The following is a 72089-nucleotide window of genomic DNA, read 5'->3' as shown; positions in this document are numbered from 1 at the left end:
TTCCGCACTTCACGGTACAACACACGAAGCTCAAGTTCACGTTGACTCATCTCAGACAATTCAAAGTCCCCTTCTTTCCTGAAGGCTCGAAAATTGTTTGATAAGAAAGCAAGGTTTGTTTCCCACTCGTATTTTTATACCGATTGCATTAGACAACACGAAATTTCTACACATTGTGCATAGCGTATTCTTAAAAAAAAGCCCTCACTTTAGAATGTATATCTATAGAGAGATAAAGTCATTTCTTAACCTCCAACCACTCTCAACGCGACGCCGTTTTCATGATATTATGCTCTGTTATAAGATCTTACACAGTTTTCTCGATACAGCATCTTTATTACATCAGCTTCATATCGCCGTACCTGTCAATGTAACCCGACACACGAATATATTGTACTTATCCCACCATATGCCTGCAAATCCGATCGTACGTATTCAACAAATGACGAACGCAATTCACCCCACTGTTGATATCTTTCCCTCCCATTCAAACGTTTTTAAAACTCTCCTCTTGCGTTCACACTCTAACACGTGAAGCTGTACAGGTTTTTTTTCCTTTTAGTACTATGTACTGTATATCTCCAAGTCTGTATTGTATGTATCACTGTGAATATCTTCCAGTTACGCTCCTCTTCCTGAATATGTTATGTCATGTTTTGCCTAACCTGTATATGTATGTAGGTATATATATATATATATATATATATATATATATATATATATATAAAATGAAAAAAATAGCCGGAGCTCTTTGGCTGCACGTATAGCATAGGTTTGTAACTCAAACGTCGCCATGCCAGTACTGGACAGCTGTTTCGGCCTTGTTGGGCCTCATCAACAGTACGCAGGCAGGCAACGTTTGAGTGGATGGCGTCAGAAGGTCACGTAACACGCGATTCCTCCCGTCAGGGTGAGATAACTCACTCACTGAAAGCCCAGTGCAAAGCCAGTGAAGTATAAAATGAAAAAAATAGCCGGAGCTCTTTGGCTGCACGTATAGCATAGGTTTGTAACTCAAACGTCGCCATGCCAGTACTGGACAGCTGTTTCGGCCTTGTTGGGCCTCATCAACAGTACGCAGGCAGGCAACGTTTGAGTGGATGGCGTCAGAAGGTCACGTAACACGCGATTCCTCCCGTCAGGGTGAGATAACTCACTCACTGATATATATATATATATATATATATATATATGTATATATAGATACTCATTGAACGATGCGACAGCACCAGAGGACACGTGTTTCGCCGTGTTTGCGGCTCGTCGGCCCTGGGTAGCTGCGCATCGTTCGGGATTGGCAAACCAGGGGTCACTCAGCGAGCGATATACACCTGGGAGGGTGACTGAGCACTCCTCAATGCCACAGTGCAAGCCAGAGAATTATAAAGAGGGGGGAAAAGCCATTAGAAAAATAAGAAAATGATGCTAGACGTGTTTGAAATTCAAACTTACAGATTAAAATGGCTTCTATGGCTGCACGTAGAGAAACAGATACTCATTGAACGATGCGACAGCACCAGAGGACACGTGTTTCGCCGTGTTTGCGGCTCGTCGGCCCTGGGTAGCTGCGCATCGTTCGGGATTGGCAAACCAGGGGTCACTCAGCGAGCGATATACATATATATATATATGTGTAAATACTGCATTGTCTGCGTGAGCCAACACCAAGGCTTCGGCTGTTCTTGGGCGCATTAATAAAGTTATTATTATTATTATTATTATTATTATTATTATTATTATTATTATTATTATTGCTGCCCTTCTAGACGCGGGTGGGTTAACTTTGTTGTGCGTTTCTCACACGCAAAATATGAACTTTGTCGCAGGCAATGCTATGTACCTCGCATCTTTAATGAACTTCCCTTCGACATTTTTACTTTGCAAACGAAATACAAACTTAAAAAAAGCGCTGCCACAAGTTTACCATACGACGTAGAACCCTTTATATGTGTTTATATATTGTCTAACTGTATGCTGCTGACTGCATCAGTCCCAGTGCGACAAGCCTTTCACCATAGACGGACTTGTTTACTGTGGTTGTAGTACATTTTGTTGAATAAAAATATTATTATTATTATTATTTACTACTTACTTATTATCATAATCAATTCCCCTTTTTTGCTAATCTTTATAATTATTGCAATGTCCTTAAGCACTTTTGGCTGTCAGCAGAGGTTACCTGCCCTACGCGAAAAGAACCTATTCAATTGTACCTTTCTTTCTTAAAGGGACGGTCTCGTACCCCCTGCCCCTCTCATACAGTGTACCATTCGATTACCCTTTGTTGAAACTGGAATACTGCGAATTTACCCGACAAAACACGTCACGGTTATTAAATAACTGAATTAAATTGATAAAGATTGCGGAGCATGCCGCGATCTGTGTTGGCAACCGTAAGAACGGTCACGTCGCCCTGCGGGAAAGTCCGTGATAGGATACAGAAATCGTCTGCTTTTGCTCGCGCTAGTGCACCGGCGGGAGCAGACGACTTTCAGAAGTTGTTGGGGACCGCGGCAACTCTCGTACATTTTCTTTCAGTTCTCAGGTGAAAAACGCACATTCTAAGAAGTGGCCCACATGGTGGTTTAGAACAACTATGTTAATCTTCAAAGACAATTTCAAAGTCGCAGGACAACCTCACCCACAATCACAAATCTGAAGTCGCCGGCCATCGGCACGCGCGGTCGCATTACAGCCCCGGTCAAAAATATATTACGCGCGCTTCCATTACACTCCCCGTTGCCCACTGATCATGTTTCGAGATGAAGTGTCGCTGACGACGTACATGGAGAAGGAGTGCGTGTTTATTTAAAAACCGCATTAAATACTCGCGGAAAGAAAACACGTGACTTAGCTTCCACGTATCCGATTATGCGCCACATTGTCGAAGACCCCACAGTCAATGCACGGGCTACATTCTCCGCTCGCCGAGATATATGCCTGAGCGTCCCCATTTCGAGAGCAAAGGGGATGACTCAACCCAAGGTGCTTCTGCAAGTTAGTTACCATGACAACGGCGGCGTACCCGCAGGCCGACGTCATGCATGACATTGAGAGAAGCGCATGTTTCGTCGTCTGCTATTACGGCACGTTTCGACAAATTCCTCGAAAACGGTTTGGTTATTTGATTGTAAGTTTAATGGCGCAGCGACAAGGTTTGGTTATTCCGAATGAAACTTTGACGGTTGTATGTGTACAGTACTCGTGGAGATAGTTTTGGATAAGTTTCGGAATCGCCCCGGCTGTACGAGATCGTCCCTTTAACGGATTTTGCCGAAGAATGTGTTATGTTCCACGTCTGTTTAACCAGCTCTCTCTCGATTTTTTTGCTGATTGATTCAAGGTTCAGGCTGAAGAAACAATTCCGTAAGCACTTGTATTGCGAGTAGTGTATGAAATAACCTGTTCTCTGTATTGTTTGAGTTGAATTTCCCGTGAATGTCCCTTGACTGCCACAGGCGCAGTGGCGCAAGCCTTTCGGCTTAGCGGGCCTGCTGTACTTTGCAACAGTGAACCGAATGGGAAAATAAAATTATTATAATTACTATTAATAATAATATCCATTGCTCATTGCACCTAACTGTTGTCTTCATAATCTGACCTTGTGGGCCCCTAAAATACCAACGAGACGAATCAGTGGCTTTATTAACGTTTCTTGTCCCGAACTTCAGCAATAACAGCTGTTTTTCCGAATCTACTTTTCCAGGTAACAGTTCCACACGGCATTACCATTTCTTTGTTCCTCCTGAACACAAGTTTGAAAGGGGAAGCCAGTCTACCAAGAAAATGGAAATGATAAAGAGACAAATTACTCACTAATGAGGAAGCATCACAACATTATCCGAACTCAACATGAGATGGACCAAAGAAGATAAGCCAAGAAGCCCATGCAAAGTCACCAGAGTCCTTTTTTTTACGTTCCATTAAACATATTCCCCCACCACCACCCCTCTCGGGAGTTAAATACTTTGAATACTACTTTATTACTTATACTATTTATATACTATAAATATACTTTATATATATATACTTTTCTTTAGTTATTTATACTCTTCTATACTTTTTTTACCCATGGCTCACCGACCATTGGAGGGACGCCTATAGAACTAGAGGAATACCCGAATATAACGTCCACTGCTCCCCCCACTGTTACCACACACACTTAACAGATAACCCTTCACTACCTAACACATTTGCACCTGCCGCACAATCCTGACAAAGTAGCGAACATATGGCCCAAATCAGAGATTATATCGTATGGTGATATCTCTTCCTAAGACAGATCAATGGAAGGCTGGCTTACGCACATATCTCCGTTCTTTGTCATATATTTCTTTATTATCGTACATTTTCCTTATCCGTCCCGAGACAAATATTCTGTCACTTGTGAGCAAGTAGCCGTGGCGTCAATTTCGTATCTTTCCTGTGGTGGTAAATGTGGTGTCCCAAACAAGCAGTAAACACGAAAAGCCTGCGCTCTCTTTTTTTCACAGTTCCAATCACTTCCACGCGTGGTGGGCTAAGCCAAACTTTCGGTGCAAAATGACAAAATTTCGGCGCAGCCCCGCCGTCCAAATGCGGAGTAAACACAAAAAGTCTGTGCTACCCACAATATTTTTTTTGCGCCCAGGCACTCTAGTTAAGCCTTTTTTTCGCGAAAACCCGCCGCCTGCCCCCCTCTCGGACACGCGTCGTAAATATGAACACTCTGGGCTTGCCGCCATTGCGAACACCACATCTCTAATCAGGCGCCCAGGCACTCTAGAATGGCTATATCTAACGGCGCCAGCAGACATCGACGCACGCCATCTATAGAAATACATTCTAACGCAAGGATCTCTAACGACGCCGGCCCTAAATATGAACACGAGACACTTACCGAGCCAACACGCCACACGTAGTAGGTCATCCTCTCTCTGAACACTCCTCTGGACATTAGTCCACGTCTGTGAACTAGTGTTCCGTCTCTCGTCAAAAGATACGTGGGAAAGAAAGGAACAATCAGACGTATTCCTAAATGTGTGTCCAAGGTTAACGTACGCAGTGGCGTCGGCTTCTAAGTCAAATACTCGGGCGATTTCGGCAATTCAATAAAATTGTCTTGCACTGTATCAGTCGCAACGGGATCCACTTCCCGCCTTACTTAAAGTATCACTGAAATCATTCTTAACACGCTGTTTTCTTTACATAAAAGAGCTAAGCAGGCCAGTAACATGCACCCGAAGAATTGATTCATCGCCATAGCTGACTACCCCTGTCTGCTCTGGCTCACGTGTGCATTGGAATAATAGCAATCTGTTCAACACATCAACGCACGCCTCAAATATGAACACAATGCACTCATCGCAATAGAGTCACAATTACCGCGGAAAGTTAATGTACAGTTCGCCGCAAGAAGAACCAAACGGTTGAGGGAAAACACTGCTCCTCGCTCGACCGATTCTTCCATCCCCAATTCTCCGGAGCAACTGGCGAAAACTGGTTCCCGCGACAAAGGGAGAGGGCGCTGACTCCCACTGACAAGCAAATCAGAACGCGTTGCGCACGTAACGTCAGCGATGACGTGTCAGCACGATTATCCTTGTTATACCTGGAGGGAGTGGCAAGATAAAGGTGAACACCCCGCGCTAGGAGCCATTTTTTTTCCACAGTTCCAATCACTTTAGCCTTCCGCCTTTAGTCAGGCTTTAGTCACTTCCGTTCCCCTGGTGGCGGGAGAGCTGCGAACGCCACCACACGGGAGAGATGGCAATCTGATAACCGCGCGTCGTCTGCTAGCTCCAAATGCATCGACGGGGCCTCGGAATGCGGAGAGGAATGGAAATTCGGCGCTAGCAGACGACGTGTGGTTATCGGATCGCCATCTTTCCCGTGTGGTGGCGATCGCAGCCCCGCCGCCACCAGGGGAAGGAATGACACGAAGGCAGTACAGCAATTACGAACACCATGCGCTCTCAGCGATATCTTATTTTCACAGTTCCAATCACTTCAGCGCGTAGTCGTGCTAAGCTTAAACGACGAAATCTCACCGAAGCCCCCCCCCCCCCCCTGTCTAAACATGTACACGAAAAGCCTGGGCTATCAGCGATATCTTTTTTGCACAGTTCCAATCACTTCAGCGCGTGGTCGGGCTAAGCCTAAACGACGAAATCTTGCCGCCCCCCCCCCCACGTCCAAACACGCAGTAAACACGAAAAGCCTGCGCTATCCGCGATATCTTTTCTTTTTACAGTTCCAATCATTTCTCCGGCAGCCCGCACCCTCCCTGGCATGCGTGGAAAATATGAACACTCTGTGGTTTCCGCCATTGCTAACACCACATCTCTAATCACGCGCTCAGGCGCTCGAGCGAAGCCCCTTTTTTTCGGTAAAACCCGCCGCCTGCTCCCCTCTCAGATACGCGTCTTAAATATGAACACTCCGAGCTTGGCACCATTGCTAACGCCACTCTCTAATCACGCGCTCTCGTTCAACCTATTTTTTTTTCGGGAAAACCCGCCGCCTTCCCCCCTCGCCCAGGTCAGAAACATCCAATATTAACAGAGATCAGTCTTCTACTATGCACCGTCCTCAATAAAAGTATGCACTACGAAAAAAATTATTGGGTCTTGTTGTATTGCGGACAGAGCTGCTCTGCAACCACAGTTGTTGCTTTTCAAGTACAACTGTAGGGGCAGAAGCAGTCATTACAACAATTTCACTGGAGTAGTTGTAAACGGATTGTTATACTTTTCGGAAGATCTTCTGCAAAGGTGGAACAATCGTACCATTTTTTGCGTCCAATTATGTGCTTGTGGACCAATGGCTATGCTACCAATTTCGCTGTCCTCCACACAGTGGAAGCCGGAAGTATAGGAAACACGGAACACAAAAAGTGCAATTTTTGCTTCTTCATTATCACCATATTTCAAATTCACGCATAATTGATCGAAAGGACATGCCGTGTCGGGCAGTCTATGGAAATGGTGAAATATAGAATTCTGTGTTAGAGAAAGGTCATGTGAAGGTTGCTATTAAGGAAAAGAAAGCAAGGAAAATAAAAAAAAAAACAAAGAAATATGGCGAAGTGCAAGCATTTTCAAATATGCTGATGTAAGAAAATTTACAACAGTCACACTCTCGACATTATCCTCGGATAACAAGAACGAGGACAAACAAAAACAAGAACAAACAAGATGTAAGGTCTCAAACAATAAAACAATATTGTACGCTACGAATCTAGAAAAAAAATGAAGAAGCACTCTAATGGACTTTGTGTTTTCAACAGCCAACCAAATCAGAAGTTAATGAAATGTGTGCGGTATATAAGGAAATTAAGAATACAAGACTCGTGCCTCAGGAGATATCGAATGACAGGATCATGTATTGTGACCTGGTGGTAGTGCGCACAAAACGTTGTTACAAAGGCTGAAAAAGAGAAAACTCTGTCGCGAGAGCGCACGCGAAGAATTATGCTCAGGGCTTACTTCTGTGTCATGCTTAGAGAATGAAAGTTTCTTGGTGATCTAGGTCTCTATATACATCAACGCCACCTGTGGATGGGTGTGCACAAGGGCGTAATGAGCAGCAAGGAATAAACATCTGAGCTTGGAGAGAGCTAAGACGGCGAAAGTTTTACCTTCGAAAAAAAGAAAAAAGAAATGTTATCTGGTCAAGAAACGACAGGAAGACAGTCTCATGTAACACCAGAAATTTCTTATGTTTTTGAAGTGCTCTGATGTGACATCAAAAAACTGTGATGTATATTCTGATTCCTTCGGAACACTCTGACGTGATATTAAAAAGGCCTAATGTGCCCTATGGCGTGTTGGGCACATGTGTTGGGCTGGTGTGACATCAAAAAATCAGACGTCCGCTCTGACGTCTTCGCAACAGGTTGATGTTTTGGTTTATTGTTTTAGTTTTGATGTTCATGCCTGACGCTCTCCCTGGTGTTCTTGGAGTCGGAGTTGATATTCTGATGTTTGATGTCCTGATGTTGGCGCGTTTCACGAAACGGACATGCGCAATCACCTTTGTACGATTTGAACGTCACTGGGCTGATGTGCGCAAGTCTGGGAAAGTGCGCCGCTGCGATCTGTTTCAATCTCCTTCAATCCGTGAGTACGTTACGTTAATCCAAAAAAGGCTGCCAGCTACACGTACACAAAGAGATAAAAAGGGGGAACCGGTGTATCGAAGAGGGGAGCAATGAAAAAAGGGATGACGTTTCGAGCGAAAACTCTTCTTCATGAAGAAGAGATTTCGCTTAAAATGTAGCCCCGTTTTTCATTGCTCCCATCTTCGGTACACCAGTGTCCCCCTTTTTTTTTCTCCCTACATTACTTTATATGATTTTAGTGTTTGCTCACATACATCAGATTCGGCAAGTGCGTAGGGATGTAAAGTGTTTTTACGCTTGGAGTTCCACTAAGGCAACACATCTTCGTCAACGATAACTGGCATCAAGGGACCCAACGGCTTGCAGATGATCTGGGCTGTGAGCAAGTGTTTGCCCGTTTTCGCCTCAGTCGTCTTCCGCTACATTGATGGCGACGACTGAGGAATCAGTTGGAGGACCGCACTCTGACACATCTTCACGAACGTATAGCTTCTGTATAGTTTAATCATACTCATGCGTACGTATGCAAAAGAGATATGTTTTCTAATCTAGAGGTATGTATCCATGCGTACATCCATGCGGATTTTCCAAACGTTTATGATGCCCATGTTTGCCCCCACAGAGGCCTACGGCAACAATTTTTAGACATCAAACCAGTTATACAACTCAATACCTTGTCTCAACGTATAATTTCATACCTCGGGAGTATGAATTGCTGGACAGGTGGCCACTGCCCCAAAACTTATGAAACTTACTGCGTTGGGGGGGGGGGGGGGGAGATGTATGTACTTACTGAACTTTTCCCCCACAAATCTTGAATAACTCTATGCCTGGCTTTGCAGACTCTCCGAGTAGACCACAGGCGAAGAACAGAAGGAAATAAGCAAGCTCGATCATATTCATTGCGGGACAAGCCGATTAGTGAAGAACGCAGCTGAGAAAATCCATTGCCGTATCTTTAGGGGACTACGAATATTACACTCTAAACCAGGTAACGCACGTAACGGTTTAAGTACCGCTTGGCCAAGAGGAACATTTAAAAAAAATGTACCTCTTAAATTTAAGAGGTACACGCCCTCACATGCAGTACATGTAACGGATATCGCGCAGCGATTTCGGCCTACCCGTCGGGATGGTTCACCTCTTCTACGATATATTAACAGCCCCAGGAAGCTATGCTGTACGAAAAATATCACAAACAAATACCTCTATTTGAAAATTACATCCATTTCAGGGGTGATGCTTGTCCATCGCGAGCGTGCATTGTCATGCTGCACAAACGCCGAACACACGGGGCACAACGTACATGGATGAACGCTGACCACTGCATCTCTCCTTCACCATTGCAGCTGCTCCGTGGTCAAGCTTCTTTAACTCTGCCACACCTTTGGATTGCTGTTTTCCCCAACTTCCGTTTCTTCCGCAGAACGTAACACCAACCACAGGATGATGATTGACTCACCCATTTACGACATCGCCTGGACGTAACCTAGGAGAAAATACAATGTAAAAAAATCCAACAACCGAAATAGCTTGCCTGAAAAACATGCCTACTTGCTTGTGTAATCCAGGTGTAAAGTGCAATCTACACTTCTCTAATTCACGCATCAACGTTCGTGCATGAAGCGCAAAGTTCGTTGTCTCCGTCCCTCAGTCGTTGTATCCAGCCTACCGGTGATCAGGAGCACTGGTAATCAGAGCGAAGACGAACGAAAGTGCATCGTGCGGACGAATAATTACTTCAAATATATAATACTTATGTAACACGACCTGGACCTGCTGCCTGGTGTGTTTAGATGATAATAACGCTCTTGACCATTCTACCATGGTGAAAGGTTCATTATGTGAATAATTGACACTAATAGTATTTCTCAGAGGCTTCTTTGATTTTCAAAAATATTTTGATATGCGAGGAGCCTGATACACTCTGAAGAAGCTCGTCAGGTGCGTTGGCCTGTTCTTCGAGGCTCTCACATAGGCCACCGCTTACTTGTAAAGGAGAAGTGTACATAAAAGTTAACATAATTACCCTTGATTCTCTTCAGTCTGTCCGACACAAACCTGGATTGTGTATTGGATGTCAGGAATAATATGAAGCTTTCCAAGACTGGCGCTTAGCTTTTCGGCATGCCCACCTTGCTTTTTGCTCTGGTTTTTAAATGCAACCAGTCCGACAAACTTGGGCATCTTCAAATATGCCCCATGCAGAATGTTGTTCTTTTCTAGTAGTTTGACATTCCTTTGTCCAGCAAAGCTTTAGCCGCTTGGGCACGTGACCGGAAGTTTGTGGGATATACCTGGTGGCTGAGCTTATTACGTTGTTCGTGATAAACGTATTTGATTTATCAAGCCCCAGTTCATAAAAACTGGAATTCGAGGTACGTGCTTTTTCCGGACATGTGCTTAAATTAGTGAATGGCTGGTAAGGCTGTGGGGAAATGTTCACTGCGACGAGGGTAGCTCTCAACTGACAATTGGCGTTCTGGAACAAGGATGAGAGAAACTCAACCAAACAGAAAATCAATTGCTGAGGAGGGCTGTAAGATACTGTTGATGTATGTCGCAGTTCCTGTATTGAGAAGACACATTCGTCTTGAAGGTAGCACCCTTTCTATTATTTTGCCACGTCCATCAGTTTTCGTCCTGTCCCACAGAAAGTTACGGGCATTAAAATCTCCAAGTAAAAAAAGTCAGTGGTGGGAATTTATCTATTGTACTCCCTAGGGTGATCCGATCTACAACAGCCAACAGTATTAGGTATAAGGAACAAACAGTTTGAACGCTAGGAAGACATCTTTGAACAGCAACTCCCTCGAGTGTTGCTTTCAGTTCGAAATGCTTTCAAGACAGGGTTTTCGATGTAAGAATAGTAACACCTCCAGATGGACGTGCTCTATCAACCCGATTTGTATTAAACAAATTCCATCGTCTCAGTGTAAGTGCTTACTGGGGATTCATATAACCCTCCTCTCTCGCAAAGCAGGCCACACCATACTCATCCACAACGTCACTGGCGTCGTCAAGATTCGTGAAAAGCCACCGACAATAATTACACTGCAGAATAACGCAGAAAAAGATTGCATTGTACAATATTTCATTGCACTGTACAGTGCACTTGTCAATCAGCATCATGGCGAAGAGTGTGCCATCTAAATAAGCTCGCGTTATTTCTTTTTTGGGGGCCTTATGGGCTGTCTCGGAAATTTTCCCGAGCAGCCGTCAATTCCTTTTGCGATATACTAGGGAGTGGGCCCCTCCCGAGGCATTACATTTTGCCTTTCCTTTAGACTGGGAGCTCGTACTCGCGAAACAACCTTGTGAGCTCGTATCATCATCACACTTCATGAAACCCATTTCCATGAGTGGTGATGACAGGAGTGGCGACATTGAAGGTGACGCCACAGAAGTAATTGGAGTTGGGGGTGGATCTCCCACTCCATTGTTTTCCTCTGTATTCTGTAGGCAATTCTCCTCCGCTCGTTACTGGCGCCCCCTGTTCCGCGAGGATGAGAGCGAAGCTATTGCAGGACTGTGTGTGTGTGGCGCGTTTGCGGATGAGTGCGGCCTGTGTGGCGATGTTTGTAACCATTTAGGAACATTAAACCACAACTCCTTTCTACAGGGTGAGTGGAGAGCATTTAATGTCAAGTTTTAGAAGATAACATGTCAGAAGTGAGATAGACCCAGTAACGCAGTGACAACTCCCGGTAAGCAACGAAAATTCGAAGCGCGATGGCGGCAAGTGACGCTAACCCTAATCACAAAGAAGGACAAAGCAAGTCGTTGAGTGTAGTTAGTGCGACAGGTTCCGGCGAAAACGTCGATCAGAGCGACGTCGTCACCGTGCGTGACTTTTGGGTGTGATTATGGAAAATGACCGGCTACTGTCAGACCTGCTGCGACGATTGTCAACATCGACGCCAACAGGACCGGAAGCAACGCAAGATGTGACAACATTTCAGGTCATGCCTGATCTAAGCAAGAACTTTGTGAATTTCCAAGCCACCGAAGACGCGGCATCCGCCAAGGAGCGGTTGTAGAATTTGCGGAGAACGTCAACACTCCACAAGTGGCCCACAAGTTTTCTTCTTGGGACGGCGAAGTGTCATCTCACGGGAGCAGCAAAAGATTGGCTGCGGGCACATAACGCTGAAATTACGTCATGGAAAGACTTCGAAGATCGTTTTCGACGCACTTTCGTTAGCCAAACACGAGCAGCGGAACGATGGACGCGTATGCAGGAACGCGTCCAGAGAAGTGAACGCACTGCGGCCTACTTTCATTCTAAGGTACGCTTGTGCAACGAGGCGAATCTTGATTTCTGCGACACACGTGAACAAGTGATCACAGGCCCCTATTCAAGACAACTTAGCACTATGCTATTAGGAAAAACGCACGACGACGAAGACGACCTCCTGCATGATATTCAGGAATTTGAAAGAATCGACCGAGAAAGTCAAGATCGTTTTGGTAGAACGCGTGACAAAAAGACTGTGGTAAATGCATTGCGTGCTACAGACACGGCTACGACAACTATACGGAAGGCCATCGATGAACGTGACAACAAGGACAGACGACCTCCAGTCTCAAACGAAAAAGGTGAGCGTAAATGTTACAACTGAAACCAGTACGGACACATGGCACGTGACTGCCCCCAACCGAAACGACCAATGAAGTGCCTGCGCTGTAATGGAATTGACCACACCCAACGTCACTGCAAGGAGGGAGTGATGACCGAGCGTACTGAGGCAAACACTGTGAGTCAACCAACGGATGAGACGAAACACGCTGGTGTTTTGCTAAAGGAGGTGATATTAAATGAAGAGTTCCCCCTCATCGGACTTGTTGACACAAGTAGCTCTGGCTGCCTCCTTCGCGCCTCAGCGGCAGCACGATGTGGTACAGAACTCATTCGGGAGTCAACGCCTCTGTATGGGTTTGGAAACAGCAGCGAGCCTGTGACTAAGAGCATAGGAAGGTGCAAGGCTAATATAGAGATAGACGGTGTTGTTGCAAGGGATATTCCCATTCTCGTGGTCCCAGATGAGGCCCAGACTGTGGACTTGCTAATCGGACGAACCTTTACTGAACTACCCTACCTAACGTATGCAAGGGTAGGAGGCTGTCTTCGGTTTTGACATCAGTATGATTGCCCATTTGCCCATTTGGAACCGTTTGACGTTCAGCAGAAGCTACAGATGAGGGCAAAGGAAGAATCCAACCTACGGAAAGATAGAGTCAACTGGATTACGCTTACAACAGAGCAACGGGTTACTGGTCCCGTCGTCTACAGACGCTGTGGACAGGATGTCCTGGTTGACATGACACTTGGTGAAGTAACGTTGCCCTTGTGTGCAGCGGGTGATCATGAGGCAATCATCAAGAAAGGACAACCCCTTGGACGCGCTGAACAGGTTGAAGTCTTCAAGGTGTACACCATGGATCAACAGGAAGTCACTACCGTGCGACAACCTATCCTGATGACTGAGGTCAATGTTGGACCTACAGTCACAGAGCTACAACATACCGAATTGGTGGAAACATTGAACATGTTCCGGGAATGCTTCGCAATGACGCCAAGCGAGCTGGGGTGTACGTCCGTGAAAATGAACATCATCGAAGTTCCGGGGAGTACTCCAGTTTCTGTGCGACCCTGTCGGACGAATGCTGAAGGACTAGAAACAATACGCAAGATCGTCAATGAGTGGAAGAACCTTGGATTGGTAACCGAAACAGATTCCTACTATGCCAGCCCTGTATTGGTAGTGGATAAAAAGAATGGGGAGAAACGACTCGTAGTCGACTATAGAAGACTGAATGCCCAAACGGTAAAGGAAAAGTACCCTTTACCAAACATAGATGACCAGTTTGAAGGACTCGCAGGAGCAATGCTCTATACGGTCCTGGATCTTGCTCATGGTTACCTGCAAGTGCCATTAACGGAAAGTGCAAAGCGAAAGACTGCATTCATTACACCCAATGAAACAGGGCAGTTCGAGAGGATGATGTTCGGCCTCACCAACGCACCAAGCGTCTTCCAACGCCTTATGAATAAAGTCTTAGGGCGCCTAAGAGGACAAGTAGTGATGTGTTATCTAGACGATGTTCTTATCCCAGCACAGGATTGGAGCGACATGATTCGATGATTACGGCAGGTTTTGCACGCTTTTAGGGATGCAAATTTGACCTTACGCCTCAGCAAGTGTTTTTTTTGCCAAAGTCAGTGTGGAATACCTGAGTTTCCGTTTGACCAGTGGACAGATGCAGCCTGGGGAAGATAAGGTAAATGCTATCGCCCAGTTTCCAACGCCTAGGAACGTGCACGAAGTAAGGAGATTCTTAGGACTGAGCGTTCTTTTTCGGAAATTCATCCCCAAGTATGCTATGATTGTTGAACCATTAACGAGGTTGACAAGGAAAGATACGGACTTTGATTGGGGAGCTCAACAAGAGAGCTGCTTCCAATACCTAGAGGAAAGTCTGACGACAAAGCCCGTGCTGCAGCTTTTCGACCCTAAATCAGAGACTGAGCTGCATACCGACGCAAGTTCAAAAGGGCTAGCAGGAATGTTGCTGCAACAAAAGGGGAATAAGTGGCACCTTGTCTATTGCGTGAGCAACAAGACAACTGAGAGAGAGAGAGCAACTACCACTCAACAAGATCGGAACTCATGGCCATCGTTTGGTGTGTGGACAGATTGAGATCTCTACTGCTGGGCATCCACTTTACCGTAGTTACGGATTGCCATGTCTATCTATTGTCTATCTTAACGCACAACGAACACAGAAGCCCCAGATTGCAAGATGGTACGACCTGATACGGGGGTTTGATTTTTCCATCAAGCATCCAGTGGACACAATGGACTCTCTCCTTGAAGATTTGAGGTATGTCTCTCCTGCGACCTTGCTGACCAGGTATTAGCCCTACAACGGGGAGATGAGAAGATATGCGAGCTATTGGCAATATTAGAGAAGCCAGAACACTGTCGTACCAGGGACGAGAAAGCAAGAGTGAGTGCTTACACCCTAAAGGATCGTCGACTGATGAAAGAATTTGAGCAAGACGGAGAGAAAACAAGCAAGTTTGTGTTGCCAAAGGCAATGCGAAAAGCAATAGTGATTCAGTGCCATGGCCAGCTGGGACATTTCTCGGTAGACAGAACTGTAGCAAAAATTCAGGAAGCATATTGGTTTCCTCGTATGCGTAACTATGTGCGGAAGCATATTTCCCAGTGTTTTGAGTGTATTTTTAACAAACTTCCTGATGGGAAAAAAGAGGGACTCCTTCATCCCATTCCACCTGGAAAACGTCCTTTTGAAACTGTGCACCTGGACCATATGGGACCATTTGTGCCAAGCAGGAAACGCAATCAGCACCTTTTGGTCATTGGGGATAAGTTCGTAAGACTTTTTCCTACGCGAGACACATCATCTAGACATGTACTGAGTGCTCCGGAGGAATTTATCCTAGAGAGAGGGCTGCCAAAAACTCTTATCTCAGACAGGGGTAGTTGTCTTATCTCAAAAGCGTTTGATGAATTTTGTAGGACACGGACTATTCGACATGTGCTGAATTCCTCACGGCATCCCCAGGCCAACGGACAGGTGGAGCGAGTGAACTGGACGGTACTACCAGTCATCACCACAGCAATGGAGGACCCTGAACACCGCGATTGGGATAAAAACCTCAAGCAGGAAGAGTGCAGCCTAAACAATGCTTTAAACAAAACTACAGGGAAGACTCCTTTTGAACTTCTCCATGGCTACAAGCCAACCTTTTACGGGATTGCACTACGAGAGCTTGCGGCAGAAGGTGAGGTTACTTGGAGTGAACCAGGCGAGCTGAGGGCAAGAGCGCGACAGCGTCTGCTGGGCAACCAACCAAGACTCAGCCCAAGTATAGAGGACCCCTGGTCATTACCCAAGTTTTGCCTGCGGATACCTACAGAGTAGCGGAGCTCAATCCAAGTTCAGGTAGCTGTTTCGCAACTACAGCGCACGTCTCCCAACTAAAGAGTTGGTCGGCAACAACCAAGACAACTCATCTTGAAGACGATGCTGACTCTGAAGATTCTGAGGATCCGCAAGAAGAGCTTCCTGCTGCTAGGAGGCCGGTTAGGCACCGTACACTACCGGCTCGGCTGCAAGATTATGTTGTGCAATAGTATGTACTTTTAACCGTTGTAAATGACATTTTAATTTTGTTTAGTTTTGTCTTTTGGACTTAACGAGGACGTTAAGACGAACAGGACGGCCGAATGTAGGCAATTCTCCTCCGCTCGTTACTGGCGCCCCCTGTTCCGCGAGGGTGAGAGCGAAGCTATTGCAGGACTGTGTGTGTGTGGCGCGTTTGCGGAAGAGTGCGGCCTGTGTGGCGATGTTTGTAACCATTTTGGAACATTAAACCACAACTCCTTTATACAGCGTGAGTGGAGAGCATTTAATGTGAAGTTTTAGAAGATAACAATTCGGTAATGTGATTGCGTGTACTTGAACCTGCGTTTGTCTGATGACCAGGTGTGGCATTCCTTTGACCTTGACATATAGAATCTCCTTCTCATATGTCCACTTTGGACAGGATCTGCAGTATGAGGGCTGTTCACCGGTGCAATTGGTCCAGCAGTTAGCCCACTTCCTTTGTGTTGTGGGGAGCCTCACCATCACTTGCACAACAGCGAGGACCCTAGCATGGACCCTGGCATCCATGTCCGTGCGTCCGCATGTCCGTATCGATTGCAACGAAAACAGGGCATGACATTCGCAATACAGGGCCGCACATCCGCAGGGATACACTGTTAAAAAAGACCGTAAATTTACGGAACGGCGCCCGCGGAACCAGAGCTTCTCTTTTTCATTGCTGCTCCAATTCCGTAGCGGCACATGAACCGTTGCTATCCCGTCGTCTTTTCCGGGAATGAGTAGAGCAATATCGCCGAAAATGAAATATTTTGTTCAGACCACGTCACGATTACACTAGCAGAAATATGGAAGACGATACATCTCTTCAGCGAAGCACATATTTACCGTTTTTAAGTGATCCAACAGTAATATCGCAGTATTCGGGCGTAACTTTTTGCTCGGATGAATGTGGAAGCTCAAGGACGCCGGCGTCTCGCCGTCAGCGAGTGCACAGCGCGGAGCAATACAGCATTGTCACCTGAGCCGCTAACTGGAAGCCCGCGAAATTCTTTCCTCGTAGATGCATGAGACGCCCCGTGAAGTTTTAAGTGTTTGGAAGTGCATCTACTGTTTGGTCTTTGGCCGACTGTACCCTCGCAAAGCAAAGGTGAGTTGAAAATCTGTCTCGTTGTTCCACTACTATACCAAGTCAAATACGAGCACCACTTGTAAGCATGGTTGCAAAAATTGTTTCGTTGCATACGCGTCTCAGCAACGGTGTGCAACTGCAGGAAAGCAGTGTCTGTGTGTGTCACTGTGTGTAGATCATGAGTAGAAACGTAAAGAGTTGCCTAACGTTCAGTCGTGCAGGGGGAGGCTACTGAAATATTTTGTGTTTTGCTGTGATCTCGCACTAAAAATTGATAAATGTTGTGACTCTATTTCCCCACTTGGAGCTGGAGTAAACAGAATTCCTCTGTTGTGAAAGGTTCACCTGAAAGTGTCCCAATTTCCAAAGTGGATATCATTCCGATATGGCCTGTTATACTTTCCACTGAAATCTGTTGCATTTGCACTATAGGAAAGCTTCCTGTCTGCAAAATTCCGATCCTCTACAGTTTGCATTTCATCAAAGAGGTCATATTTCATAGTCTTTCCAAACAAATGTACCTTTCACTAGTCAAAGCGGCGTCAAAATTTTCACCAGTAGCGGTTTCATGCTCGCACAGCTGAAGGCTGTTTATAAATGAATCCCTTTTTTGCACTCTCTTGGTAGGTGATATACGGGTGCACTTTGTTCCTGCAGAAATTTTCTTCTCATCGAGCTCTTTTCGACCATCTGCTATCACATGAAGATTTTGGAAGTGCATGGTGTTCCTTGTGCCATAGAGGGACGTAATGCTGCTTCCAAGAACAGCAATTATTTGTTTCTAGGTGTATTTAATGGATGAGTTATCACTTCGCTCTATGGTTGCTGGTGCTGAGAAATGCCTCGATGATATTTTCATTGGTAAAAATTGACTGTGGAAACAAGGTATAGTGCATACATCTCTGGATGCCACTTCGCCGTCTTGCTTGGGGCTTTAAGCGCCATTTTTTGTTTTCCTTTCCTGTTTAGATCAGCCAACATGTGTGAGTGCACCTTCACCAATCCCACAAATGCCTCTGCTCTCACGAATTTATTACCCTTGGGAGAGCCTCAGCAAGACAGTACTTGATACATTGGAAGCAGACAATGTTCTGCTTCCCTCTCAACGACAGGAAGGGGCAAACATGGCAGCGTCATGGCCCTGCATATCCATTGAAGGTGGGAGGCACTCCTGAATTTATTCACAGGTATATTTGTTCTCAGCATCGCTTACCTGGATAGAGTACAGCAGATGTAAAAAAAATGTTGTGACATGCATTGAAATGTTGTAGGAAAACATCACATACTGCTAAAATATAGCATTTAGAAAGTCAGGTGATGTAGTAAAGTAACAAAAAACTGGTTTGGAAGTATAGATGTTGCTGAAAGCTTAGATTAGCTGCGGCCTGTCTTGCAAGAACCTTCCTTATATTATACTACATATTTACTCGGCTGGTACGATACATACTGCAGTAAATGCAGCAGGCGGTATAACACATACGTATAGCAGAGGCCATATCAACTTCTAACCTTTCAGAGACATTCATATGCTTCACATATGGTGGTGTCTCTGCCATGCTGAACTTTGCTCATAAGCATGTTTAACGGGTGAAAAAAAATCCCATCTATGTGCTCAAAAATGTATTGTGTCACTTGCAGTGGCGGACGTGTAGTGTTCGTCATAAACTTATTTGGAATAGTTGGACTTGTCTCAAACGCTTACGCCGCTGAGCTGTAAAAGTAAAAATGACTCGCATTCGATATGTTAAGGCAGCATCTTAACGGAAGGTGTTTCGTGACATGCGGAAAGCGAGTTTTGGAGCAGCTCTCCTCATCATGGATGGGGGTTCAATATTGTGGGAATCGATGTTCTGAGGCTGGAACACATAGAAAGGACACATGCGTACAAAGTCTCATGTGCCTAAGAAGTGCGAGGGAGATCGTAAGACAAGCCTTCATCGTCAATGTAGTTTTTATTTTTAACAATTTTCAGTTATTATGGCAGCCATTTTTTAGTACTTTATTCACACCACTTGCACTTACTTAACCAGATATTTTTCGAAAGTACAGTGCCAGATGCCGTCCCACATCCATGTTCGGCACTGCTTTATATAAACACCGCTGAAAAACAGAAAAAAAAAAATTAATGAGGCACAAACAGATAGGATAGCACACAAGCTGGCAAGCTTGCAGACAAGGTGAGTGACGACTGAAGCCCGAGCAGCGGGACAAAACCAACAATAGCTATTTTGTTGTTGTTGATGAGTGATGATTTGGGTATTTTTGGCGCATTGACAACTATGGTCATAACGTGCCGGTGCAATGATTAGAATGGACTTGTTAAAAGAAAACACCATGTTGAGTCAAAACATCTCATGAATTCATAAAACCCATCATTCTAAAACTACAAAATGTTTTAGGAGTTCAGATGTCCTTCAACAAATTAAATTCTGCGCAAAAGGGGAAGATAGCTTCGTCACCCAACAAGAGAGCCGCAGTGCAGTGATAAAGGTATTTGTAAAACGCACTGAAATTATTTTGACGACGTTTGTTACGAGTAAATGTAAAATGGACAGAGGATCGCTACAATGAGTACATTCAGATGGTTCCTCCCCTCGAAGCAGGCACCGGTCGGCCTAAATTTTAAGGCGGATTCTTAGGCGTTATTGTACCAGGCACTGCGGCCGACCGTATAGGTACTAGGTCCAACACTGAATATTGGGCTTTGCTCTCTGCACTTTATTTTCCGTCTGCCGTTCCCAAAATTCTTGCCATTTTAGGTTGACCGCTTTATTCACGGCTTACCTATGACCCTCATAGGGCATTCCAAAGGGAGTGATGTCAGCAGAAAGGGTCGCTGCAGCAACAGCCCGATCTGCACTCTCGTTACCATGTATACCAGTGTGACTTGCAGTGTTGTGCGTAGCGGCGTTACTTGTAGCGGCACTACTGTAATCGCTACATTTTTCAGTAGCGGAGGTGTAACTCCGCTACATCTGTTATTTGTAGGACAAAGTAATTTCCGCTACAATTTTGAGTAGCGGAACAGCCTCCGCTACCGCTACTTTTGAGGGAGAAACTAAAATAAATTAGACGCTAGAGTACGTCTAGTGAACTCGCTGTCAGATCATGTAAGTCAGATCAGCAAGTCGAGTCGCGTCGTCGTTCAGCCCTGAATCTGGCTGGCGTATATATGGCACGTATTCATAAGCCATCGTCGAGAAAGTAGCGGAAGGGTAATTGCGCCACATTTTTTGGTAGCTGTAGCGGTATCGCGCCACATTCGTAGATTTGTAGCGCCGCTAGTATCGCGCTACTTTTAAATAGGGTAGCGGGTAGCGGTATTTCGATACCTAAATTGAGTAGCGGGCACAACACTGGTGACTTGGCACCCAACAGAACTCCATGTGGCAATACCTGTTGAGCACCACGCTAGCCAAATATGGTGCTCCTTGTACCAGTTTTTTTTTCTCTGTTTTGTGTACATTACATATGGCCTGCAGACTGGAGGGAGAAAGATTGTATATATTATGGAGGATTTTAGATGAGTTTGTAATATGAAATTTAAAGCTAAGATCACTGCGTAAACCGCTGCTGCAAATACTGATGCCACATTCTTCAGCCAAAGAGATTGTGTACATGTACCTGAGGCCGTAGCACATGGTACTGCAGTACTGGAGTTTGAGCCGTCCGTATATATGTTTCGATGTGTCCTGTAAAGCTTGGTTTGGTATCTTTAAATTCCTGCTGCAATACTTGCATAGGGGTTTCACGCTTGTCATTTAATAATGAGCAATTGTACTCTGGTGAAGACTGCCACAGAAGAATCCACGCAGGAGAACTTTCGGTTTTGAGGGCGTACATTGCCCCAAGGTAAAGTCAACGCCTTTCTAGAGACCACTCTTTAGCTTGGGCGTAAAGGCTTTCAACCGGAGAGGTTCTGAGAGCACCTAATATCAGCCATAGCCCTTGATTGTGTACCGAGTGACGACCTGAACAGTGCACAATGCTCACATAATTGAGTGTTGAGTGGATTGTTTGTAGTGTATACCCTGTGCAGCGTTTTCCTATCTGCTTCCCAAGACCTGTGTGCCATAATTTGTATTAAATTTAGAGATTTCATACATTTAAGCTTCAAGCGTTTTACGTAATGCAGAAATGTGAGCTTTTTGTCGAATACGATACCAAGGAATTTGTGTACAAACTGAACAGGAAGATCGTGGGTATCGAGTTTTATGATCGGTGGCGGAAACACTGCCCTAACTCTAGAGAACTGGACGGGGACTGTCCTCTCTGGTGAAACTTTAAACACGTTATTCAAGAAAAGGCCAAGAGACTGGTTCGACGCTTACTCATAACTTTTATCTCGTCAGTGTGCCAATAGCATCCCCAGACAACACAACCAATCGTAGAGTTCCACGCTTTATAAAGCACACACACTTTCTCATCACCGTTCTTGTCTTCTACGAATGCGATTCAAAAAAGACGAAATCAATCCGCAACGCCCGTTCTTGGAAAACCATTTCACCAGTCTATTGACTGCTAGTTGCACTTGTCGCTCAACTATTATTCGGGTTGTGGAGCTACAAGATAACCGAATATCATCTATATACACAGCGTACTTTATAGATGGTTGGACGGCAATAGGTACAGGATTGATCTTTAGCAGAAGTAGTGTGACGCTCAAAACAGACCCCTGTGGCACGCAATGCTCTTGCAAAGATGGGCATGACAGAGGTGTTCCAAATGTTCTGTCTTCGAGGAAATTCGCAATATATATAAGGAGACAAAGCAGTGGAGACCTAGCCGTATACCATCCAACAAAATAATATCGTAGGCTTTTTCTAGATCGAAATATCAGACAGAGAGTGGCGTCTCCGCACAAATGCCTCACGGATGGTCGCCTGTGGACGTATCAAATGGTCCATCGTCGAACGTCCGGATCGAAAACAACATGCAACATAGCTAGACATTGGCTCTCTTCCAGGAGATGGACCAGCCAGTCATTAACCATTCTCTCTAACGTGTTGCCAAGGCAGCTCGTAAGAACTACGGGTCTGTAACTGCTTGGATTTGAAGCATCCTTTCCAGGTTTCAGGAACGGAATAACAGTAGCCGTTTTCCAGGTTCCGACTAATAATCGACTAATAGACACGTGCTGGGTACCGTACCATACGTGTCTACTAATCGGAAGAAACATTCTGGAAGGATCTGTAGATTTCAAACCTGCTGATTCCAGACAAGTATGGGATTGTACAAGATCGTGCACGTCAGCCAATCACTCTTGACGATTCCAAAGACTCACTGTGGAATGCCATGGACGCGAGAGGTGGGAGCCTCTCTTTCGGCGTACTCAAATCGGGGGTATGAGACACCCGGAGCGTCCAATAAACAGCGAAAATAGATCTGCAGTGCTACGTTCCTTGCTCACTGATGCTCCTTCCGGCCTTCTGCTCATGCAATGCACAGCTAAGACATATTGGCTTAGTTTGTAACCATAGTAACATTGGAAGGGACAACCGCAGCTGTGAGGACTTCTCCTCTTAAACGCGAATGGAATGAAACATATTTGAATTCGTTGCTAACGTTATACGAGTTGTTTACTATGAGGAGGGCTGCATGGCGCTATTGTGTCTCCATTAAAACACTACACTTCGCGCAAATAACCTGCGATACCTATAATGTGCACGTTGCCCACTAATCGAAAAGCATGATAATAGTTATAAAAGTAGTACACTTTCTCCTAAGGGGTGCGTTTTGCCAACATAGTAAGTCCGTCTTTTGCTACCGAGCCCACGCTTTGGAGGCCGTCCTGTCGGCGCTGAGCAGAAAGTATGTCCACACAGCAAATGTCATCCACACGGGAGCTTGTCGTCTGCTTTCACGTACCGTAGTGACGCGAGAGAGAAAAAAAAGGTTGGAGTCTCACGCTCCTGATGCGCTTGTAGCGAGTTCAGTGAGTGCTGACTCAAAACATTCGCGCTGCCTACTTAAGAACCAGTTGGTGTCTAATGAGTCACCCCTTGTCTGTGGGCGCTGAATACATTGCTTCTTCTGCTGCTGATGATGATTGGGTACACTCTAAGAAAAAAAGGAGTGAAACGGGGAGTAATTGCAGTTTCTACTCCCTTTGATTGCAATTACTCCCCATTTTAGTCCCCTAACCCGATATTTAGTCCCGACATTTACTCCCCAGGAGTGCAAATTGTCACTGAACTTCGCGAATGGTCTCCGGAATGCAACAGTCTACGTATATATGTGCCCTGGGTCAATTTCAACGGCATAAGGCTGTATAACCCAGACAACGTAGCAATTTTCCAGCCACACAGAGTAAGAAACAGTTAGCGCAACTTTCTTCGCAAATTGTGCCCTATGTATGGCGCAAGATTTTATATCACTTGATATATCGCGGTTGACGGTTTGCTTCAAAGTATTTTCATGCATGCACAGGAATTATGTACCTGGGATTCTTACAACACGTCGTCAAATGCAGTCTCCGCTCTGTGACATTCATTTACTCCCGTGCATTTACTCCCGAAAGGAACTATTTTTTGTGGCAATGCATTTAGCCCCCAAAAGGAGTAAAAGTACTCATTTTTTTCTTAGAGTGTATTTATGGAACACAAACTGCCCACATTTCCAGTAAATTACAGGCAATATTTCATAGAGACCCCATGCAATCACCGTCATCTCAACAGTACCGTCACACTGATCATGATGGGGAGATGCGGTCTAGACCTGTTGGTGCTGATTCACTTTTGTTGTCCTTGGGCAACGACACAAATGACGAACAGAGCAAGATGAATGCCCCACTATGAACAATGTTTATTTGCACTCGCACATGAAATCTTCGTTTGCTTCTGGAGCATTCGTGCGCCCCCTCCCCTCTGTTCTGTCATTCGTGTCGTTTACCTCTCGAAGAACTGAACTACAATGCTTTGCTGGATTACATTTCTTAATTGGCACGCAGGGAAAACTTGGCAGCATCACTCATTACTGCACGCTGTCCATTAAACGTAAAAATCTTCGCTGCATTGACACGAATGTTATTCGCTGTACTTACTGCACCTTCTACAAGCAGATTCCTGTCATGTTCATCGAATTCCGCAGCTGTCGTCTGTAACAAAAAATCTGTGGTCAATTACTTCATGTTATGCGCATACACAGATCCATTGGGTATGCAGGAATCAAGCTATAGGACAGCCAACGGCGGAGCGACTCGGCGTTTTGGTCTCTCATTTCTGTGGGATATCGATAAGATGAACTTCTCCGATTTACCTTAGAAGCCGACCGTCATATGCGTAGAAGCAGAGAGAGCAAAAACGTGTTGCTTCACTGTACTAGCTCTGCGACTTCCATAGACCTTGCATGGACCATGCACCCATTCATGCTGCCTTGGGTTGAAGGGATGCTCGTCCGTTGAGTTTGAGTAACTTTACGACTACGCATGGATTATGCAACCGCGACCAGCGTTTGGACATTTGAATTGACCGCTTGGACACGTTGACTACACACAAACTATCTCGAACGTCACGACCCATGTGCAAGTTTGTAGGTCTTTCCATCTTTATCATTCCTGCGCACACACGTAGATGTGCAAGCAGTAAACATGACCCGTATACAGAATATTGAACTTGGCCCTGCTTCTATACTTTTTGCATGAGCTAGATATACCAGTATATGTACCTGGCAAAGGAAACTCAGATGAGCATATTGCAATTTACTGACCGTCGCAGGAGTTTACGGAACGCAAACTGCACATGTGCCACTGGATTGGCCAATGGAAAATGGTCCTTTCTCTGCACACTCACGCGTCTCCTGTCATTTCCCGTCAGACGTGACATTTTGTCGTCATTATTGTGTCTCTCGTGTCAGAAAGTATGTTTCGACATGCGTGAGGAAAAACAATTCCCTCCCAGCTCGTACAACATTAACCTGTTTTGCGATGTTGATACGAACTACGATTTTAATTGGGAGCACGTTCGTGTCTACCTGACATGATCATGTTCACACGGCCACTGGCGTTGCAGTCGAAAAAAAAAAGCGTGCCCACTCACCCTGTAATGTCGTGTTATGATGGCCAGTCATCTAGTATCGTTCTCGCGCTCTCACTAGAGGTCGTGGGAGCAGCTTTGTATACAGGGTGTCCCAGAAAACGTGTAATTGAATTATACTAAAAAACTACATCACCTAGAGTCATGCGTTGAACGACATTCGTTCTTACTGGGTTTTTGCCCCCCCCCCCCCCCCCCGATGTGAATGTCGTGTAACGTCAGTTTAATTATGTAAATTTTTGCGAGCTTAAGTCGGGATTAAGGTGCAGATAAAGTAGCCCCACATTTTTGAAAGTCCGGCGTTGCATGCTTACCGCATGAACTTCCGGTGGCGCAGGATGACACATTTATCAGATAAAAACTAGCAAAAAAAATTTGGTAACCCAACAAAAAGTAACAAAAAAGTTATCAATGCAAACGTTGCTCTCCGTGCATCCCGATTTTCCTATGCAGAAGGCAGTATGGCTGTCATGGCACAGTTGCGTCTAGCTACCGCTAGGCGTACCAGATCTCGTTTTGTTCGTGAGTAGGTGGCACCCCAAGCGGGAGGGTGATGCTACTGTGCTTCACTGCAATTTCCCATTGGAAATACACGGAGCGAAGTTAACGTTGCTAATGATTTTATTGCGCAGAGTTTGGTTACTACGATTTTTTTTCTCGGTTTGTACTGCATAAACGCGCTGTCCTGCGCCGCCGGAAGTGTGTACGGTATGCAGGGAACGCGCTATGTGCGAAAATGTGGGACTACTCTATCTGCGCACACACTCTCTCTCTCTCTATATATATATATATAGGGTGTGGCGACGTTTGGGACTTATAAACATATATATATATATAAGTTCAAAAAAAGACGCGGGAACAGATTTTAGGGAAGTTTCAGTGGCACTGTCGAAACGTCGACGCCTTGCTCATTTTACTTTTTAACGTCTCCGTATGTAATAAACTAGTGTTTGTAACTTCCCGAAAATCTGTTTCGCGTCTTCGTTTTTTTTTTTTTTTTTTGAACTTCTGTAAAACTTCTTGGCCGTTTGATAATCATTTTACCTATATACAGGGTGTTCAAAATTGAGCTTTCACTAGCACTTTATAAATAGGCGAACAAAAGGAAAACTGGTGCTATTTTTCTGTTCCTCGAGTAAGAAACAGGTGCTACATAATTAGCAGCACCTGTTTAAGTAGCGTAAAGTTATCATCCGGTTTCCTGTCATCGCTGTGTTTGCGTAGCGCTCGTGAAGCTTAATTTTGACCGCCCTGTATATTCCGGATTCAAGAGCCATAGGGATTGTGAAATGAAGGTATCTTTTTTAATACATCAATTCAATCCGGCCCTAAACGAACAACCGGGATCGCTGCCCACTGTGAAGATCATGAAGAACTAATAACGCCTACAACACCATAGGAAGCTACACACGTTTACGCGACGCAAACCAGTCCTTTCCACACAAATGCTTCTTAGGGAAAGCCCCCGCCCCTCAAAACCCCCACCCACGTGAGAAACACACTCGACAGGACCCCGCACACAGAATTTATGACCTCCCTTCGGCATCCTCAAAGTATTGCCATTTCCCTTCCCCCAAGCTGTCGAAGCACACGAAAGTGAGTGTTTTCCCCTGTTTGACCAGCACTTATATCTTTTCGCTTTGAAAAGAACGGTCCACCGTTCGAAACGTCTTGCCTATGTAATTTCACAATTAATTAAGTGATGTCATCTCAAAGTATTCCTAGTGGTGCTTTGTGCGAACTTATTCTGTTTATTAATACGGCGCCGTCTGAATCTTCAAGACACTCGAGAATGCGTATACAGGGTGTCCTCCTGGGGAGTGCCCTTCAGCCTGTGCAAAAGTGCAATTGATTTCATCTCCGAAAAAGTGATAGATATGTTTTTTTTTTAATATGGTCACATTTAGCTGGCCGCACCCTGTATATACATATATGTTGATCGGATCATCACGTGCGATGAAACGTGGGTGCTCCATTTCACTAGTCTAAACGCGCATCAGAACAGTGGAAGCATCCGGGGTCGCCAGCTTCCAAGAAGCTGCGAAGCACCCCGTCTGCGGGTAAGGTCATGACCACGGTTTTCAGGGACAAGGCTGGCGTTGTTCATGTTGATTTTCTGCCTAACGGTACCCACGTCAATGCTGCATATCACTGCCAGGTTCTCAGGGATGTGTATAAGGCGCTGAGGAAAGAGCTGCCGGGCCTCATCACCAAAGGAGTCCTCCTACAGGACAATGCACGCCTCCATACCGCGTACCTCACGACATGCACCTTACAGGAACTTGGCTGGGAGTTGCTGCCACATCTCCCTTGCAGTCCAGAACTCGCCCCCCAGTGATTTCCATCTCTGCTGGCCACTGAAGGCGTTCCTTGGAGTCTGCCACGGCAGCTGCGACGACGAGGTCAAGAATGCGGTCCGATCATGGTTGCTACGTGCCGGTAAGGATTTCTATGCTTCTGGCATCCAAGCCCTCGTGAAACGCTGGGACGAGTGCATTAGTGCAGCTGGAGATTATGTTGAAAAATAAAACTAATTTCTCGCCTGTAAGATCATTACCTTTGTAAAAAAACGAATAGTCCCGTTTCGACTTGAACGCCCCCCACATATGTAAGAAACACTTACGCAGCACCTGGTGCAATGCATCACCACGGAGTACATTATTACCTGTCCCTTGCTTTCCCTAAAAATAGTGGTCGCTGCATGCCAAGGTACAAGAAACAGAAGATGACACTACAGAAATACAGTTAAGAGGTAGGGACCTGATACTCACCGAGTTTTTTAAGTAAAGATTAATCATGCACTCTCCGTACTGCGTGATAAAATAAACTGTCATAATATGATCCAACAAAGAGAAAAAAATAAACACTATTGAGCTGCGAAGTAGTGCAGCATGGATGAAAACCGAGAAAAGGCGGGCACACGACTAGCCCTAATGCTGTGACTACGCTCTGCATGCCGCTCTCTAACTTTTTATGGTAGTGTCCCAGGGCTTATACTTCTCATTTCTGCTTTTTTTTTTTTTCGTGATAAAGCTGACCGCACATTGTCTCCACACACATATACCTTATATATCTTTTCTTCTCAACTTTTTTTCCCGCAGCATCGTGTCAATTTTGATACTTCATGAGCCGTGTTACCTTTCACTTCACCTCATTCATCAAGCCATTCGGCTTTTTACTCTGAGTTCCATTTCCGTTTCTTTAAAAAAAAAACAAATTGAAACTGAAATTGACTTATCCTACCGAATCATTCCAGTTTTAAACAGCAGCTGTTACCTTTGGGATATCCTCTCCAACCTTCTCGACGCGGAGATAACCGTTGTCACATGCAAAATCTATGAGCTGGAAAATAAAGAAACGCACTGATTTATGTCATACACACACAGTTCTATATTCACCGGTTATTCCAACGACGGAACAAGACAAAGAGCAGCTCCTCTAAGGCGCTCCCCTCCTTGATGAGAGTAATCAATATGACAGTAATTTCTCACTTTTCGGCCCTCTTACGGCACTAGCATAGGGACCTTTAGCGAGTTGTTTGTGCCCGAAACAAACGATTGATTCTACCGATTCGAAAAACGAATGGGAAGCGAACAACAGAGACTTTTAACAAATCGTAAGAGTCGTTCATCTCCACATGGATTCCTGATGGACTTGAGTAAAAACTGGACCATTGGCATCTTTCCTAAACATGACATATCGCGGTGCGCTTTCAGGCCTTCCCTTTGCGGAAGGCTGCTCTTCAGGCGGAGTACGTCTGTCGCCGTCTTGTCAACGCTCTGCCAAGCAGACTCGGGCACTGTTGGGAGACTCAATCACACGTTGATGAATCACGGTGATATTAGAGGGAGTTTTGCTTTAAAAAAGGTTCATCACCCGTGTGCGAGCCTCTCTAGATCGTTACACCAAACAGGGAACGACATGGGGACGACCATTTTGCGTAGCTTTAATGCGCTTTGCACATGCAAGCTTTCTCACACGGTCTACATGCTCTTACGCCACAACTGCTCGCCGATTCGTGTGAAATGCTTTAGTGAATACGTCGTTACATCCAACAACTTACAGCAGAATATATGCGCACGTACATCGTCGGCACCAGTAAACATCTCGCAAACCCACTGCTGCTCCGCCACGGTAAACAAGAGCCGCCATCTTGCTGCGCGATGTCAATCGGTCGTGCTCGCGGAATAAAACGAAGTGACTCAACGCGAGTGGGTCGTTCGTACGAAACCACGCTCCCCACGTCTCCTTCCCCCATTCATAATGCGCATGCGCGACCCTCGCGGTTGTTTCGTTCATGCGAGAGCGACTCGGAAAAACTACACAACAAGAACAGCAACAACTTTGTTACGAGATGAATGGGGAGTTTCATAGTCAGGGGCGATACTCTACCCCACTGCTGAAACTGCCTATTAAAAATGTCAACGATTTTTAGCTGTACAATGTGTTGTACATTATTTGCCCGTTTTATTAGATATTGTGTATCTTTTAGCTGCTGACACGTTTAACACTGGATATACTGCTTAATACTCACAAAACCTAGTATATTTGAAATCAGCAGTGTTGAACGCAAATTCGTTGCACAAGCCTTTTCCTTCTACACATTCCGCGAATCCGTCGCTCACGTCATTTCTGATAGAGTAAACGCCGCACTTATGCAACCTCGTACTGCTTTCAAGTACTGCAAATTTGAGACGGAAGCTTCGGAAAAAGTCATATTTGCGGATCTCACAGCCTACACTCACCTTATTAAATGTACTGGAATCGGGCGTCTTGTGGAGGTCCTTGACTATTCGGGAACAGACCTTAAATATATGATTCGTCGAACGTCCAATGGCTGTTGCCATAAACATTGCTGTCAGGGAAAAGGGAAAGAATCAGAGAATGTACGTCCGCGTTGGTCCAGTTTGCTCTTCACGACTCATAACTGGATAGAGGCTGCAGGCTAAAAAAAATGTGAGCAAAACAAAAATAACGCAATAAAATACTATCTTCGTGATTACAAAGATGAAGTAGAAGAGGTATATTCCAGGGTTCTTGTTCTATTTTGTTCTGGCTGGGCTACAGTTGGGGGCCACCAAAGTGAATGTAGGGAGGAAATACAAGACGCCTCATGCTAGATTTCGGGCACCGCGGGCTCGTCAAGCCGTTGCAGACACAAGGATACATCCTTGCCTTCAGGCGTGGCCCGAGAACGCGAACACCAGAGTAGGCAGTACACTTCTTAATGGAGTAATTATATGCAAAAAAGAACTTGCTCTCAAATGTGTCTCAAAGTACGTGTCTCAATTGTTGGTGCAGTTCAAACGGAATCGTTTCACTGAACGCTAGGGCTTGGAAGAGAAGAACAATGAAACAGAACCTTCCTTGACGGCAACAAATGAGATCCCCAGGAAGCTAAAGTTGGCGGCACCCAATGAGACATCAAGAGAAGCGCGCGCATTCTTATCGTGGGTATGTCAATATGGAACGGTTCTGATCGTAGTGTTCTCAATGTGCGCGGCATGATGCGCACTGTTGCATTTTCAATAACGATTCACTGAATCACACAGCTCACAGCAGCCCAAAGCCGTTCTCGCCAATATTCTACTGACGACATTTATTTCACGTTCTTCCAAAAGCGAAGCCATTCCGCTTCCCAATGCTGACTATGTTTTTCACTGAAGAGTGTTCCATGGCGTGGCACGCGCAGTACTGAGTAAACACACCGAAGCACGGGCTGAAACTACGTTCTTTGCTTAGTGCCGAAGCAAGCAAGAGTCGGGTATATTTGTGATTGTATAGGTTCGTAACGTAGTTTTGAATTACGATGACAAGGACGAAAATAACGCAGCGTGTAACGCACAGTCGACTCGCGTTAATATGACAGTCGCTAGTATGACATCCTCACTTTATGAAAACTTTTGTTCCCACCGTTTGTTGACCCAAAAGTCCACTGATCCTGGGAAAAACGTAAGCGCGGTGAATGCCGAAGTCACGACCCCGCTTCTACGGAGTCATCCTCCTGGCCCACAAGTGCTATGTTCAAGCGATTTACGTACACGCGGTATGTATTCGCCATCGCCCGTGCAAATGAGTCGGCAGAAAGGCAACATATATTGGCAGTTTTTCTAAGCAAATGATTTTAACAGATTTCTTTGGTCGATGAATTGCAAGGTTGTAAAGTGTTGGTAAAATAAAATAAATTGAATTGAAATAGTGTGCCTGCAATATCTGCGTCTTCAGACTTCCTTTATGAGGTGCTTACCTGGAGCATCATCCATGTTGCTCGTTAATAAGACAATCCGCTTTATGGCCGAAATTCGCGGGAACGACTTCGGTCATGTTAACGACGGTTCACTATAATTTGAAATAAACTTGTTCTCTCTCTCTTCCTTCCTTTCTCTTTTATTTATTTATTTATTTTATTTGCATTTTAGCGCCCCTTTAAAGACAGCGTGAGCTTGGCAGAGGCTCGCGAGGGCTTTGAAGGAGCGGTTGCAGTCACTATATAAGCTTACTGTAAGTGCGGGTCGCCCGTCGCCTATGTATACACCGCGATGCGGAGAGGTGGCTCCAGAACGTCGGCTCGCACTCATTAGAAAGACTCTAAATCCCCATCGCACGAGGGAAGTATAATAGGGAAGGAATTCCTCTTGTCCCTGAAGGCAGGGATTCAAGGGCGCCAACCACGGAACCGGTGTTGGCCAGTTGAGCCGCCAAGGACAACCGAGGTTTGGCGGAAGCCAGCGCGAGTTCGCTGGGCAGTTTTGGCTGGAGAGTTGGAGTAGACGGGTAAATTGCATCCCTCATTGGCTGAGTGGATGAACCCTCCTACCTCCGCAGCCCCTACTCCGACGCTTTGGTAGCGCCGTTATTGTCATGTCGCGTAACAAGTGATTTTGCTATATGCTGGTACAATAAACTTGTGCCTCCTTCGCTACCGACCAAGTCGTCCCCGGGTTAGTTCATCCCTGCTGCGGAGAGCACGGCGCGGGAAAGTGTACGAACGGGCTCGGATCATGAGGAGCAACTTATTACTGGCGCAGTCGACTGGATCCTGCCCCGAGTTCTTCTCAGCAAGTGCGCTCCATCATCTGCGGAAGCTCGAAGACATCGACATTGTGGTGTAAGGCTTCAAGCGGTTCCCTCTGGCAACGTGAACTTCGGCACCGGCACATACAGGGTCACTGGGTGTGACAAAGCATCGGTGGAGTGCTGAAGGCTGCTACGGCGACCACAGGAAGAGGAGGCAAAGCAGTGATTGGAGGTGAGCTCTTTCTCTTCGTTCGTTTTGCGGGCGACGGCACGCTAGCACTGCAATGGCAGGTCCCAAAACGCGAAGCGCGAAAGACGGGGAGACGGGTGATGGGAGTACCGAAAGTATACCCGAGGGCGGAGATGTGAGCGACACGGAGACTGAAGCGTCGGACCTCCGTACGAAATTGGCAATAGAAAAAGAGAAGACGCAACAACTTATGTTGCAGGTCCAACTGGAGGAGTTGAGGCGAGCAGCTGATGCGCGAGAAGATGACAGAATGTCTCTGTCGGGAGGACAAAGTTACGGGAACGACCCGTTGCGATATTTCTCTAAGATGCTTCAGGGAGCTATACCAAAATTTCCGGCAGACGCGGAAACGCCAGTTTGGTTCGATACGGTAGAGCGAGTCTTCGAGAAATATGCGGTACCTGCAGACGTCAGGGCACATTTAATGTACCCAGTAATCGCTAGTAAAATGGGCTATCTTTGCTCCAGGCTGGACGGCGAACAGTTCACGTTTGAGTCCCTTAAGTCGGCAGTACTCAAAGAATTAAGACTTTCGCCTAGTGAATACCGGAGGAGGTTTCTCAGTGCCACGAAAGAAAAGAAGGAGACCTGGAAACAGTTCGCAAGGCGTCTCGGTAGTTACCTGACGTACTACATCGAGGCCAGAGAGATTAAGGACATAGACAAACTAGTGGAATTGCTAGTTGCAGATCAGCTGAAAACAACGATCGGCACAAACGCACTAAAGTACGTAACGCTTCGAGAGGGTGACGGATGGCTAGACGCCTTCAAAATTGCCGAGCTTCTCGCCGTACACGACGAAGCGGAGAGGAAACTCCCCAACCCCGCGGCTACTCAAGTGTCGCATTCGCTCGAGGACCTCGACGCGACTCCGACGGCGACTCCGAGACCCCAGCGTTCGAGCGCACAAGCCGGAGCATCGCAAGTGCGCGAGCAACCAAACGCGAGAACCCAAGGCCGGTTTCGCGGGCGTAACAATCAGAGGGCATGCTTCGAATGCGGCGGCACTGGCCACCGAAGGGCCGATTGCCCACGTCTGCGTCGCGCAGGTGCGGCCAGCTACGGAACGCCGAACACTTCCAATGGGCTAATGGGGGCAGGGGCCGCAGCTCCGCTAACAGCTCGTGTGGCAATATTTGGAACGACCGGCGTCCCACTTTCGCCTCTTCAGCAAACCCAAATTCTCTGCGGAAATCGGACCATCGACGCAACCGTCGACACGGGCAGCGAAATCACCGTCGTGAGAGAGAGCGTGATTCCGAGCGGAATAGGCGAAAGGGGTGGATCCATTGTCCTAGAGTCCGCGTTCGACAACAAGGTCAAAGCTAAGCTGGCCACCCTCCCGCTTAGGCTACTTGCGGTAAACAATAACCCCAGCGAGATCGACGACAGCGTGTCGATACTGTGCGCCATAACCGACGAGCTCTCTCCCAGGACCGATTGTTTATTATCAGCCGACGATTGGGAGACATTGCGAAAGGCCTGTCACAGCGACTCGGTTTACGGTGGTCGTGCGAAGAGTGAACTGCTTGGGGTACCGAGTGATAGCACGCCGACCACTGGTAACGGGGAAGGGCACGAACAGTTGAACGCTCAGAAGTGGGGAGCGACGTCCCGAGCGCAGACGCCAACAGAGTCGCACCCGGGCAATCGGGCTGAGGATATGCACGACTTTTTGACCCCCGAAGTTTGGATGACGCTATGGGGGAACGACACAACTAGTGGCGGCACCAACGAGATCCCGGTACACGCGGCGCGAGTGAATGAGGTCAGTTTGACGAGCGCAGGCCACAGCGGTAGTGCAGGAGAGGACGAGGGGTATGATAAACCCGTAGCTAGGGCCGACGAGTTTAAGAGAGCGCAAATAGCAGACGCTACACTCACGGAAGCGTTCCAAGACGCGACCAAGGGAAGGAACGGAATGTATCTGCAAGACGGTATTCTCTACCACAGCGACAAGGTAATGGGAAGGGCCGTTGCGCAGCTAGTGTTGCCGCAGGCGCGACGGAGTGAAGTGTTGCAACTCGCACACGAGTCCCCGTGGGGTGGACATCTGGGCGCTCGCAAAACTACCGCACGCATAAAATACAGCTTTTATTGGCCCTGTATCGAGGCTGATGTTAGGCGACACTGTGCATCTTGTCATGGGTGCCAAGTTAGGGCAGATAAACGCAAGGATGACCGCATCCCGATAACGCCACTCACGCGCCCTGAAAGACCGTTTCAGTGCATAAATGTAGACATCATAGGCCCCATCGAACCACCGTCGTCCCGCGGCCATAGATACGCGTTGTGTGCGGTGGACCTACACACAAGGTGGCCCGAGGTCATATGTATGAGGTCACTGACAGCGAAAGCAACGTGTGATGCACTGCTCGAGGTTTTCAGTCGTACGGGCATCCCAGAAATAATCTGTAGTGACAGGGGGACCAATTTTACTGCTGCGTTGACCCAGGAGATGCTCAAGAAACTAGGATGCACTCCTAGATTTTCAACCCCGGAGCATCCAGAGAGTAATGGGTCAGTGGAGCGCTGGAACAGGGTGTTTAAGAACATGCTTTACCACGTGATCCAGCGTGAGGGACGGGGTTGGGACAAGTTCGTCCCGTACCTACTTTGGGCCTATAGGGAAGTGCCACACGACACTACCAGCGTGGCCCCGTTCGAGTTGCTGTACGGTAGGTCACCGACGGGGCCCTTAACGATTCTGAAGCGTTCGTGGACGGACGAAATCGACGTCCCGGATGTGCTACGCGAAGCGCCCGCCGAGTACCTACGTCAGCTGAGAGACGACCTCTCTAGAGCAGCAGAAATGGCAGAAACGGTTAGTGAAAAGAGGCAGCGAAACTATACGGGATATTACAACCGCGCTGCTAAGGACAAGCAATTCGCGGAAGGGCAACAGGTCCTACTTCACGACGCCGCCCCCCCGAACAAAATGCACCCGCGTTGGAGCGGTCCCTATACCGTATTAAAGCAGGAGCGCCAGCACTCGTATGTCATAGAGGATGCCGACGGAAAGCGACGAACCGTTCACGCTAATAAGCTGCGCGGTTACAATGCGAGAGTGGGACAGGTAGGAGTCCTCTTCGAATGCGAGGAAGATTTCGGCGAAATTAGTTATGCGCCTTCTGGGCCAGATAAGGAGGGAGATGTCATTGGCGTCCCGGATCAGAAATTGGACCACCTCGCATCGGCACAAAAAAGGGAAATGAGTGCTCTCCTCCGCGAATTCCGGGAGCTGTTCCGAACCCAAACAAAGATCGCGAAGGTTGGGGAACACCGCATAGAGCTGAAGGGAGGCGAGACGCCTAGAAGGCCACACCACTACCGCATCCCGGAAACACTAAAGGGAGAGGTCACGAGACAGGTGAATGAGCTGCTGGCCCAGGGGCTTATATACCCGGTAGAAAGTGAACACGCGCACCCCATTGTATGTGTCTCAAAGAAAAATGGGGAAACCCGTATCTGCGTGGATTACCGCGCTCTGAACGCAGCGACTAAGGAGGACGCGTTCCCGATGGCACTGACACGGGAGCTGATATACAAAGTAGGTCGCGCTGCTTATATAACACTGGTAGATCTTCGGCGAGGGTATTGGCAGGTGCCGTTGGCCGAGGACTCTCAAAAATTGTCGTCATTTGTCACGCACGAAGGTCAATTTGCATGGCGCGTAATGCCCTTCGGGCTGAGGAATGCCGCTGCTACATTCCAGCGCATTGTGAACGTGTTGTTGCGCCGTCATCGAGAATATTCCACGGCGTACTTAGACGATATCGCGATTTTTTCGGAGTCGTGGGAGGACCACGTGAGACACGTGTGCGCAGTTTTCAGCGAATTGCTGGCGGCCGGGTTCACAATTGCGGGAGACAAATGTCAGATAGCACAGCCATCGGTACCGTACCTCGGGCATGTAATTGGTTCGGGCAGACACGCGCCCGACCCGTCGAAGCTGGCTACAATTAGGGGGTTAAAGCGGCCCATATCCAAGCGTGACGTACGAAGTGCGTTAGGCCTTTTCGGATACTACAGGGAATATATACCCAAGTATGCAGAACTGGCGTTACCCCTCACAGAGTTGACCGGCAAGGGGACACCAAACGTGGTACCGTGGTCAGAAAGCGCACAAAATGCATTCGACGCGCTGAAAAACGCATTGTGTTCAGTTACCGCTCTCGCGACCCCTGACCTGTCGAAACCATACTGGTTGTATACCGACGCGTCCGATTATGCCGTCGGAGCCTGTTTAGCCCAGATGGAAGGGGATACAGAGGTACCAATAGAGTTCGCCAGCTGCAAGCTCACTCCTACCCAAAGACGATGGTCAACAATCGAAAAGGAAGCGTTCGCAATAGTGTGGGCGCTAAAGCGTTTCGACAACTGGCTGTTCGGCGCTGAAGTGTTCGTGATTTCGGATCACAACCCGCTATCGTACCTCACCGCGAGCATGCCCCACAGTTCTAAGTTGATCAGATGGGCTCTCGCTCGTCAACGGTACCGCGTTACTGTAAAGTACAGAAAAGGGAAATCGCACGGCAACGCCGACGCGCTCTCTCGGTTAGATAATGAAATCTGGGATCAACACGTCACAGACGGGGACCTCGCGTATGGCGGCCATGCAGATGCGTGACGGCGCACTCGCGGGCGCGGAAGAGACTGAGCTGCTCTTGTGTGTGAAGTGCTTGTAAGTCAGTGAGGCACTCCTTGTATTCAAGAACACTGAACGAACCCTTTTTTGTGTGTGTGGGCGTTTCCTGTGTGTGAACTGAACTACCTATATTCATTTATCGAACTATATTTGTGGAACTTGTGGTAGCACTTGCGACCAGCACTATTTCGTCATGTACGTTGGTCGACCCTTCGGAGGTCGGACCAACGATCTTCGGCCGGAGGTGTAAGTGCGGGTCGCCCGTCGCCTATGTATACACCGCGATGCGGAGAGGTGGCTCCAGAACGTCGGCTCGCACTCATTAGAAAGACTCTAAATCCCCATCGCACGAGGGAAGTATAATAGGGAAGGAATTCCTCTTGTCCCTGAAGGCAGGGATTCAAGGGCGCCAACCACGGAACCGGTGTTGGCCAGTTGAGCCGCCAAGGACAACCGAGGTTTGGCGGAAGCCAGCGCGAGTTCGCTGGGCAGTTTTGGCTGGAGAGTTGGAGTAGACGGGTAAATTGCATCCCTCATTGGCTGAGTGGATGAACCCTCCTACCTCCGCAGCCCCTACTCCGACGCTTTGGTAGCGCCGTTATTGTCATGTCGCGTAACAAGTGATTTTGCTATATGCTGGTACAATAAACTTGTGCCTCCTTCGCTACCGACCAAGTCGTCCCCGGGTTAGTTCATCCCTGCTGCGGAGAGCACGGCGCGGGAAAGTGTACGAACGGGCTCGGATCATGAGGAGCAACTTATTACTCTTACGCTACAGTATCGACATTGAACTACGTACAGGAGCACGGCTGCCATCTTGTTGCTCGAGGCTCAGCCACGTGACCCCGTATCGTTTTGTGTTCTCCCGAGCGAGCGGCCTGTGTTGTCGCCGCAGCGTCGCGGCCTCTGGATATGAAAATCTCGTACGCGTTAGTATTTCTTTGAGAAAGATGCGCCTTGCTTTTAATGAACCCTTATTTTAAAACAATTTACAAGAATGAAACATGAATTGAACACGATTTCGTGCGCATGCTGCTGGAGTATAGCATCCACACAAAATCTTGTTCAATTAAATTCGCGATGTTTCGTTCCGTGTAAATTGTTTGCATCCGTTACGCATTAAAATCAGGAGTGCGCTTCATTTTTATTCTTTCGCTTATCTTTCCTTATTGTCAATGTGGAATACCTCAATGCAAGAGGCTGTAACAGCGAATATCGTACACGGCCGGCGCCGTGAAAGCCCCTGCGATGAATCGAATTTCAGTGTAAATAGGCCTTCAGCAGAATAAACATTCCACTTCTCAAACCAGTAAACATAAACGTACGGAGAATGCGTGTGTTTGTGTGTGGGGGGGAGGGGAATATGTTTATTGAGAGAAACACAGGAGACGGGGAGTGGGATTTTGTGTGTATTGTTTGCCCCCCACACCCTTATGTGTTCCAGACTCTGAACAACCATCACAAAGCTTTTGCACTTTTTGTGTGTGTGCAAATTAGCATTACTTGTTTGTTTCAATATTGTGGTTTTCAGGAAGTGTTATTTCCTTTACTCAGATGCATGAGGGTTTTCAATAAGTCGCAGTGCTGCCTCTTGTGTAAACAAGTGGGATGGCCCTGAAAAGGGCCTTTTGTTTTGTTTGCGGTGGAACCATACTTCAGGATGATGACTTCATTTTATGTTGGCTGCGAGCACTCGCATTGCTACGCTCTTGCTGCCACATTTTGATGATGTATTCTTCGGCTTGTTGTTGAACTTCCTGAGTGCAATCCGCATCCTCAGGGTCAGAAATTTGTCCACAAATTTCTTTCCGATATTGTGACACGTGGGATATTGTTGATGCCCGGATTGCAAGACGGCCTGGGTGAGAGCTGGCACTGAAAGGCTCAATACCCTGTGTTGTTGCTGGCGGAATATCGTATCTGCATGTTGCAGCAAACTGAAGACTTTTTTGGATGGTCGGCAGAGTGGATTTCGTTCACCGGGTCCGCAATAAAACTTAAATCCCAGAAGGTCGTCATTGTCCACGACTAAATCTTCGTTTAATAAGGTCTTGCATGCGTCGCACAGCTTATAGCAAGAAGCAACACTTCTTGAAACATACCCCGCCACATAGCATAGTGACTGAGCTTCTATTTCAAGTTGAGAGGTAATGAGCTGATTTTCTCCGCCCCTACTGCTGTCACGAATGGTGTCCTGCGCTACACCTTTTCTGAGTTCCACGAATTCCAGCAAGTCTGCACAGTCGCTAATATTGTAGCTGCCTTTTCTACTCGGACGGAAATACTATGAGAGCATGATCAGTCTCAAAGTGAGCTTGAACTCCAGTGGTCGAGGAACCGGGTTCTTCGCTCGAACACAAGAAAAGAGGTTCTCGAGGGCGTCCTGACTTAGCCTACCCAGCATTACAAGTTTAAAGTTCTGCTGCTTGAGTAGGAAAGACTGTAGGGCAATTGCACTGTATGTTGACACCATTACACCAGCCTGCACTGGTTTAACGCAGCTGCTCTGGTTTTCTTTCTGAATCGTGTAGGTTGACATCAGCCCTGCAAATTTATCCAAGAAGGCAAGAGCATCTCTGTGCTCGTTCTTTTTTAGTTCACTCATGCCGGTGGTAATTGACCTCGACGACATCAATGTGAACCACTTGTCAACCTGCTCCAGAAACCAAGCTGTGCTGAGGGCTTCTTTCCCAAGCAGGTCAAGGTTAACGAGAACTTATTTGCTGCTGCAACGGCATGGTTTAACACTGCCACTGCAGAGGCAACGTTCATCTTCTCGTGGTGGCTTGGGTCCAGGTAGCGCAACTTCAGGTGGGGCGCCAGTTTTAAGTCATGTGCAGCGTCAATCTCTGCAACACGTCTGATGTGTCGCATTGAGACCTGGAGAGAAAGTGCCATTTGCAATGCCATGGTTCAGTGGGTCCGTGAGTATACTCACCTCATCAGTTGGGAGGTTTTCAGCTTTAACAACATCCATTGGCAGGCGGATATGCTGTCCCCTCACGAGATGGCCACGAATGTTCTTCAGGACATGTGGAGGATCAGCGAAAAAGTACAGCTTTCGCTGATTGTCACAAGGGTGGGAGCAGGATACATTAGCACCCAAATTCTTGCTAGCTCCTATGCCACAGAGCTTCCAAAGCGCCTTGTTGCTGGGGCCCATGTCTGATATCACAGCGTCGACACGTGCTCCAACTGCTTCACGTTTGTTGATGACTTGGAAGACAAAATCCTTCAAGAAGGTTCCGTCAATCGAGTCACCTGGAGGTATTGAGAACAGTTTGTCATTGTGATTTTCACTGGGGACTTGCCAGCAACAGACAAACCTGACAAATGATATGCAGTGACTTGCTTCCACCGAGATGAAAGTCCTGCTAACATGATAACAAGACCATGCGTTGCCACAGACGGATCTTTAGCGGCATGGTTCGCCAGTGACACTGTTGCCTGCCCAATGACGACTTTTTGCGTCGGGTCAAAATCAAGGCCTGGAGTTTGTTGGATCTCATCAAGGAGGACAGCACAACGTCGTTCCTGAGGACGCATTTGTTCCAGCTTGACCTTCAGAGCTGGTAGAAGCTCTTCCAGAATACCTAGGAGAAGCACGACAAAGACACCATCAAGAACAACTGTGATTTGCTGTTTTAGTCATGTACCTGGTCCAAACTTCACGTTTTCAATCTTCCTTTGCAACGTTCGTTCAGAAGGAAGCGGCATGAGGTGCTCCTTCACGAACTCATAGCCTCCACGGCCACACGCGAGTCGTGCCTTTAATGCCTTGAGCACTGTTGCCTCATCCCAACTGTGAACAAAAATTGCAGCTTGAACCCTGGCTCTACACTTATGAAACACTGAGGTGGAGAATGAGGATAAATGTTGTACCGATTAGCTGAGTCTGTATTTTCAACACTTCGAATCTGGTTTGAGGACAGGAATGTCCTTGGGTCCTCTGGAAAGGGATCAAGATAATGAAAATTGTTGTACCGCCACACTAACGGGTTAGCACAGGAAAGGTGGGAAGGTGCTCACTCTCCAGGGTTTCCATTTTCTTTTCCATTTGGCGGACTTTCTTTAGAGCACTATTGAGACGCCGTCGCAAGTCAACGATTTGGAGCTCGTGCTCGCATGGTTTCCCACCACAGAATAGCCGTTCATGACTTGTGGGCACATAGCCATCTTCGACCGAGTTCAGTCGACGAGTTCAGTGACAATGATATGTCATCTTTGTCGTTACTAGCGGATGTAGGGTCGATGAGCAGTATGTGCTCCACTTCCATTGAAGCAGCTGTAAAGCTAACTTTTGAATGGAACAAAAGCAGAGAAGCAAATGTTCATTGCGGCTCATTCCATAATGATAACAGTCTCTTGCCGCTGGTGGAGGCAGTGGCTGCACAAACAGCTGGAAGCCTCTAAAGCTGGTCTTGTGCTGCAAAGAGATCCAATAGTCTTACATGCGGTTCATTCCATAATGATAATAATTTCTCACCGCTGGTGGAGACGGTGGCTGCACAAACAACAGGAAGCTGCTGAAGCAACTCGTCTTCCGCTGCAAAGAGATCCAAATAGTTTTACATGCGGTTCATTCCATAGGGATGATAATTTCTTACCGCTGGTGGGTACGGTGACTTCCGTGACTTCTTGTAGTGTAATAGGCTCCTCAACCATTAAGGGACATGCTGTAAGACAGTATTGTTCACATTAAGCATGTTGCGGTGTGAGAGGTTGCATGCTTCTTACCATCATGTGATGATGAAACGTCATCCAGAAACCTATTAAAATGCATCAATGGTTCCCCCATCTCGTCATCATCAAGGGTACCAGTCTGTGCAGTTCCGACAGCTGGTGACAGGGCTGCTGAGAGATAGTATTTAAGGTTTGTAGAACACATTTTTGATCATCTGACATTGATTTTATATTAGAAAGGTTTATGACAGCAGCACATAGCCATACCTGTTGGTCCTGTGAGTGGTGCCAGGGATGGGCTCCTTGGATGCTTATTACTGCACTTTTTTCCACTCGTGTCTGTCCCGGGTATCGTGGGAATGGCATTCCAGAGAAGGAATAGGCTGCCGTCAGCTCTGCCTTTCTAGAATTGCTCCGGCTCGAAATGGTGCTACAAAAGGGAACCGTAAACGTTGTAGCAGATCTCATTCTTGTCTAAAAGGTGTGCAATGCTAGACGTTTGGTAACATGGTAACATTCAGGTGTCATTATGGAAGAGGCCCAGTACCTACACCGTTAGGGAGGATGTTACAGCGTACACAGAAGCGCACACAGAAGATGTTCTTGTGCATGTACACTCAAGACCGACGTGCAAGGCGCTTGCTTATACATAACAATTGCGATGGGACGGCTGAGAAGGGAAAGGTACCTATCTGGCATTTTACGTTTAGCATGCGCGGGGAAATGACAAAGTTGACCGCGGGCAAGCTCTAATCGCAGGGAAGTTTTCTGAAAACGACACAGAAAAAGAAGAAAATATGATTCTGCATGTTAAGTATGGTGGGCTATATGCCCGCCATATGTTATTTTTCAAGAACGGCTGTCGTCCGACTACGCCCCGCTTCAAAAGGGAATTGATTTGAAGCAGTAGCTCGGTGGTTACAACGCGGGAGAACGTACTTAGTTTGAACAGTGGCAATATACTGCTAATAAGATGAAATACACATACCTGCAAAGCCTCGAATGTCCTGTTCACGATTCGAAGACACGCCTCGAGACGTTGACCATCTCACTTTCCTAGGGGAAACCTGAAGAGCGTATGGCCTTTCGCTGTGCTGTTTTTACAGTAAAGAGCCGCGCAACACGGCATTTCGCGCACTACTAAGCCTTAAAAACGCATACGAAACGGCGAAATCATGGCAGCAGCTTCGAGCAACAAAAAGGCAGCGTCCACGGCTACGCACACGGCACGCACCAGATCACGTGACCTCTCAGAGCGAATGGGCGCCCGGAGCGGAATCTTGAATAGGGGAAAAGCGTGTCGATACTGTAAGCGTAAACTTATATAGTGACTGTAAGAGCAGTAATATCCCCCTCGTGTCCTCGGGTGATATTAAACTGTCGTTTTCAGTGTCCACATGTTATTGTGATTTCGTGTGTTCTTGGCTCTTAGAGCAAGCCCGGAGCTTCAAGTGCCTCTGAGGTTGCCCTTACCATACGTGGCCGTTGCCTCGGGCTGGCTGACATGATGATGACGAAAGCAACAGAAATGTACAAATCGAAACGGTTGTTGTTAGTCCTGACAGGCACACGCAAGGGGTGACTGTGTGAGTAAACCCTTGCTCGTACCCATTTCCCCACTTGGATGTTTTTATAGATGTGAGCGTTCGGTTCGTAATAAACAGTTGCTGTGCGAGTTCAATTTCTTCTACTTCTTCCACGCCCCTGTTCGAGCGCTCAGGATGACGGTGAGCAGATTTGTGGCCACAGGATACCCACCACACTATACGTTTTCCTGCTCGTTAAATCCATTGGTCACTCAATGTAATCCAAGTGCTACACAATTTAATCCACCAGTGAACCAAATTAATCCAAATTCCAACCAATTTAATGCAAGCACTACGAATTTAAGTCAAGCAGCACGTATAAACTGTGTATTCAGCCATAGACATTGTCATGACTGAGACTTTCATGATTTCGCCAATGATGGTGGGTTTGACTGCTGACACGGCAGCCGTGCAGACGTGCGAAAGGTAACAGAGTCAAAGAAGGTTACATGTTTTAACTGCAGCGTCTGCCGCTATGCCGCTAAGGTATGACAACAAGCGTAGCGCCTCTTGCCACCGCGTCAAGTATGTCTTTACAAGTACGGAAGTGATGCACAGACACTGCCGTTTTGTATTTGCAAATACATTTACGTATTCGGTTCAACTTAGGTTCAATCAAGGGTGCTACAATGGTAACACACACACACACACACACGCACACACACACAAAATGGCGAACACTCTCGCTTCAATGCGCTAAAGCTTTAGGTCGAGCTCATCATTGTTTCAAATCAATACGAGAAGTGGGTGAGAAAAGAATATACGACCCATGGGTGTTTGTTTCCATACTTCTGTGAATAAGCTATAAGCTGTGGATGGCTCAGATACCGCTCAGGTATCTCGAACAAAAGCGAGGTGGAAAAACTAAGAGACGCGTCTCCTATTTTTTTCACTTTTCCGCCACACTCTGTAGTGGATATTTTCTCAATCATTTTACAATTTCCAGACAATCGCTGGATTTTCAATAAGTAGATATGCGCGCAACCTACGTTCTGAATACCACACACTCTCTCCCTTCTTTTCGTTTGACAAGAACCAATTACGATTTTACGCCTTTCCTCGTCACCTCTTTCATAAATGGGTGATCCCACCTCAACTCAGGCAAGGTGGTCCGGGCACCATGAGTAATTTTTGTTTAAAAAAAAAAACATGTGTTGTAGCCTGGCTCGGATTCAATAGGGAACATCAGCATTTTTTCGCTAGTTTTCGTAGTTCCAGAGAAGAAAAAAAAAATCAGAAAGAATATGGCGAACCGACGCGATTTCAGGCATAGCGATTTTGGCATTCAATATCTTTCGAACGAACGCGTTCACGGCTTTGCATTTTTGTGCATGGCTTCTCGTGCTTGGGTTCCGGTGGTGGTTTTGTTATTTTGCAGCATTTTTGCAAATTTGGTGGCGACGACGAAAATCCTCATATTCTTGCGGCTATTACGGCACTTGTGCACACACCAGTGAAACGAGAAAGGTATTATGGTAAAGCTGAGAATGAGCTCTATAATTCGATATCAAAAGCTAGGGGTCTGGGCCAGGTCGCTGTCAGGCATGGAGGCGGCTCAACGCGTGACATATGAAAAAAATGAAGATTTTGAACGCTCATACCTTAGAAACCCCACCTAGAAAGTTCTTCAGACATCGTAGGCGCATGCTTCCGCATATGATATTTGAGTGCACAGAAAATCAAAGGTTTTTTTCGTTGCCCAATTAAAGTTAGGCCGTGCAAAAGTTTCAGTGTGTGACCCTGGTGCGTGTAATGATAATGGAAGCGCTGGAAGAAGTTCATTGGTCGGTATTCGCGTGTTTCGTGACACAGCGGACCGTTGTACCTAAGGGCATGCCCCTCAGTCCGGAGCCATTTATAGGGAGAGTTTAGCCATTCTCTGATATTTTGCCGCCTCGTGGGTGGAGCCTATTTTGACGTCAGACTCGTCGTTGCGACGCCTAAAAAGCCTGAATCCAAGTAGAATCCGCAATCTACAGGAATAACCGGCTTATGACTCACAGCCGCCTGTGATAAGGGGGGCTTCGTTGCCAAACTGAACGAGTTCAAGGACGAAGGGCTTTCGAAGGACAATGTACGCACGTGTCTTCCCTCCTTGCATCGTAAACAACGATCAGCATCAATATGGCGTCGGCGATCGGCTGACAACGGGACAACAATAGAGCACGGCGAGGGAGGTGGCTTAGCCGTGACGTCGCATGACGCGCTTCAAGTTAGGCTCCTCCTAATGGCCAGACTCTCCCTATAAACGGCTCTGCCTCAGCTCCCGTGGAAGCACAGACAACGGTTTCTGGGTCCGTCTGCGAATACTTTGCCGTGTCATGAGGCGCCACCGCTGCTAATGAACAGCGAGGAGAGTAACAAGATTGTCGCCACCCGCACTGGAGCCGTATCCGGCTTCAGGTACAAAACCCAAGTTAGTTTGGAGTCACTGCGAGAGTGAGTGATTTCTATGACTGTTGTAGTAGTGATTTCGTTTGTAAGAGTTGTGTTTTGAGAGTGTTTCGACCCCCCGTTGCTTTGCTGACTGCCTTCGCTATGAACATGAAAGTAAGTAAAGACCGTATCTACTCCGGGAACTACATGGACAGACATAGAGAGAAGATACATTTTCAAATTAACTTCGCACGCGTACTTTGCTGGACGACGCATTGATGAGAAACGTTCTGACGGCCTGAAGAGTATTGTAACGTGCGCGTGTCCGATAGCTTTGCCACAACTGCTAATGTAATCGGTGAAGTGTAAATAAATAGTGATTCATGTTTGCTGGAATGGTTCAGAGAGATGGATGTAAATATGTAATTTTCATGTGCGTACCGCGCAAACAGTGCCACATACACTCAACCAACATTTCTCAAAAACTCTGTTCGCCATAAGCTGTTCGGGCTCTTGGGTATTCTCATGTGGCATTTCTCCTAGCATGATAGCAAGTTTGTTAGCTTGAGATCAGCAAGTTATCTTTAGAAACGTTTTAGCAAGTATTTTTGTCAAAAGCTAGTTCGGGAGCATAGATAATTTAATGCTGACCCATTAATATGACGCGAACGAAAGGACTTTCCGACCGAACTTTGCGCTTATATTGTCATTTGGATGCTTAACGGTTTGATGTGAAGGTGCCGAAGAAAAGTACTTAGAGTACTCTACAAATTATACAAATTCAAATGTACTTCTGCAAAGTACAAGGAGTGAAAAATTTACTTAAACACTGGGTATTTCAAATACTTCCCATCACTGAATGGAAGCCATTACAAGAGTTAAGAGTTCTTCACGACATTCTTGTCGACGAAATTTCGGATATGACATCTGCATCTGACGTAACATCTACAAGATGACATGCCCAAATATGACATCTGTATGTATCTCACTCTCCAACAAAACACTAATCCCCAATTCCGGCTCAAGCTATTCCCTTCCGAGAAGGACGTATTACCTGTCCTGGGGTCAACGTCGCAGACATTGTAATGACCTGCAAGGGCCGCGCTGAGAGACGAGAAGAGCCATAAGTAGAGCACACCGTTTCTCTTCGCGAACATGTTGACGAATAGCAGCTCTTCATTCCTATCGTACTGCTGCCGCACTGTATCCCAAAGCTTGCCCCCGCGCGTGCACCTGCTGAATGATCAAACATTAAGACTGGCAAGGAGAGGCAGCATCACCTTGCGTTGTTAGCGCGATCCATATGGAAGGCTACCCTTTTTTGTCATCTCGCATTTCTCAGGAAGCATTTATTAAATAGTTAATAAATTTTAGATAATTGAATGCCCACTTATGAATACCCAATTTTGATAACTGAAGTACCCAGTGTTGAAGTAAATTTTTTACTACTTCTCGAGTAGTTACAAACTTTCTCTTACAGCACGTTCGCCTGAACGTGTAAGCCACCTGCTAAAACAAACGGCATATATTTTGCTCTGCTCGTTTTTTTAATGAAAATTTTGTGACGCGTTCGATGTATCTGCTAAAAATTCATAAAAAAAAAAGAGCGGAGCAAAGTATATGCCATTTTAGCAAGTGACTTACACGGCAAGGCGAACATGCTGTAGGAAAGCGTTTGCAACTACAAAATTTACTTAAACACTGGGTACTTCAATTACCAAAGTTGGATATTCATAATTGGGTATTCAGTTATCCAAAATTCATTAACTTATTAACATGTTGTGTTTCTTTCTTCTCCGTAATTACGGTGAAGAATTCAACGACAACATGTTTTCTTCAACAAATGGTATTAAAAATGATCAAAACCCGTAAACTGATGTCATCGATGGATCGTAGAATGTAGATTTACCAGAGAGTAATGTGTTTGAAGATTGAAAAGCCGTCTAAGGCAATTCTCACAATACGAAGGAAAGTAATGAGACTGACCAGCACAAGAAAGAATGTATCTTTAAACTAAATGATTTTAAAGGCCAAATAAAATTCAGCAGCTTGAGCCTAACTGCAATACATAATGCAATAATGAAACTCGCGTGAGTGTAGGAAATTTTATAATCACTCGCAGTACGCGCGATTTTTTTTTTTTTTGCAATAAACCTATATTCCCCCCCCCCCTTGAGCGGTAACAGATGTCAAATGTTGAGGACAATCGGAGCCCAAAGCCTTGGATTCGAGTGGCCACAAACACAGAAAGTAGATCGCTCAAATCCCAGAGAAATAAGGAAAATTGAGTGCTAAGATTGGGTCCCCTTAAATCACACTGGATGGCTCGTAGGCACACAGAAATGACAGCTCTCAAATAAAGATATCGCGTTTATAGCTGATACGAGCATTTTTGTGTCCTTGCTTTTGCTTGATTACTCTGCAGATGCATTTTCCCATGGATGTCAAGGGCATCATCGCAGCTGAAGCACACTTCAATGACTGCTATATTCTATCTGTCTTCGTGTTTGCAAAGACACCAGTGCTTTCACGTACAATGTACTAAAAGTCGAGTGCAATAGGGGTATGGGTGTTGTCAATGTTCTTCAGTTTCACGAGGCTGTTCAAGACCTTCCACCTACCCATCTACCCCTTTTGCATTCGACTTTCAGTACATTGTGCTGCCTGGGACGCTCTGAGCTTGTGACATTGGTGGGTCTCGATGTTAGGGTTCGGCATAATTCGAATATTTCTGATACCGAAGCGAATGCCAGTCGTCGGGCATTTAATCGGAACTACAAATCGAGCATGAAGAAAATTTCGAATATGAGACTTTATATTTGTTTTTTTTTTTTTTTTTTTTGTTTTTTCAAACCGAGGACATTCGAATTCAGAATCCGTCCACGTTAGCCCGGTGTGTCACACAGATCACGAGAAACCAGGGTTACTTCATAGGTATTCCTGTATCCGACGCACTTATTGCGGAATGAAAGGGGACGCTTTAGAATGTCTGAACTGAGAGCGCAAGATACACGGACAAAGAACCGAGAAATAGACAGGACGGGCGCTAACTTCCAACTAAGTTGACTTCCAACTTACACATGAGTTGCCAGTTAACAGTTCCATCAAGTTGTTGGACATTACTCTCACCTTCAATGAAGACCATATGTGTTTGGCGTACTGCCCGCGAGCAAACAAACCACTCCTTCCTTACAAGTCTGCGCATTCAAAGTTAGTTAAAAGAGGGATTGTCTACGTAATGCGTTGCAGAAGTCTTGCCCGCATCAAATGGCAGAGTGTCTTCAACGACAAACCGAGAGGTTGCATAGTGCAGGTTACCCAACACATGTTGTGGTATCTGTGGCTGAAGCCTTGCTCAGGCAAATTCGAGCTCATGGCTTAAATCAACTGACGGCACCCGACCCCGACAGAAGTAGGGTAGTTGTTATTCCCTACCTGCATAACATCTCGCACCGCCTAAAAAAGATTGGTGAAAGGGCAGGAGCAAGGGTTGTCTTCTCGGCCCCGGAAAAGCTGAGTAACTAAAGTAAATTGAGTTGTCCCCAGGCTGCGCACACATGCAGTACAAAGCACAGAAATCCCTTGGTTCCCTGTGATGAAGGAGTGATGTATAAGTTACCACTCACTTGTGGAAAATGTTATATAGGCCAAACAGGGCGATGCGTTAATGATCGCTTGCGCGGCGAACACCGGAACCATGTGAACAACAAGAAAAAAGAGGGGTGGTTGGCTTATCATTGTAACACTCATGGATGTGAACCTATCTTTCGAGATTGCCATATCGTTGCAAGAAACAAGACTAAACTAACAAGGGAAATAATAGAAGCAGAAAAGATAAATAACCATCAAGATGTATGCGTTAGCACACCTTCTGTATCTCTAACCGAAAAGGAACTGATCCTCAGAACCGGTGTGCTCAGAACCGGTGCGCCCAGAAAGTGACACTTGTGTTGTGAGGGGTTTCTGCTTTTTGCTCATTTTCTTCAATAAACTGGAAGTTGGAAGTTAGCGCCCGTCCTGTCTATTTCTCCGTTCTTTGTCCGTGTATCTTGCGCTCTCAGTTCAGATCTCTCATTACCAACTAGCCCAATCCTCAACCCTTCTCAAGCTTTGGAATGGTCTTAGCGCAATGAACTTGTGAGGCCTCCTTAAAGGAGAACTCAGCTGACCCCCCTTTTTTTTTGTCTAAGGCATGTACTGCAGCAAATAAAACGAACTGATACAAAATAACGACGAAGGCCGTCGACCTGGAGTGCGCGGGTGCAAATCGTCTCTGCCTGGTACCTTCGAAGGACCCTGCAGGTGGTAAGCCGTAGCGCCGCCTGTTCCCGTGGGATGTGGCTCGTACCGTAGTCTGTGCAGACGGATACAAAGGAAAACATATAAGCAGTAAAGAGAAAATACAAAACATTAAGACAAGAATCTAAAAATGGCATGAAGTATGGTAATTGGCACATGCATATCTTGTGGCATTCAATTAAACATTTTTAAAGATTCGTTCACGAGTAAAACTCAAGGTCTTTTTACAAAAGCAAGCGCCGCCTGTGGCACGCAAGGGATCATGGGAACTTATAGCGTCCTAGAGTATTGCAAGATGACCAGAAGCGGGGGTAGAAGAAGAAGAACAACATTCCCGGTGTGTACAGCGGAAGCGTCTGCTGGTGTAAACCGTAACCGAAGCAGACGACAGAGTAGTGTCCCTCAAAGTTCCCATGCTGCTTTACGCGCGCGCTTGGTGGCGCGCGCATCTTTTTAAAATCGTCCATTGATCCACGCTATCTTACCATGCAGTAGCACCGACACTGTCAAAAATATATTGCAACGTCGCATTCACAACTGCAGCATATTTAGACTTAGAAGATCAAGCCGTTCCTTCGCAGGTCACGCAACTTTTATGCATGCTTGACCTGTGCTGCTGCACGTCACTGGTCACATGAGGCTAATAGCATACGTCACGACGTCCCCTCGTTGTGCGATGAGCTTTTTTCACGATGGGAGGGATTCTTCAAAGGTGTGGGGAACAGAGCCCTCGCTCTGTAGGTCATCTGCAGATTTGTACATACAAACCCAGCCAGCTCCTATTTCGTTACCACAAATCCTCGAAACGAGGGTACTTCGCGCACTTCTGCATTCTCTTTAGTTCATCGGCCCTTATGAGAGTCAATAGTACATTTACAAGGGAGTTGTCGTCTGAATTAGGGTGTCCAGTAAAGTCACCTGCAGGCAGTTGGACCTTAGATGGTCGCACAACATCGAACAGCCCGTTCTTAGCATTTTTATTTCTAGATCGAATAGACATGCACTACAAGACTGTCCCTTTCACAACAGGTTGACATGTAACCGCATAAACTAAAACGCCAATCGAGAATGACTGTCTCAACTATTACAGAAACTGGTTATTCCATTATTTTTCTTTCTTTTTTTAGAATAACCGACTCGGGTTATTACTACAGGTTTTCCCGTCCATTTTAGTCCAAGTGCCATCTAAAATAATCTGAGCGCCATTCAATTTAATGCGGGCGCCGTCTGAGAAAATCCAGATGCTATTTAATTTAATCCGAGTGCCATCTGAATTAATCCATGGTGTTTTTAAGCACTATAACCGTGTTCACTCGGGTAACATTTTTGCAGAGTATTTTATTGGAAGAAAAAGTAAAAAAGAAACAGCTGATGGAACTGAAGTTGTGCCGTGTCTTATCTGGAACATTCGCACGAGGCTGAGATATTGGCTGTTTGCGCGGAAGTACAGCAAACGACGGCACTGGTGCTGTCGTCTGCTGTCGCCTTTCACATCCTCCAGAGCTGCGGAACTCTACACTCTAAATCGTTTCACACCTTTAAAGGTGTAAAATAGGTGTATTAACAAAGATCACACCCCTTCACACCCTACAACTTTGTTTTGGAAGTTCCTGAGGGTGTAACAATGGTGTACTACACCCTCAGGTGAAATATGGTGATAAGTGTGTCGCCTGGGTCTAGAAAGGGAGTATGTTCATTTTCGTTCACATGAACAAAAGTAAATATATACAACAACAAGGAACAGGAAGTTACATTACAAAAGTGCATGACCTGGATTTACAACACGTCTACCATCTAGTAATGCATGCACATTTAGAAGATCTATTGAGATAGTGCTTAAATTTCTTAAAACACGTTACTCCTCATTGCACGACAGAACAAATACATGATAGTGCTAATCATACTCAACTACAGTTAATGTTTGTATGAGAAAAAAAAAGGTATCAGAGTTAATAACATGTATGCCTGCAATCTCAGCGAACACGGGTAAGTCCTCCTCGGAAGATTCTTTGGCAACAACAGAGCCAACAGCAAGTGTATTATCATTATCAACTGCACTTTTCACATAGACTATAGATTCTGCGTGAATATCAAGGGTCATGAATGGAACTCTGAATTGCTTTTGGGGCATGTTGAAGTAGTATCTCCTTGGAATCATCAGTACATGTGGCATTTCTGATGAAGGGGCTGCGACCACACATACATTTGATAAAATTGATGTCTTCTTGCTAATGAAAGGGTTATGTTCTTAAAATTTCGAGTTTTTCTAGCAACATCTTTAAAATGCTGGTGTTTCCCTTTGAAACGCTTACAACCATACAGAGGAGAGGACCAAACATCCTGATGAGTCGCGGATAATAAACAACGTAATGTATTTTACAGGGGTTAGATATTTGTGGGTACAACACTGCAAAGCCTTGAAGAAACGAATAAATGCAACGTTCTAAGTAATGAACATGCATATGGAGGAGGTGCCTGCTCATGAGAAGGTCTACATTTTCATGAAAAGCTATATACAGCTGCCATGCTTCATTTCCATGCACAGCTGCCATGCCATACATGATTGTCTGTATGTCGGCTGTGCATGTTTACACACATATTTAATCACCTTGATGTGCATACATACATGGACCTCAATGTGATTATACGCAATATGCTGGTAATTGTGAATACACAGTTACCAGCATATTGCCACAAACCCAGCAGTTTTATTCGGCGTTACACCCTTTACACCCCAATTGCCATGAGGGTGTTAAAATACACCTTAAAAGGTGTGCGCCATGAACATTTTGATTTACACCCTTTAAGGTGTAAAACGATTTAGAGTGTATGCCATCCTTTTCTTTCTACAACACATCGCTGATTTTCCACCCCGGGAATGGGCAGTCTTTACAGACTCCAAATCTGCACTTCAAGCAATTGTAAATTCCGGCATACGAGGCCCATCCGCACCCCTAGTCACAGACGTGTTAATGGCTTACCACACTATCTACGCCGCAGGCCACAGGCTAGTTCTCCAGTGGGTTCCAGCCCATTGCGGTGTCGTGGGGAACGAGCAGGCCGACAACGCCGCAGAAGCAGCACTCTCGTCTCGGAACCGGACCCGTATTGTTCTGCTCAGAGGAGACCGCCGTTCAATTCTGCGACGTCTAGTGACACCCCTGGCTTCCCGCCAACGGACAACCGACATTCTTCCCCCCTCTATGTTGAACAGAGTTGATCCCACGCTCGCTTTCCGCATGCCACGAAACACATCTCGTCAGGATGCTGCATTAATCCACCGCATGCGCCTCGATGTGGCCTTTACAGCTCAGTGGCGTTACCGCTTGAGACAAATTGATTCTCCCACCTGCTGCCACTGTGGTGCTCTCGAGGATCTGGAGCACATTCTTCTTCATTGCCCTCACTACGAACCTTCCCGAACCACACTCTCCGAGTCTCTTCGTCAGCTGGACTCTCGCCCTTTCTCCCTACCGAAATTGCTTGGTCCCTGGCCCAATCCAGCCCAGCAACGCTCTGCGCTCAAAGCTCTTCTGACATTTCTGGACACCATCGGACTTCGATCGTTATTGTAAAGGGGCTCGTTATTTTATCCCCCCCATTCCACCAAGCAATGGGGTAGAGTATCGCCTGTTGCGATGAAACTCCCCACTCTCCAAGGCCGAAAATAAAGTTGTTGTTGTTGCTACACAATATCTTATGATTGAACTGTTGGATATTCCGCGCAGTTAGAAGAGCCCGAAAAGGCATGACTCACATAGCAGACGACACAACTGGTGCTGTCGTCTGCTATAGGATATTTTGTGACTGAACTGCAGGATGTTCCACGCGGTTAGAAGAACACGGAAAGCCAACACACTCATAGCAGACGACACCACTAGTGCTGTCGTCTGCTACACAATATCTTCTGACTGAACTGTTGGATATTCCGCACGGCTAGCAGAACGCGAAAAGGTAATTCTCATAGCAGACGACACCAGTGTTGCTGTCGTCTGCGAAGGAATATCTTGTGACTCGGCCGTAGGATATTCTCTGCAGTTTGAAGAGCACAGAAAGGCATCGCGCACATCGCGCAGCTTAGTCACAAGATATTCCGTAGCAGACAACTGGACCAATGGTGTCGTCTGCCATGTGAGTCATGCATTTTGTGCTCTTCTAACCGCGTGGAATATCCTGCGGCTGACGTACAGTGAGAGTTAGTCGGCGTAGCTTCCCAGCAACAGGCTTCACATCAGGGCGGGTCTTCACCTTGTGGATGTAATTCTTGCACAGCCCAAGAGCTCCGTCGAAAAGGTGCCCGAACTCAACTGAAATACCTGGCGGTACAGAAGGAGCCGACGTCGTAGTACTGAAGCAGGAGTGACTCATGCCGTCGATGCATAGCTCCAAAGATGTGACAGCATCCATCCCCAACGACAGCATCAGTGGTGTCGTCTGCTATGTGAGCCATGCCTTTCGCGCTATTCTAATTGCGCGAAATATTCAGCAGTTCAGTCAGTAGATATTCTGTAGCAGACAACAGTACCAGAGGTGTCGTCTGCCATAGGAGTCATGCCTTTTCGTGCTCTTCTAACCGTGTGGAATATCCTGCAGCTCAGTCAGAAGATATTCTGTTGCAGACGACATGACCAATGGTGTCGTCTACAATGCTTCTGCTTTACCACTCCATATCTCGGTTCCGTGCGAATGCTCAACATAAGACGCAGTATAATTTATGTCCTGTCAGCAGCTTTTACTTTTCCTTCCACTACGTGTCTGTAGAATATTGTGCGGGGATATCCCTCGTGTGAGTGCTCAAAAACACCGTGGATTAATTCAGATGCCACCCGGATTAAATTAAATGACATGTGGACTTTTTAAGATGGCGCCCGGATTAAATTGAATGCCGCTCGGATTATTTCAGATGGCACTTGGACTAAAATGGACGGGAAAACCTGTAGTATTACTCGTATAATTCATACAAGTATTAGTATTTTGCATTATAATGCCTCAAATGAATTGTATGGTGTATTAAATAGTAATAGGGCGGTCAGAAACTACATGGGTGAGAGTTAGAAACCTGGACCCCTGACCCCTGCCCTGAGCCCTGCGCGTATTTTTCCCCGCGCGGAGGGCTGCGCGTGCGCTCATCGTAGCGTATTTTTTTCAACCTGGGCAAACTTCTTTGGCCATACGTGGGCCGACTTCACATATTTTTTCCGATACAACAGGTGAACGGTTTACATGCAGAGACATGCAAAGGATAACGATACATAAAAGTACAAGTGAATAGTTTATTAAAATCAATAGTGCAAGCAATTATGCTGTGACTCTGTGTGGAGGAGAAAAACCCAGCCAAAAACCTGCAGCAGAAGGAACACAATACATGTAACAAGAATATACTTATTAAAGGTATGATACAATAGCATTGAATAGATATCACAGACCAAACAATATTTTTTTATTAACTGTAATCACACAACAAGGTTTCAATCAATCAGAAGTGATAACACATTTAATCAAAGAAGGTATATACTTAATCAATATGATTACAATCAAAATTACAAGTTGTATTATAAAAAGTCTAATATTCCTATACGTGAGAACCATCAGTGCAATAGCGGGAAGTTCTGATAGTTGTATGTAATTAAATGTGAACAGCGCAGACCCTGGAAGACCATGGGACAAGAACACAAGAGGAAATAAAATCTATACCACTAGATTGGTTAATCAAAACAACAGAGGAGGAGAATAACCGATCGTTTTAATTATCATAAAATCATCCTCGTGACTTCGTCTAGTCGAACCCCATAAATTTTCATTCTAAGAGGCAATACAAACCTTACTTTGTTTTATGAATCCAACACAGAACATATATTAAAAAATGAGCTTCATCGCATAGCACGCTCCTAGCCGACAACCAGCTCTAATAATATCTGCCCTGATTTGTTGAAGACGGGAAGCGTACGCCTGTTCTGTGACAGTTACGAACATTTTCGAGCGCAATAGGGAAGATAAGTTGATTATTCCAACATTACACAATTAATCAATTTCTTATTAAGTAAACAGCATAGACATACACAAATAATGAGAAACAAAACAATCAACAGCTAGCATTAATAGAGAGCCAAAACAATGCACAATCCAACATGTAAACAACAGACACATGCAGGAAAATAATTGAAAAAGAATCTATCAAAACGAGAAACATGCACGGAGCTAGCACCGAATAGCAGAGAAACACTTTAAACGGCACACCATCCAAACGTAAACAATAGCACACACGCAAGGAAATAATGAGAAACACGATCAACAGCTAATAGAGAACCAAACAGAGTAATCTATCATTCAGAAAATCAGAAGAAAAAATCAAACTCATCAGAAAATAGACATGTTCAAAATGAACTTCACCACATAGCACGCTCCTAGCCAACAAACGGAACTAATGATATCTGCCCTGATTTGTTGAAGACCGGTGCCAATAGATGTATGAAAGACCACGGAACACGAATGACACGGACACAAGATGAAATAAAATCTATACCACTACAAAGAAGATATATTCCTAATCAAAACAACAGAGTAATCTATCATTCAGAAAATCAGAAGAAAAAATCAAACTCATCCGAAAATAGACATGTTAAAAATGAACTTCACCATATAGCACGCGCATAGCCAACAACCAGATCTAATGTTATCTGCCTTGATTTGTTGAAGACGGGTGCCGATAGATGTATGGAAGACCACGGAACACGAACGACAAGAACACAAGAGGAATTAAAATCTATACCACTGCAAAGAAGATATTCTTAATCAATATGATGACAATCAAATTACAAATTGTATTATAAAAAGTCTAATATTCCTATACGTGAGAACCATCATTGCAATAGCGTGAATATCTGTCATAACATTTCCAGCGCAATAGGGAATCTCAATTTCATATTTCAACATTACTCAACTTTTAATTTCTTATTAAGTGAACAGTATAGACGTAAGGGAATAACGAGAAACAACACAATCAACAGCTACAATTAATAGAGAGCCAAACCTGCGCACTATCCAACACATAGAGAAATAATAGCTAATCAATCTATCAAAAGGCGAAATAGCACAGACTTAACACTATAGCACAGACTTAACGCTGAAGAACAGATGAACACACGGCGACACGTAAACAACAACAGAGGAAAATAATCTATCATTGAACATCATAAAATCGGCCACTATACAATTTTCATTCTAACAAACACTACGAACCTTGATGAAGGTATCCAAGACGTAGAAAATATGCACTGTTTTCATCTCGGTTTTCACTCTTGTCCTCAAAGCCGGGAGACTTTTATTATGTCTCTATCTATGTGACCATAGCACCGCGCATGCTTTATCACTCAAAGGGTTAGGGGCTATGACACTAAAATAATGTGATAGTTCTTCTGTATGGCTACAGGAAATCTCGAATATATTTTGTGAATTTGATTTACGTTTATGTGCGACCTGCGCTGATCTGGTTATTATAATTAATATAACATATCTTCCATTGTGTTTATGCATAACGCTCATCTTCATTGTATATTGGTTAAGCACTTCCGATGGCGGTTGTGCTTCTCCCAAAATCTGATTGCCACTTGGAAATTATTTCATATACGTTTGTGTGCCGTGTGTTACGGTGACTACGTGATTAGAAATGTAGACTTGGCCTGCACGTCATGCTCGTAAAATCTTTCGTTTGCATTGCGGCATCTGATATAGATTCGCTTTTCGCGAAGGCTTCGTATTATCTCCCAGGCACTGAACCCGAATGAGATTGTAAAAGTCGATGACAGTGTGTCGCGAACGCTTTGAGTTATCTCGCCGTAATCACTTATCTTGCCTTATTTCCCGTTTGGCCATATCTTGGACAGCTCGTTTTTCCGATCCAGTCATACAAACGGACAACTGTGCTGACAAAAATATTTATTTATTTGTTCGGTACTCCAAACGAGTTGCTTGTCAAAGACGCCTTTTCTTCTTCTTTTACTACGTCTGGGCTAGTGCAACTGATTGAGAAATATGATAAGTTTTCACTTTAGATTAGTGATCCTTTTTTGTAATCACAGACTGATGTATCATGTCTCTAAATTTCAATGACCGATCCTTCTCCGGCAATTCTATCCTTCGGGTGTTGAACTTGTACAGAGTGTAGTCGAGTAAAACCTATTTGGTGGTCAGGTCTCGTTCCATATGAGAATTCTTACACAAATTGTGGAATATTCGTTTCCTTAGCGATCACTGTTCTCAGTCTAGCCATGCTAAATGCAAGGTGTTTTTCATTGTGATGCGTAGAATTCATTATAATGATGACAAAATTACATTTATTGTTTCAGTTATACACTTGTTTATTATTTCGATAAATTACAGTTCTCTTTCAAACTCTGAAGTTTTCGTTTGTTGTCTTCATTGATGAATTCCGAAGACATTAAATAGTTTATTCTGATTATTGGGCGCTTGAATCCAGCGTTGATTAACGCAGGCGATATGTTGTCGCCGTGTTTGATTGCTTCAACAACTTGCACTTTGTCGCGATGAACTTGCACAGTCTCTTATTGATGTTTGCTTTCTTTGTATGAAGACTCTTGAATGGGGTACAAGATAGTATTAGATGAAAATCGTCCGGTGGTCCACCACAATTGACATGTTTGTTGAGTTTCAACAAGTGTTAATACATCAGACCTTGCACGGCAATATTGAACTTCTGCTCATTCGACATCTTTGCAAAGACTGGTAGAATAAAATAATTGCATTGCCGTGGTAGTGGAACATATCACGTGATAAGATTTTAGGTACTTCCCATCTCAGATATCTGTAATTTCAACAAATTCGTAATGAATCGTGCGATATAGACCGCTTGTATATGATAATTTGATCCGACTGCTTTCTTGATGAATGCAATGCCCATTGCAATGATTACAATTACATCTGGTCTAGTGTATTTCAATTCTTCGTTAGCAAACCTCAAAAACTCCGCCATCAATGGCAGTGGCCCTTCCGACGTTGATGTGCAGATATTTTTATAAGTATTGTAGATTCGGCATATAAATTCTTGCACCTTCAGTTCTGTAGTTTGTACCATATCTCCGAATACGACCATGTCTAGGACGTATTGAAATGCAGCGATAATGGAATCGTTTCGCGGCTCTTCCTTTTCGAAGCAGTATTTTATCACATCTCCTCGTGACTTATGGTAGCGAGTACAAAATCTGTCCATCTTTTCAATGTAGAACAATTGTCTCTTCTGTTTTCAAGTGCGCGTCTACACCTAATTAAAAGCATATCGATGCTTATTTTATTGATTAAATTTTTTTAGAATGGTATTAGTATCCACATGTCATGAGAATTATGTAAATTGATTTACAAAAAGATGTGATGAGTAAGAAAAAATGTGCGCTTTCAAGGATTCTATGTACAAGGCCACATCACATGTTGGTGTTGGGGGTCGTCGGGTTTCATCACACTTTATCGCTTGAATCCATTAGTTGATCATGTTTATTCATTGAAAATGACAAGTTTCTGTACAGATTCTACGGTGTATTCACGCTGCTTTCTTAGATATGAATTGTTCATATGTTCAATAACAATATCGCATCTCTACAAACTTACCGCCGTATTCTTGAACAAGCATCGACTCGACGCTCCGCCTCGACTCCAACGAGTGGAGGAAAGTGGCGCTGCTCCACTCGAAGAGCCCATGCGTTTCATGAACCCGCTTCGGGGATTCCTCCGCCAAGGCGCTCCTCGAGAAACCGTTCTCGAATAAAGCTGTAGTCTCGTCCCCAGCCGTCTTTCGGGACCACTCGAAAATGTTAATTATCGTGCTTAAAACACACTTATGGCATGAAAAATAAATGTAATTCTTTACATTATTTCGACCAACGTGCATTACAAATACAAACACAAAGGTCTACAAGTGTTTGAAGAAGGGTGCAGGTGTTTCGAACAGGGAAACAGACTGATAGGTTTCCTAGTTTTCTGGTCTGGCAATTACAACCACAACGGCAGCAGCTAGCTTAATGGCATGGTCACCTTGTATCAAATAATATGAAAGATGATGTCACTGCTTGTCACTCTTCTATTATGTTACAATATGTGGCGTGAATGACTGTTTGCTAGCGGATGGGTACGTTTACCCAACGCCTTGAGGGTAACTATAAACAATCAAACAAACAAAACAGATTTTACAACAACATCCCGAGCAAAGAATCGGGGAGACCATTCTTGGGGAGTCACCGCGAGCACGTCGTACGAACTTTTATGGCCCTCAATCGCGCTCTGCCTAAACGGTGGAGCCTGTTATCCCACCCAACAAACGGAATTCGTACTATTAAAACAACAACTGCAAAAAAAAAAAAAAAGAAACGAGAGAAAAAAACATGAATGGAAGATTTGTTGAGCCGTTTCGGTGATAGCTGGAGCAGGGGTTAGGCCAGCTTGATACAGTATAAAGATTACGGAAAAACATTGAGGATCAGATGTTTATTTTTTTTAGATGTGCAGTCAATGCACTGTTTCTTTTTTTGTTTTGCACCACTTTTTGCGTGAAAACATCCTTCAAACACACCTTTTTGTGCTAAATAGCGCGACAGAAGGAAAATTTATTACACCTTGTCTTGAAAAGTGTGCTTGCGAGAAGGTGTGGGATTTTTTTCCACAACGCGGCACACCGCGTCGTTTCTGACATATTCACAATGTCTCCCGTGGCAGTTCGAAAAGTCCTAACGCCATAAAATCACATGTCGACGGGCAGCTGTAGCACAGGAGGTAGAGGCAGCCCACGATTGCACACATATTCCTCCACTGGCACTGTATCCAAAAGGCTTCGTACGGTTTTCTTCATGAAGCGGTACCGTATACTATATGAGGAACTCGTGATCATCAAAATGGTCAAAAGGAGTTTGATAGCCCCTTATTGAACGTTGTCGCTCATTGGTAATGTTGTCAGCACCCAGTTAAAAGCCATCGTGGCACAAAACGCAGTCGATGGACGCAGCGAACGACCTGTCTTCCGCCATGACAACAGCCAAACTTGAGTTGAAGAGCGTTCTCGAGGTAGCACCGATGTTAGCTCGAGATTTTCGAGGAATGCACGGAGGAATTCCTCCACTCGAGGAGCGTTTCGAGTCAAGGTCGATTTATGAAGCGCAAAACTGGCCTCGAGGAGCAGCTCGAGTCGAGTTTCGAGTCGAGGCTCGTTCAAGAATACGGCGGTTAGTCGACTTGTCAACCACTTTGACGGAAGATTTCCGTTTCAAGGAAAGGATGCGAAAAGATAATGATCCCCGCGAGTGATATCGACATCTATTTGCTCTGCACAATAAAATATATCGCCTTTGAACTCTCTTATCTGACCTCTAGAGCTCTCCGTTTGCTGGACGAAGTAACATAGCCCCTAACCCTTTTAGTGATAAAGCATGCGCGGTGCTATGGTCACGTAGATAGAGACATAATAAAAGTCTCCCGGCTTTGAGGACAAGAGTGAAAACCGAGATGAAAACAGTGCATATTTTCTACGTCTTGGATACCTTCATCAAGGTTCGTTCCTGTGTTGTTGTTTACGTGTCGCCGCGTCTTCCTCTGTTCTTCAGCGTTAAGTCTGTGCTATTTCGCCTTTTGATAGATTGATTAGCTATTATTTCTCTATGTGTTGGATGGTGCGCAGGTTTGGCTCTCTATTAATTGTAGCTGTTGATTGTGTTGTTTCTCGTTATTTCCTTACGTCTATGCTGTTCACTTAATAAGTTGAGCTAATAAATAATAATGATAATAAATTAAAAGTTGAGTAATGTTGGAATATGAAATTGGAAATGAAGATTTCCAATTGCGCTCGAAATGTTATGACAGATATTCAAGCTATTGCAATGATGGTTCTCACGTATAGGAATATTAGACTTTTTATAATACAATTTGTAATTTGATTGTCATCATATTGATTAAGAATATCTTCTTTGTAGTGGTATAGATTTTATTTCCTCTTGTGTTCTTGTCGTTCGTGTTCCGTGGTCTTCCATACATCTATCGGCACCCGTCTTCAACAAATCAAGGCAGATAACATTAGATCTGGTTGTTGGCTAGGAGCGGGCTACATGGTGAAGTTCATTTTTAATTCGTTCTATTTTCTGATGAGTTTGATTTTTTCTTCTGATTTTCTGAATGATAGATTACTCTGTTTGGTTCTCTATTAGCTGTTGATCGTGTTTCTCATTATTTCCTTGCGTGTGTGCTATTATTTACGTTTGGATGGTGTGCCGTTCAAAGTGTTTCTCTGCTATTCGGTGCTAGCTCCGTGCATGTTTCTCGTTTTGATAGATTCTTTTTCAATTATTTTCCTGCATGTGTCTGTTGTTTACATGTAGGATTGTGCATTGTTTTGGCTCTCTATTAATGCTAGCCGTCCAAGATATGGCCAAACGGGAAATAAGGCAAGATAAGTGATTACGGCGGGATAACTCAAAGCGTTCGCGACACAGTGTCATCGACTTTTACAATCTCATTCGGGTTCAGTGCCTGGGAGATAATACGAAGCCTTCGCGAAAAGCGAATCTATATCAGATGCCGCAATGCAAACGAAAGATTTTACGAGCATGACGTGCAGGCCAAGTCTACATTTCTAATCACGTAGTCTTCGTAACACACGGCGCACAAACGTATATGAAATAATTTCCAAGTGACAATCAGATTTTGGGAGAAGCGGATCACACAACCGCCATCGGAAGTGCTTAACCAATATACAATGAAGATGAGCGTTATGCATAAACACAATGGAAGATATGTTATATTAATTATAATAACCAGATCAGCGCAGGTCGCACATAAACGTAAATCCAATTCACAAAATATATTCGAGATTTCCCGTAGCCATACAGAAGAACTATCACATTATTTTAGTGTCATAGCCCCTAAACCTTTGAGTAATAAAGCATGCGCGGTGCTATGGTCACATAGATAGAGACATAATAAAAGTCTCCCGGCTTTGAGGACAAGAGTGAAAACCGAGATGAAAACAGTGCATATTTTCTACGTCTTGGATACCTTCATCAAGGTTCGTAGTGTTTGTTAGAATGAAAATTGAATAGTGGCCGATTTTATGATGGTTCAATGATAGATTATTTTCCTCTGTTGTTGTTTACATGTCGCCGCGTGTTCATCTGTTCTTCAGCGTTAAGTCTGTGCTACAGTGTTAAGTCTGTGCTATTTCGCCTTTTGATAGATTGATTAGCTATTATTTCTCTATGTGTTGGATGGTGCGCAGGTTTGGCTCTCTATTAATTGTAGCTGTTGATTGTGTTGTTTCTCGTTATTCCCTTACGTCTATACTGTTCACTTAATAAGAAATTAAAAGTTGAGTAATGTTGGAATATGAAATTGAGATTCCCTATTGCGCTCGAAATGTTATGACAGATATTCACGCTATTGCAATGATGGTTCTCACGTATAGGAATATTAGACTTTTTATAATACAATTTGTAATTTAATTGTCATCATATTGATTAAGAATATCTTCTTTGCAGTGGTATAGATTTTATTTCCTCTTGTGTTCTTGTCGTTCGTGTTCCGTGGTCTTCCATACATCTATCGGCACCCGTCTTCAACAAATCAAGGCAGATAACATTAGATCTGGTTGTTGGCTAAGCGCGTGCTATATGGTGAAGTTCATTTTTAACATGTCTATTTTCTGATGAGTTTGATTTTTTCTTCTGATTTTCTGAATAATAGATTACTCTGTTGTTTTGATTAGGAATATATCTTCTTTGTAGTGATATAGATTTTATTTCATCTTGTGTCCGTGTCATTCGTGTTCCGTGGTCTTCCATACATCTATTGGTACCCGTCTTCAACAAATCAGGGCAGTTATCATTAGTTCCGTTTGTTGGCTAGGAGCGTGCTATGTGGTGAAGTTCATTTTGAACATGTCTATTTTCTGATGAGTTTGATTTTTTCTTCTGATTTTCTGAATGATAGATTACTCTGTTTGGTTCTCTATTAGCTGTTGATCGTGTTTCTCATTATTTCCTTGCGTGTGTGCTATTGTTTACGTTTGGGTGGTGTGCCGTTTAAAGTGTTTCTCTGCTATTCGGTGCTAGCTCCGTGCATGTTTCTCGTTTTGATAGATTCTTTTTCAATTATTTTCCTGCATGTGACTGTTGTTTACATGTTGGATTGTGCATTGTTTTGGCTCTCTATTAATGCTAGCTGTTGATTGTTTTGTTTCTCATTATTTCTGTATGTCTATGCTGCTATGCGGTGAAGTTCATTTTTTAATATATGTTCTGTGTTGGATTCATAAAACAAAGTGAGGTTTGTATTGCCTCTTAGAATGAAAATTGTATGGGGTTCGACTAGATTAAGTCACGAGGATGATTTTATGATAATTAAAACGATAGATTATTCTCCTCCTCTGTTGTTTTGATTAACCAATGTAGTGGTATAGATTTTATTTCCTCTTGTGTTCTTGTCCCATGGTCTTCCAGGGTCTGTGCTGTTCACATTTAATTACGTACAACTATCAGAACTCAACTATCAGAATGGTTCTCACGTATAGGAATATTTGACTTTTTATAATACAACTTGTAATTTTGTTTGTAATCATATTGATTAAGAATATCTCCTTTGATTAAATGTTGTGACTGTTTCGCGTTTTGATATGGTTTTGTGTAGCTATTATTTCCCTACATGTTGGGTGATCCGTTCTATATTAATGGTATGTGTTGATTCGAATTATTTCCTTATGTCTGCGCTATTCACTTCATAAGAAACTGATTAATTAAATTTGTGTCACGTTGGAATATTAAAGTTAGCTTCCATATTATGCTCCAAATTACTTACATCTATGAGGTTCTCACGTCTCAGACTTTTTATAATAAAACTTGTAATTTTGATTGTAATTCTTTGATTAACTGTGCTATCACTTCTGATTCATTGAAAACTCCCGCTAATAAAAAATATTGTGTTTGATCTGTGATACCTATTCAATCCTATTGTATCATGCCTGTAATAAGTATACTCGTTGTTACGTGTATTGTGTTTCTTCTGCTTCAGATTTTTTTGCTGTGTTTTTCGCCTTCACACAGAGTCACAACATAATTTCTGACACTAATGACTTTATTAAATATATTTTCACTTGTACTTTTGTGTATGGCTATCCTTTGCATGTTTCTGCATGTAAACCGCTCACCTGTTGTATCGGAAAAAATATGTGCAGTCGGCCCACGTATGGCCAAAGAAGTCTGTCCAGGCTGAAAAATACGCTACGATGAGCGCACGCGCAGCCCTCCCCCGCCGATAAGCGCGCAAACAACCCTCCGCACACGCGCCGCGCGGGGAAAAATACGCGCAGGGCTCAGGGCAGGGGTCAGGGGTCCAGGTTTCTAACTTTCGCCCATGTAGTTTCTGACAGCCCTATTACTACTGTATTAGTATTATAACACTGATTCCTGGGAAATATTATGCATTTCTATAAATATCAGTATTACTGCCCACCCCTGCTAAGCCATAGACGGGTAAAGAACTCATGGAACACTTCCTCTGAACTGGACTTAAATTACGAATAATTGTCGTATGTATTTCATCTGGGCCTGGTGCCGACGACTGTACAGGACCCTCGACTGTAGTTCTGAACGATTTAAGTTTGTGTTATATATAGAGCCTGATGTGTTCGAGTTTTATTGTTTTCAGAATTCGGGGGTAAAATTCGCGTGTTATCTGATGATCAGGAAAGCATGGTGGAATGGAGTGAAATGCCTTTATTTGCATTTTTTGGTGAAATACAGCTCGTCGTTCTTGCTCACAGTGACAGAGGAACCCGGCAAAATTTACATGGCTAGACCTCTTTGGGAATCCCCCTAACTTTTGAAACTGTTTTGCACCATCGTAGAACGTGAAAAAAAAATGTGCGAGTATCCGGCGATGCAGAATCAAAAATAAAGACGGTTAAGAGCATCAACTATTGTCTATATACATTAAAAACAAAGACTTTCGTGCAGTAGGCTGCACTTCTTCAGGTTTGAGGACCTGTTACAAGTGGTGAAGCATACATATCAAAAACAAGTCACATGGTACAAGAAAAAGGGTGAGGGTGAAGAGAACCACAAACGCAATACAACGCAAAAGCAAAACGCAATCAACAGGGGGTGGCTGGACAAGGTCAGACTGACATAGAGACGAGTCGGAGTTGTACGTGGAGGAAACCATTGAACATCACATGAATAGGCACATCAGCCAGTTGGCACAAAGAGCTTTAGAATGCGTACGGGGAATTAGGGCTCAAGGGCGAAGGATTGAGGACACGCAGCACCTTGATGGCTAAGACCTTCCAGACTCTGGGAAAGTGGTGCGGAGTTCGTGGTTTACTGATAGTGTATCATCGTGTATGATGTGAAAAATGGCAGACAAATCATAATACAATAAAGAGACTCATAGTATAAAGGACTGTAATAGGCCGCCATACACGTTGATGCCTTGCGGCTGTAACGTCGCAAATTTCGAAATGAAATAGGACCCTCGATTGTTGCGTTTGACGTCATTAGCGTACCCGGTCTTAAGCACGGGTCGCATGTAATGAAGAAGAAGCACGGCAGTGAGGATGCACAACAAACGCTTGTTTCTACCCATACTATGACATGTCTGATTTTTGCTGCACGTTCGCTGACAGTTCGCAGTTCGATGTTTCCAAGAGAAGGGAAAAAGCATCGCGTACCCTTAGCGCTTTTACTACAAGTTCCGGAGATCTTTAGTTTGCAGTTTGATGTACATTTGAGGGTTTTCAGTGCACGCTCATCCGTGCACTAGTGATGACTATTGCGTTGTACTCGTTCAAATGTGCGATGTTACAGACTGCAATGCCTCAGATATTCTCCCCACAATGTTAATACCCTCCAATTGGATGGACGTGCCGCCCTTGCTTTAGTCGGTACAGGTGCTTCTCTCTGCTGTATCCGTTGACTTGTGTAAGCAGTTATACAAAGTGACAACTCCTTTCACCAGCCGCTAATGAATATTTTTATCGGGGAACCCGTTTCGCCAATCGCACTACACACCACCAGGGTTACAACTGAAGACTTCTACTACCCGGCTAAGTTCTTAATTATTCCTATGCTTGTCATTACGACGTATTTCTCGCTTCAGGCTTTCTGTGCAGTAACAACGTATTCATCGACTGTGCCCACAACGAGGTGCGTTCATCTGCTATGCCGAACTACAGCGATCTTGCACGACCAGGTGATTTATTTTAGCACTTTCAACGGCGCTTTGAAAGAAGGTATGTAACGGCGCTTTGAAAAAGTTTCATTGTGAACCAACAGCAGGAGGCGGCGGCATGTAAGGTGTTCAGCCCTCTACAGCTGGCTCTCTAGAAGTATGAACCAGTTGGATAGAAATGACTCACGCTGGACCACACTCGCGTCGCAGCTGTCCATCTTTGCAAAGAGGGTATACAACCGGCGCCTTCATTTGTATGTGTAGGGCAGCCGTCAGAGCATGTGAAAAAGTTTCATTGTGAACCAACAGCAGGAGGCGGCGGCATGTAAGCTGTTCAGCCCTCTACAGCTGGCTCTCTAGAAGTATGAACCAGTTGGATAGAAATGACTCACGCTGGACCATACTCGCGTCGCAGCTGTCCATCTTTGCAAAGAGGGTATACAACCGGCGCCTTCATTTGTATGTGTAGGGCAGCCGTCAGAGCATGTGAAAAAGTTTCATTGTGAACCAACAGCAGGAGGCGGCGGCATGTAAGCTGTTCAGCCCTCTACAGCTGGCTCTCTAGAAGTATGAACCAGTTGGATAGAAATGAGTCACGCTGGACCACACTCGCGTCGCAGCTGTCCATCTTTGCAAAGAGGGTATACAACCGGCGCCTTCATTTGTATGTGTAGGGCAGCCGTCAGAGCATGTGAAAAAGTTTCATTGTGAACCAACAGCCGGAGGCGGCGGCATGTAAGCTGTTCAGTCCTCTACAGCTGGCTCTCTAGAAGTATGAACCAGTTGGATAGAAATGCCTCACGCTGGACCACACTCGCGTCGCAGCTGTCCATCTTTGCAAAGAGGGTATACAACCGGCGCCTTCATTTGTATGTGTAGGACAGCCGTCAGAGCATGTGAAAAAGTTTCATTGTGAACCAACAGCAGGAGGCGGCGGCATGTAAGCTGTTCAGCCCTCTACAGCTGGCTCTCTAGAAGTATGAACCAGTTGGATAGAAATGAGTCACGCTGGACCACACTCGCGTCGCAGCTGTCCATCTTTGCAAAGAGGGTATACAACCGGCGCCTTCATTTGTATGTGTAGGGCAGCCGTCAGAGCATGTGAAAAAGTTTCATTGTGAACCAACAGCCGGAGGCGGCGGCATGTAAGCTGTTCAGTCCTCTACAGCTGGCTCTCTAGAAGTATGAACCAGTTGGATAGAAATGCCTCACGCTGGACCACACTCGCGTCGCAGCTGTCCATCTTTGCAAAGAGGGTATACAACCGGCGCCTTCATTTGTATGTGTAGGACAGCCGTCAGAGCATGTGAAAAAGTTTCATTGTGAACCAACAGCAGGAGGCGGCGGCATGAAAGCTGTTCAGCCCTCTACAGCTGGCTCTCTAGAAGTATGAACCAGTTGGATAGAAATGCCTCACGCTGGACCACACTCGCGTCGCAGCTGTCCATCTTTGCAAAGAGGGTATACAACCGGCGCCTTCATTTGTATGTGTAGGACAGCCGTCAGAGCATGTGAAAAAGTTTCATTGTGAACCAACAGCAGGAGGCGGCGGCATGAAAGCTGTTCAGCCCTCTACAGCTGGCTCTCTAGAAGTATGAACCAGTTGGATAGAAATGACTCACGCTGGACCACACTTGCGTCGCAGCTGTCCATCTTTGCAAAGAGGGTATACAACCGGCGCCTTCATTTGTATGTGTAGGGCAGCCGTCAGAGCATGTGAAAAAGTTTTATTGTGAACCAACAGCAGGAGGCGGCGGCATGTAAGCTGTTCAGCCCTCTACAGCTGGCTCTCTAGAAATATGAACCAGTTGGATAGAAATGCCTCACGCTGGACCACACTCGCGTCGCAGCTGTCCATCTTTGCAAAGAGGGTATACAACCGGCGCCTTCATTTGTATGTGTAGGACAGCCGTCAGAGCATGTGAAAAAGTTTCATTGTGAACCAACAGCAGGAGGCGGCGGCATGAAAGCTGTTCAGCCCTCTACAGCTGGCTCTCTAGAAGTATGAACCAGTTGGATAGAAATGACTCACGCTGGACCACACTTGCGTCGCAGCTGTCCATCTTTGCAAAGAGGGTATACAACCGGCGCCTTCATTTGTATGTGTAGGGCAGCCGTCAGAGCATGTGAAAAAGTTTTATTGTGAACCAACAGCAGGAGGCGGCGGCATGTAAGCTGTTCAGCCCTCTACAGCTGGCTCTCTAGAAATATGAACCAGTTGGATAGAAATGACTCACGCTGGACCACACTCGCGTCGCAGCTGTCCATCTTTGCAAAGAGGGTATACAACCGGCGCCTTCATTTGTATGTGTATAGGGCAGCCGTCAGAGCATGTGAAAAAGTTTCATTGTGAACCAAATGCAGGAGGCGGCGGCATGTAAGCTGTTCAGCCCTCTACAGCTGGCTCTCTAGAAGTATGAACCAGTTGGATAGAAATGAGTCACGCTGGACCACACTCGCGTCGCAGCTGTCCATCTTTGCAAAGAGGGTATACAACCGGCGCCTTCATTTGTATGTGTAGGGCAGCCGTCAGAGCATGTGAAAAAGTTTCATTGTGAACCAACAGCAGGAGGCGGCGGCATGAAAGCTGTTCAGCCCTCTACAGCTGGCTCTCTAGAAGTATGAACCAGTTGGATAGAAATGACTCACGCTGGACCACACTCGCGTCGCAGCTGTCCATCTTTGCAAAGAGGGTATACAACCGGCGCCTTCATTTGTATGTGTAGGGCAGCCGTCAGAGCATGTGAAAAAGTTTCATTGTGAACCAACAGCAGGAGGCGGCGGCATGAAAGCTGTTCAGCCCTCTACAGCTGGCTCTCTAGAAGTATGAACCAGTTGGATAGAAATGACTCACGCTGGACCACACTCGCGTCGCAGCTGTCCATCTTTGCAAAGAGGGTATACAACCGGCGCCTTCATTTGTATGTGTATAGGGCAGCCGTCAGAGCATGTGAAAAAGTTTCATTGTGAACCAACAGCAGGAGGCGGCGGCATGTAAGCTGTTCAGCCCTCTACAGTTGGCTCTCTAGAAGTATGAACCAGTTGGATAGAAATGAGTCACGCTGGACCACACTCGCGTCGCAGCTGTCCATCTTTGCAAAGAGGGTATACAACCGGCGCCTTCATTTGTATGTGTAGGGCAGCCGTCAGAGCATGTGAAAAAGTTTCATTGTGAACCAACAGCAGGAGGCGGCGGCATGTAAGCTGTTCAGCCCTCTACAGCTGGCTCTCTAGAAGTATGAACCAGTTGGATAGAAATGACTGACGCTGGACCACACTCGCGTCGCAGCTGTCCATCTTTGCAAAGAGGGTACACAACCGGCGCCTTCATTTGTATGTGTAGGGCAGCCGTCAGAGCATGTGAAAAAGTTTCATTGTGAACCAACAGCAGGAGGCGGCGGCATGAAAGCTGTTGAGCCCTCTACAGCTGGCTCTCTAGAAGTATGAACCAGTTGGATAGAAATGACTCACGCTGGACCACACTCGCGTCGCAGCTGTCCATCTTTGCAAAGAGGGTATACAACCGGCGCCTTCATTTGTATGTGTAGGGCAGCCGTGAGAGCGTGTGAAAAAGTTTCATTGTGAACCAACAGCAGGAGGCGGCGGCATGTAAGCTGTTCAGCCATCTACAGCTGGCTCTCTAGAAGTATGAACCAGCTGGATAGAAATGACTCACGCTGGACCACACTCGCGTCGCAGCTGTCCATCTTTGCAAAGAGGGTATACAACCGGCGCCTTCATTTGTATGTGTAGGGCAGCCGTCAGAGCATGTGAAAAAGTTTCATTGTGAACCAACAGCCGGAGGCGGCGGCATGTAAGCTGTTCAGTCCTCTACAGCTGGCTCTCTAGAAGTATGAACCAGTTGGATAGAAATGCCTCACGCTGGGCCACACTCGCGTCGCAGCTGTCCATCTTTGCAAAGAGGGTATACAACCGGTGCCTTCATTTGTATGTGTAGGGCAGCCGTCAGAGCATGTGAAAAAGTTTCATTGTGAACCAACAGCCGGAGGCGGCGGCATGTAAGCTGTTCAGCCCTCTACAGCTGGCTCTCTAGAAGTATGAACCAGTTGGATAGAAATGACTGACGCTGGACCACACTCGCGTCGCAGCTGTCCATCTTTGCAAAGAGGGTATACACCGGCGCCTTCATTTGTATGTGTAGGGCAGCCGTCAGAGCATGTGAAAAAGTTTCATTGTGAACCAACAGCAGGAGGCGGCGGCATGAAAGCTGTTCAGCCCTCTACAGCTGGCTCTCTAGAAGTATGAACCAGTTGGATAGAAATGACTCACGCTGGACCACACTCGCGTCGCAGCTGTCCATCTTTGCAAAGAGGGTATACAACCGGCGCCTTCATTTGTATGTGTAGGGCAGCCGTCAGAGCGTGTGAAAAAGTTTCATTGTGAACCAACAGCAGGAGGCGGCGGCATGTAAGCTGTTCAGCCCTCTACAGCTGGCTCTCTAGAAGTATGAACCAGTTGGATAGAAATGACTCACGCTGGACCACACTCGCGTCGCAGCTGTCCATCTTTGCAAAGAGGGTATACAACCGGCGCCTTCATTTGTATGTGTAGGGCAGCCGTCAGAGCATGTGAAAAAGTTTCATTGTGAACCAACAGCCG

This window comes from Ornithodoros turicata, unplaced genomic scaffold (genome assembly GCF_037126465.1).
Source record: "Ornithodoros turicata isolate Travis unplaced genomic scaffold, ASM3712646v1 ctg00000967.1, whole genome shotgun sequence".
NCBI classification, from domain to species: Eukaryota; Metazoa; Arthropoda; class Arachnida; order Ixodida; family Argasidae; genus Ornithodoros; species Ornithodoros turicata.
This window is presented reverse-complemented; position numbering follows the sequence as displayed.